General features: G+C 42.9%; 1 protein-coding gene across 1 annotated transcript; it reads left to right on the forward strand.

Moving 5' to 3' along the window:
- Positions 1 to 32,741: 32,741 nt before the first annotated feature.
- LOC147893929 (uncharacterized) lies at positions 32,742 to 57,100 on the forward strand. The gene is made up of 3 exons (XM_087386023.1): positions 32,742 to 32,923; positions 33,070 to 33,243; positions 56,382 to 57,100. The coding sequence occupies exons 1-3, from the start codon at positions 32,857 to 32,859 to the stop codon at positions 56,738 to 56,740; spliced, it is 600 nt and encodes a 199-aa protein (XP_087242149.1). The 5' UTR covers positions 32,742 to 32,856; the 3' UTR covers positions 56,741 to 57,100.
- The last annotated feature ends 14,989 nt before the right edge of the window (positions 57,101 to 72,089 follow it).

Raw genomic sequence — 72,089 nt, forward strand, 5'->3', positions numbered from 1 at the left:
TTCATAAAGATGTTCGCCCAAGAGGAAGTAGAAGGAGATAGTGCAAATGAAGAATGCCCATGATAACACCATTCAAATATCAAGAAAGAGTGATGGTGGTGGTGGTGGTCAGATGAGAGTGAATGAAAATGGCACCCAAGTGACAAGTGATGACAGAAAGGACATTCTGAACAAGCAAATTTTTGGATCGCTCATTTCTGTGATGATAGAAAAGGACATTCAAACAAACAAATGTTTGGATCGCCCATTTGTACTAAACTCACTGTAAAGGAAAAATAAATTATTGAAAAGGCCATAGCAGATCCTTTCTACAAAGACTCATCCAGAGCAATATTTCTTGTAAAACTTATGATAATGTAAAATTGCAAGCATAGCTATTGCTATTTTTTGGAGTACAAAAGAGGCTTCCATCATGTCTCATGTCTATATAAAGCTTTTAATTTCTTGAATATTCAAGAGTGTTATAGTTTTCTGCATTGAAAGTAAAAAAAGTCTTGTAGGTCTCTTGTGTATACATTTTTTAAAATTTGTGAATCCTCAATAGCATGGTTTTTCATGGATTTAAACTAATGACTTGGATTTTTTAATTTAAGAATACGATTCTTATAAACAAGAAATACAAATTTAGGATTTAATAGTAGTTTTTGCATTATTAGTGCAACATTGTAGAGAGATATTTTGAAATGTATTATGTGGAAATGACAGTGCCAGAAAGTAAACTTTTGATTCTCGAATGAAATTTTCATAAACTTTTCATTTGGGAAGGATTTTCAAGAATAGTCCAAAAGTAGACATATGAGTCCAAAATTAATGAAATAAGTATTACTTTTTGCTGGCCTTTCATAGTGATTGGTGTTACGATGGAGAGGACTTGGAGCTTCATGCTCTTCCAATTCTAGTTGCAATCTCTTTGCATTCCCTCTTATGTTGTTCTGTAAGGAGTGATCATTGCAAGGGCTCTACGTGCACAAGAAAAAGATTTCAAGACTTTGTATCTTGAGACCGCATTCTCTCTTGTCCCTTTTTCTTGAGTATATACTGTGACGCTAAAAATTGATATTTTTAACTTGGCATGGAGGGGGGAGGGAATGGGAGGGAGGGAAAAAAAAGAGAGAAGAAAAAAAACTTGACGAACAAAAATCCAAAGGGAGGAAGAGGTGGTCACCTGAACGCTCTGCAAGTCTTTCTCGATGTAACGGGATTGTTGAGGAACAATGGATAGCGGGTGGATGGCTAGGTTATCGCTACAAGATGGGCTCAAAATCATGAGGATGGGAGTAAGTTCTGCCACGCTGAGATTCGTGCCACCCTCTCTTAGTAGCCATAACAGTAGCCTCATTAGCAACTCCAGATACTCCATTGCTTTGATCACTCTCATTGTTCCTTCCTCGTTATACCATTTTGCTAGCTCGCTCTCAAATTGTTCAAAGCTCTGGCAATCGCTCAGAAGCTCATGATCACCTGCACAAACACAATAACGCCTCCTCTTCGATAATGCAGCCATTTGCGGCTTCGAGATGGTATGGGTTGGATTGGGAGAGTGTATTATGCTTGTGTTTGATACTAATGAGGGACTGGTGTCACACGGCATGCTAAGTCGGTACATCTGCTTAAAAGACTCCCTCGTATCGATGTTCGACCTCGTATCGACATTCGAACTTATATGTTTTTGGCAAAAGATGCTTGCTTTAATGGCCACTGTTAATGAAGCGCAGCAACTGTCTGGGGACTCCATGGACACAAGCAGTGGCCAGTTTGAACCAGGGTGTGTCAATGAAGCTACATCTTCAAGGTAGCTTGACTGCATTGACTTACATGAAAACGTTTTAAGCGCTCAAATAAGCCATGTGTTCGATTTTTCTGATCATTGATCTTGCGAAACTGCAGAGGCTCAAGAGCAACGAGAGTGTGCGAGGGCAAGTATTCGTCAAGGAAAAGAACCAACGATGAGTAGTGGCTCTGCTAAAACAATACTTTCCATACAAAAGAACAAAAGATCAATAGCCCGAATCCAGTAGAGGACGACATTGGCAAAGGTAGCTTTACCACATGTTCCTCTCTGCTTTTTTTAAACCCGATAATTGTCCGCTTCTTTGCAACATCAAAGATGCAACACTTTGATGCTATCTCCATTGCCCAGATGCACATGGCGAGTCTGGTAAGCATAATGTATCATCTGCTAATGAACGTACACACAATTCTGGCTCACAAAAACCACCGATTGCACTCAAGTTGAAATATTCTCAGTTAAGGAGCAAATTGTGACACTCGTAGAGTGATTTAAAGATTACTTAATCGAGAGCTTATATTTACTGGGAAAGTATAGGTTCACCGGTCCCGACTAATCATGTAGGTATCTTTGCAAAGTTTGGAAGAAACTCGAGAGAACTTGCGTGGGTATGCGAATCGAGTAGGGACCACACATTCTTCTCTTTGTTTTTGGTCGCTCCTCTCGCTTGTGATAACACTATGATTGTTCTCTGAGCTATGTCCTTTCTTCTAGACAGTGTGCCTGAGGATAACTTCGTCTCTGCATTTGTGGGCTCTCTCAGAGGTTCCCTATTTATTTGTTCGAATGAACAACGAAAGTTAAAGATTTTGCCTGAGCGCATAGAAATCAATATGTTAGTGGCCGGTTGTTAGCATACACGCACAATCTATTTGTCGACATGAATAATGTTATTCATTTTTTGGTGCTTTATGGTGCTAGTATGTCTTGGGAAACTCATTAATACATACATGATTTTGTGAGCCGTATTGTATATGTGAATTCCGAACCTGAGTGTAGTTTGATGCAAGCATGTTCACGGAAGATGTCCGTGCCTTGGCTGAGAAAGGCTTCATATCTATTTCTAGCGCTTGCAAGTTAAAAACTACGTCACCCGCTCCTCTTTCAACTGTGCATGTGCCCCTTATATTGGCGCAAGTGCATGTGCAGAGCAAGCGTATGCTGAAGGTGAATAACCGCTTTTTTGTTTTAATATTCTTACAAGTATATTTTTGTGTTGACCAATACCTCCCAAAAAAATTCCCTAGTTCGCAAACAGGTACGGAACAAGGGTTGCCTCGTGACAATGCATTGCAGGATAGACATTCACATGGAACCACCATTTGTTAAGGAAGACTCTGAATCAGAAATTACCAGCACTTAGCCTATTTTGTTGCACGCAACATATGGCACTCTTTCGAGATGTTAACTTTTTTGCAGTATCTAGTGATTACTAAATTCTGCACATTATTGGATGGAATAAGTAACTCTAGTTTTGTGCAAGAAATTGCTTCAATGCTTTGTTTGTATTTAGTGTTGATACACCAATTAATCATGCCCATGTTAAGTTAGTAATCAAGCAATTTAACAACTTCTTAGGAGAACATTATAATGCCTTAATGATTGCTGGAAAAAGAGTAATTAAAGAACACATCCTTCCAAAAGCCATGCCCAATTAATAAACATGCAAAAGAATTTTGAGCCACGATATTAGTAATTCCATATTTCAACTTGCGAGCACCTGCTAGGATCTTCGCTTACATTCCTAGTTTTTTTTTGTTTCAGCAAGCTCAACTGTTCCACCAAAGTCTGAGAAGAAACCCAACTTGCAAAGGTTGATGCAGCGAGTAACGCAAATGCCAAGCTGCACAATACTAATGTAGTGGCCTTCATAGTATCAAGCCTAGCTCATCCAAACAACCTTCCGGTCTTACCTATAAGCACATTGTCAGAGTACATTCCTTACAGGTTTTCTTTCCAAGGGAAAGCGCTTGCAAAATATGGCACCTTCAAAGCTAGAGATATAGCCTATCCTATCTTCATATGGGTTGACCTAACTGATGAAGGATGTTGTGAGACCATCACTGTCCATGTCCCTCACACCTATGTCTTACACCTTAATATGTTTTGCAAGTTAATGATTTTTTCAGAATTGAGGGGCCAACAATTGCTAAAAGAGTTGCCGGTGAGGGTGGGACTTTCTTTGTGTCACTCAAGGTAGATGCCACAACAACAATACTAAAGGGAGAGCCATTTGAGGGTGAGATATCTTTTGTCCCAGAGAAATCCATTCGTGCATTAGGGGAATTTTTGACTCAAAAAGGGCCTCTTGAATTAGTCCCTTAAGATTTGTGATTAGCAAACCAACCAATGGGAAGGCTTGGGCATTAAAAGAATGGAGGATTCCATATTGGCCTCTCATTGGTGGAGAGTCCTCCTTGGTCCCCACTAGGCTTCCACTTGCCTTTTTCTTGCCCCCACCACCCCCCTTTCACTTTTGGATGGTCCCCATACCCTCTTAGGCTCTCTTGGTAGGCCCCCGAATCCGCGACTTTTTTTTCCCTCCAAAAAATTGACATTTTCCAAAAGTGTCCCTATCACCCCAAACTCCTCCCAGGAGTCTCCCCAAACTATCCCCATTGACTCTCCACCTTTCTCTAAGCTCTTCCTCCTCTCTACCTCCTTTTAGCCTCCTCCCAACCTCTTCCTCCTCTCAACCTCCTCTCAACCTCCTTCCAACCTCTTCCTCCTCTCAACCTCTTCCTCCTCCCAACCTCTTTATCTTTGCTTACTCCCATTCTTTCTACAATGGTGAAGTGCTCCCCTTCCCCTAGGCCAAAGCTATCAATTAAATCTTGTGTGGGTCGCATTTTGAAGGACAACAGTGATATTTGGATCCCTCAAGAGTTTAGGTTAATGTCATGGGTCTTTTCTATGATATTGTATGGGATTGAGAGGATGAATGGAATGGCTCATTGTAAATACCATAGGTATGAATTATAAATACCTTGGTATGGGGTGAGAGTTATTTGTGTATGGGATATTATGAGTTTTTTAGAAAATAGAAAGAGTGAGTCATATAAAGAGGTGGGCTCATGTCCATGTGTTCCAATAATATAAGAGAGGCCACATGCCAAGCGTGTGGAAGGCATGTGGAGGAGTGTGAAGTCAAGAGGAATCCTTCTAGAACTCCTATGTGGAATAAGGACGATGTGGACATGTGGAAAAGAGAGGGTCCCTATGGGCTCCATGTGAGGAGACTCTTGACTTTCTCAATATTTTAAGAGTCTTGAGCATCTTTTGATGGGACACATGGCAAGAGTAGCCAAAAAGGACATGGATGGTGACATACGTGCTTATGTGATTGATGGGGAAAGGAATCTACAGGCAGCAATTGTAAATGGGTGAAGGAGGGTAACAAAATCTCTATAAAAGGAGCCCTCCTCTCCCTTGTTCATCAGAATATCTTCCACCATTGGGCCTTATGTTGCTGTAGTTCTAGTCTCCCCAAGCCTCTTCCATGAGCCTTCTCTTCCTCTTGTAGATATTCTCTTATGTAGACTCTTGAGTCCTTCTCTCTCTAGTTTATTCTCTCTCTATGAGTAGTCTTGGAGCTTCCTCTCCCTCTTGTATGTATGAAACCTCTTCTTCTCCCTTGTGTTTATAGTGTTGAGGTGGATTCTCACTCTATTTGTAATGAAGGTCACTTCAGGTTCTCTCTCTCTCTTGAGTGTCTCTTCCCTTTTCTTTCTTTCAAAGCCTTAAAAGTTCTTTCTATTCAGTTGCTCACTGTGCATACATGGTCCATTTGTTTCCCGAGCCACTATGCAAACTTCTTCCCCTCTTCTAGGCAAAATCTATGAGGAGTGGATCGTTGATGAAGGTGGAGTCTTGAGGGAGCATCCTGCTCAGGCGAAATTAACCTGGGTGGAGGGTAGTTTTCATGACAGTTTGACCCCCTGTTAGTGTTTTGCTCCTAACTTTCTGCTTAGTAGTCCGATTGTAATGAAATTTATATCAGCACGAAGCTCTCTTCAAGGTGCATGTTCCTATATAATCAAATCTTGAATTAAATACTGCTGCAAAAAGTTATGAGTCTCTGTGTTTGACAATCTGTTTTCATGACAGTTTTTACCCCCTTCCAGTAAACTGTCCATATCTCTTCAACCGTCTGTCTGTTTTCAATGAAACTTATATCAACGCGAAGCCCATCTCAAGGCACATCTCTTTGTGTACTTGAGTTTTTGATATCATGTCTCTACTAAAAGTTATAGGCCTCTGTGTCTAATGATAGTTTGTAGAGTGTTTTGAGCTAAGTATAAAGGTGTCTATGAAGGAGGTGCAATGTTTCCTCGGAATCTACCCATCCGACCTAATCAGCCCCTTCAAACTCCTCGATATATATCAGTTCATGTCATGTTGAGCCGCAAGATCTTCTTTTAACAACGTATCGCTCTTCTCTTTGCTGCAGACCGGCTCGCTGAGATTATGGCCTCTGTTGATCCTTTCCTTCTCCCTATGCTTGACTACAACATCACTTGGGATGTTACCATCTTCATTCTCATCTAAGGGAGGAAATTATGGTGTGGTATCTTGGCATAAAAGCTTCTTTCTAATGTCTCATTCTCAATGATAAGTATCTTTGGCAGTCAGTTCGAATGCTGCAGGAAGTGAAGAGGTGCGTGAAGTTTATTACCCCCAACTTCATGTCATATCTTTTGGTGGAGACGCCGGGTACGTTTGGTATTGGATTCATCCCACCTTACTAAACGATCTCAGGTGTACTTGATTGCATGTTATGCCTAGTATAGGCATGTGTTTTCTGATGTGATAAAGAAGATGCCTGGAAGAACTCCATTAGAAGAGATTGCAACCCGTTTAAGAGAACTTTAAGATTGTGAAGGTGATGCTCAAGCTATTCGCACAGTCACCATGATCATATCCTTTATGTTTGCACTGTTGAATATGTTGGTGAATCGACAATGCCGGCAGCAGGCACAATGATAGATTGGGGATTGTTCCATGCACTGGCAGTTGGTGTGAAGAAGAGTTGAGTCTTTGGGTGGTTTTTGACTATAACAATGGAGTGGTGATTCTCAATGCTTTCAACTTCTTTTGCTATGCAAATGATGAAGATTACAATATCTTGAAGCTTTTATGTGCACTTCCTATTGTGAGAAGGGTGATTCTAGAATGCATGTATACACAATGTTTTCATCGTGCTGGTTGGTCACTTATTTTTGAAGATTTTGTTGAGGATCACATTGTGGAGGGTTTTCAACAAGTGGTTATGCATAATCAGTTGGTCTTGGTATACTAAGGCTCTGTGGGATCTTGTTCGGATCTTGTTTGGGATATTATTTGGATCTTGGTGTTTCCTTTTTGTGTTTCATCATGGTGAAGATTCCAGTGTTTCGAGGGACCCAAGGGGAAGACCCGGAGTCTTATCTTCGGGATTTTGTTCGAGGATGCCGGCTTTCTGGATGGTCCATGAAGGATCGGGCGGAGATTTTGCCTGATTTTCTTGAAGGTGTAGCCTTGAGTTGGCATGAGACCTTGCTTGACTCTACCAAGGAGGACTGGGACCAAGTGGTGGCAGCAATGAAGCAGAGATTTGGGGTAGTGGAGTCGCCAAATGCTTGATGTTGCAGTTGGACCGGTTCTATCAAGGAGAGGGTGAGTTGGTCTCTGCGTTGGCAATCCGATATGAAACTTTATGGACAAATTATGAAAGGGCAGCTTTGCGAGCTGTGGCATCTGCATCATCGGCCCCTCAAAGTCTCTCAGGGATGGAGCACTTAAAGATGAGCAAATTTATTATGGCTTTGGAGCCTCGTCTTCGCTCAAAAGTAATGAGTAAAGATCCAACAACATACGTGGAGGCACTTCGCATTGCGACCAAGAAAGAAGCTTCTCTTAAGATCGAATCCTCTTTTGTGTCTTTAACAGCTTCAACTTCTAAGGTGGAGGTAATGGGCACTCCTCAGGTACCAAAATCCTCTGAGTTAGATCATAATATCTCCCAATTGATGGCAGAGTTTGCTGATTTGAAATTGCATATTTGGTTAATGCACGACAACCTAGAGCACCAAAGAGTGAAGATAGGCCTCAAGATAGGAGTGGGGTCACTTGCTATGAATGTAATGAAAAAGGTCACTATCGCCCCGAGTGTCCTAGATTGAGAAAGAAAGAAGAAAAACAAGTATCCTTGTTAGAAGCTTCTTCAGGGGATGAGGAAAGAGAGGTAATGATGGCTAAACGGGGGCGTGGTAGAGCAAAAGAAGAAGAAGAAAGCAAGGAAGAGGTAGATGAGGAACATCAGGAAGAGGAACACCGTAGTAAGAAAAAGAAGGCATCTAGAAGGAGAATCAGCCAGTCAGACTTTCCTTTAGGACAAGGAATTGGAAGCTATGACTTGTTGTCCGACCTTAAAGAAAAGGAAGCTCATATCACCTTTGGTCAATTACTTGCTTTGTCTCCAAAACTACGGAAGGAATGGGGAAAACTAGCAAGCACAAGGGTGTCAAAGAAGAAAAAGAAGAAAAGTGCCAATCCTGTTGTTCAAAAGGTAGATATAGATGTTGGTGATGATGTACCTGTGGTTGATGTGATCATTGATGGTCAAGTGATTTCTAATGTGTACATTGATGGAGGTGCATCGATTAATGTCATGAGTGAGAAGACTATGATTGATGCTGATTTAAAATACTCTAGTACTACCTCTCCTTATCGCATCAAATTGGCTGACAACACTAGGGTTAAGACCTTGGGAGTTATGAAGAATCTAGAAGTGGATGTATGTGGAATTTCTGTGCCGACTACTTTTCAGGTGATCCCTACCAAGCCAGATGCACGTGCCTATCCATTGATTTTGGGAAGGCCTTGGCTACGCAAGGTGAAGGCTGTTCAAAAGTGGGATACTGGAGAATTGATTTTGCAGGGAAATGATAAGAAGGTGCGCTACAACATCAGAAGCCGCAAAAAGGAAGTTGTCAAGGAGGAGTCTTCAACATCAGAGAGTTCAAGCTCTGACTTAACCGATGAAGAAGAAGAGACAGGGTGTAGCTCCGAGGAGTCCAACTCAGAGGGTGAGGTGGAAGGAGTGGCCTTTGGTCTTTGTCTCGGTGCTGATCGGGATGAGTCAGGAAGGAACAAGGTGGTGGTGCAAGAAAATCCTGTAGAGACACTTCATGTGGAGGATGTGGAGCACATTAAACGATGCCAATGCAATGAAGAGCTTCTTGGTGATTCTCTATCAAGTAGTGAGAAGCTCCAGTACTTAGATATGCTAGAGGATTCTCCATGTCTCTTTGCAACAAGCTATTCACAGGTTCGGCCAGTCTCTCTTGTGGAGCACAAGATTGAGTTGAAGCCAGAAAGCAAGCCAGTTGTGCAACGCTTAAGGCGATTGGGGGTGATCCAAGCTGAGGCACTAAAGAAAGAGGTAACACAACTACTTGAGGTGGGATTCATCTTTCCTGTTGATGATTCAGAATGGATATCTCCTATAGTTGTCACACCAAAGAAAGGAAATAAGTGGCGAGTTTGTGTGGACTTTCGTCCTTTGAATGCATGCACTAAGAGGGATCATTTTCCTTTGCCATTCCAAGATGAAATACTAGACCAAGTAGCAGGGCATGAGATGTATTCTGTATGTGATGGGTATTCTGGGTACTGTCAAATTTGTATTCGGGAGGAAGATCAAAAGAAAACATCATTTGTCACACCTTGGAGTTCAGCAATATGTGGAAGAAGGCATGTTTCCTCAAGGGTTAACTCCACAACAGAAGCAGAGATTGGTAAGGAAGGCTTGTCCCTATACTATTGTTGATGACATTCTTTATAAATTGGGAAAAGATAAGGTGCTCCGTCGGGTGGTCCATCCCATGGAGACTAGGAGAATCCTAGAAATGTGTCATGAATGCTCTGGTCATTTTGCTTCAGCAAGCACAGCTAGGAGAATTCTTAATGCAGGATACTTTTGGCCACGCCTCCATAAGGATGTATATGAATGGTGTTGAAGTTGTAAAGTATGCCAAAAGTTTGGAAGGCGACAGTTGATTCCTGGGCCCTTGAAGCCGATTCCACCATATGGACCATTTGAGAGGTGGGGGTTGGACTTTGTGGGACCACTCCCTCGCTCATCTCAGGGCAAGCATTATTTATTGGTGGCCACAGATTATGCGACTCGATGGGCAGAGGCCAAGGCCACAGTCAATAGCAAGGCAAGCACAGTTGCAAAATTTCTCTTTGATCAAATTTGTTCACGCTTTGGTTGTCCTTTGGAAATTCTCACTGATGGAGGAACCTCTTTTAGAAATGAACTAATTGAAGATGTGGTGCATAAGCTAAAGATAACTCATAGCATGTCCACGCCATACTATCCTCAATGTAATGGCTTGGTTGAGAAAACAAATGGATTGTTGTGCAATTCAATGGGAAAGCTTGTTGACACCAAGAAAAGGCATTGGGATAGGCACTTGGCAGAAGTTTTATGGGCTTACAGAACCACACACAAGCTAGCTATTGGGTTTACACCATTCCAACTAGTGTATGGAATAGAAGCCATTTTACCCATCGAATTGGAGATACATAGTCTTCGCACAGCTGTTGCAAGAATAGAAGGACAGGAGGATGCCTATGCTCAACGCTTGGTACAGCTAGAAGCCTTGGATGAATGCAGATTACAGGCCTTACAAAACTTGGAATCTTCTCAAAGAAGGCGCAAGGCCCGTTTTGACACCAAATTACGCAAGAAGAAAGATATTGTAGAAGGAGATTTGGTAATGAGATTTGATAGCCGTCTGGACAAGCGGCTAGACAAAAAGTTTATCGGCTGATGGGAGGGACAATATCGAGTCAAAAAGAAGTTCACGAATGGAACCTTTCAGCTTGAGGATGTTAATGGCATGGTGATACCCGGATGCACCAATGAGTATCGCCTTAAATTCTTCTATGCTTGACCACCTTGAGGGCCAGCAGACCCTCTCTATACTAGAGAGGATCTGCTAGGGGGGGAAAGATGTGACGCTAAAAATTGATATTTTTAACTTGGCATTGATATTGTTTTTCTCTATGCTTGATAAGGGTTTGAGTATCAAGTGATAGCCTAGCGGCTCTCACTTATTTCTATTTTCTACGATATTGTATGGGATTGAGAGGATGAATGGAATGGCTCATTGTAAATACCATAGGTATGAATTATAAATACCTTGGTATGGGGTGAGAGTTATTTGTGTATGGGATATTATGAGTTTTTTAGAAAATAGGAAGAGTGAGTCATATAAAGAGGTGGGCTCATGTCCATGTGTTCCAATAATATAAGAGAGGCCACATGCCAAGTGTGTGGAAGGCATGTGGAGGAGTGTGAAGTCAAGAGGAATCCTTCTAGAACTCCTATGTGGAATAAGGACGATGTGGACATGTGGAAAAGAGAGGGTCCCTATGGGCTCCATGTGAGGAGACTCTTGACTTTCTCAATATTTTAAGAGTCTTGAGCATCTTTTGATGGGACACATGGCAAGAGTAGCCAAAAAGGACATGGATGGTGACATACGTGCTTATGTGATTGATGGGGAAAGGAATCTACAGGCAGCAATTGTAAATGGGTGAAGGAGGGTAACAAAATCTCTATAAAAGGAGCCCTCCTCTCCCTTGTTCATCAGAATCTCTTCCACCATTGGGCCTTATGTTGCTGTAGTTCTAGTCTCCCCAAGCCTCTTCCATGAGCCTTCTCTTCCTCTTGTAGATATTCTCTTATGTAGACTCTTGAGTCCTTCTCTCTCTAGTTTATTCTCTCTCTATGAGTAGTCTTGGAGCTTCCGCTCCCTCTTGTATGTATGAAACCTTTTCTTCTGCCTTGTGTTTGTAGTGTTGAGGTGGATTCTCACTCTATTTGTAATGAAGGTCACTTCAGGTTCTCTCTCTCTCTCGAGTGTCTCTTCCCTTTTCTTTCTTTCAAAGCCTTAAAAGTTCTTTCTATTCGGTTGCTCACCGTGCACACATGGTCCATTTGTTTCCCGAGCCACTATGCAAACTTCTTCCCCTCTTCTAGGCAAAATCTATGAGGGGTGGATCGTTGATGAAGGTGGAGTCTTGAGGGAGCATCCTGCTCAGGCGAAATTAGCCTGGGTGGAGGGTAGTTTTCATGACAGTTTGACCCCTGTTAGTGTTTTGCTCATAACTTTCTGCTCGATAGTCCGATTGTAATGAAATTTATATCAGCGTGAAGCTCTCTTCAAGGCGCATGTTCCTGTTAATCAGATCTTGAATCAGATACTGCTGCAAAAAGTTATGAGTCTCTGTGTTTGACAGTCTGTTTTCATGACAGTTTTTACCCCCTTCCAGTAAACTGTCCATATCTCTTCAACCGTCTGTCTGTTTTCAATGAAACTTATATCAGCACGAATCCATCTCAAGGCGCATCTCTTTTTGTACTTGAATCTTTGATATCATGTCTCTACTGAAAGTTATAGGCCTTTGTGTCTAATGACAGTTTGTAGAGTGTTTTGAGCTAAGTATAAAGGTGTCTATGAAGGAGGTGCAATGTTTCCTCGGAATCTACCCATACCTAATCAGCCCCTTCAAACTCCTTGATATATATCAGTTCATGTCATGTTGAGCCGCAAGATCTTCTTTCAACAATGTATCGCTCTTCTCTTTGTTGCAGACCGGCTCGCTGAGATTATGGCCTCTGCTGATCCTTTCCTTCTCCCTATGCTTGACTACAACATCACTTGGGATGTTACCATCTTCATTCTCATCTAAGGGAGGAAAGTATGGTGTGGTATCTTGGCATAAAAGCTTCTTTCTAATGTCTCATTCTCAATGATAAGTATCTTTGGCAGTCAGTTCGAATGCTGCAGGAAGTGAAGAGGTGCGTGAAGTTTATTACCCCCAACTTCATGTCACAATACCATTGTAAATCTTAAGCTCATTCCCATATTGTTTTTCTAGGGTAGCAAACATTTTTCCCTTATGATATCTTTATCGGCAAATATGATGATATTTGTCAAGGAGTTGACGAATATCATCTGGTGATATTTCATAGATAAAGAAAAGCTGAGGCCTCTCCCAAGCAGTGTCATCACAAGCAATCATTCAATGAAACTCCCTTGCACTCAACACTCTTTCCAAACTCTGAAATGATATCATGTATGAAAAAAAAGCCCTTGTTCAAATTTCATGACATGTGATCGGCAATGAAATATTGAGCTCCTTTTCTTACCATGATTTTAAAATTGAATTCTTGTAGCAGTATAAGCCATCAAGTGATTCGGCCTATGGTACATTGCCAATTCACAAGATACAATAAGGCTTGATGATCTGTGTGGAAGATAAAGTCAGTAGCCAATAGATAGTGTCAAAATTTCTTCACGTTGTAGATCAGTGCCAAGGCTTCTCTTTCTATTGTGGTGTAATTCACCTCTACATCATTTAGCTGTTTGCTTGCAAAGTATACTAGGTAGTCTTTGTTGTGTTTTCCAATTGACATAACACACTCCCTACTACATAATTGGAACCGTTATTATGTACATGAAAGTCTATGTCCCAATTTGGTGCCACTAGAATAGGCGGTTGTGATCACTCTCCACTTGAGGGTTTCGAATGCTTGTTCGTGTTCATTTATGTAGATAAATTTGACTAGGAGCTTATATAGGGGCCTTGCAATCATGGCATACCTTAGTATGATTCTTCTATAGTATTCGGCATGTCCCATGAAAACTTGGATTCCCTTGGCATTTAGTGGGGGGGGAAGTTCCATGATGATCTTTATTTTGTCCATGTCAGTTGCAATCCCATGTCGAGAGACTATGTGTCCCAAGACTACTCCGTGTGACCAAGAATTGGCATTTTAGAGGATTCAAAGAGATTCCATACTCCCTACATTTTTTAAGGACCTCTTCAAGGCATTTCAAGTGATCCTTTTTTCCTGAGCACAAGTCGTCCAGGAAGACTTGTAGGAACTTGTTGAGAAATTCCTTGAAGGCGGTGTACTTTATCCTTTGAAAAGTAGATGGGGCTTTGCATAAGCCAAATGGCATGACTCTGTATGCAAAAATGCCCCATTCTATGGCAAACGTTGTCTTTGCCTGATCTTGAGGTGCAATTTGTTTGGTTGTACCCATGAACCCATCTAAGAATCTATACACTTCAAATCATGCTACCCTTTCTAAAATTGTTTTATTTAATGGTAGGGTCTAGGGTTTAGGAACAATCTTTGATTGTTGCTGCATTGATGTTCTTGAGATTCACACCTATTTTGAGCTTCTTGTTTTTCTTAGGAACAATCGCAATTGGTGACACCCAATCGGTATGCTCGATCTCATTAATGAAACCAGTATCCAGTAATTTTTATAGTTCTTCATAGACATGGGTGCCATACTTAGGATTTGTCCTATAAGGTCCATATACCTTTGGTTTGGATCCTTCCCTTATTGGTATGGTATGTACTACAACTTCTGGGGAAATCCGATTCATTTCTTTATAGGACCAAGCCATGCAATCTCTATATTCCATTGGCCATGCTTTTAATTCTTTTTCTTCTTCTAGAGTGAGCTGTTCACTGATGTATACTACTTTTCTTCTTCTCCACCCAAGGTAATATTTAGTTTCCTTTTAAACAGATAACACCTTGCATTGTTGTTTGTCCATGCTCGCTTATTTGGCCTCGCTCGCTTTTCTTCGCTCGCTTTTTGGTAATCCTCCATAGAATTCAATGCAGTAGTCACAAAATATCAGTGGACCTGTAGTGTCCTCTAGCAATGGTTCACATACTTTGCCATGGACAGGCAGATTGAGATCAGGAGAATCTCCTCAAAACAATGCAGTTAGTGGTATGCAGATATCATGAAAAGGAAAAGAGAAGGTAGATCAGCCCATGTTTGATGTGAATGCGGGTCACTCTTATGTGGATGGTGCATCTAGTGGCTCAGAACAGAGCATTGATGATGAGTTGGGTATTCCTTCTATTGTTACACCTGGAGTAAGGAAGACCAGGGATGTTTTGAGAACACCTAGAAGTGAGCCTATTTTATGCAGGTCTACTAGAGCTAGGTGTCCTGTGGATAGGCTAAAATATGATGGATTTACATCCATTCACTATGCCTATATGGTCAACGTGATACAGGAACCAAAACCCACTTCTTTTGAGCAAGCCATGGGAAATGAAAAATGGGAGAAAGCCATGGATGAAGAAATGGATGCCTTGGAAGCAAATGCTACATGGGAATTGGTGCCTTTGCCTAAGGACAAGAATGCAATTAGCTGTAAGTGGGTTTATAAGATCAAGCACAATGCAGATGGTTCTGTGAACAGATACAAGGCAAGATTAGTTGTCAAGGGGTATGCACAGACATACGGCATTGATTATGAAGAAACATTCAATCCGGTTGCAAGGATGGCAACTGTAAGAGCAGTCATTCCTATGGCTACATCAAAGGGATGGTCTTTACATCAGATGGATGTAAAGAATGCCTTCTTGCATGGTGATTTGCAAGAAGAGGTCTTTATGGAGCAGCCACCAAGTTATGTTCATGCTATTCATCCTGAGTTTGTTTGCAGGTTGAAGAAAGCCTTGTATGGTTTGAAGCAAGCACTTAGAGCATGGTCTGACAAGATAGGACAGTATCTTGTCACTATTGGCTTTCAGATTTCCAAGGTAGATTTCTCACTCTATGTGAGAAAAACAGAGAAAGGTATTATGCTGCTTGTCATTTATGTTGAAGATTTGATCATCACAGGTGATAGTGATGAAGATATCCTTCATGTGAAAATGCTATTGAAGCAGAAGTTTGAGATGAAGGATTTGGGAGAGCTATGTTATTTCTTGGGCATTGAGGTGATTAGATCACCAAGTGGGATACAACTCTTGCAGAGGCAGTATGGATTGTACATGCTATCCAAATATGGGATGACAGGCTGTAAGCCTATTTCAGTTCCTTTGGAGCAGAATGTGAAGCTGAGCACAGATGCAGGTGAGCTTTTGGAAGACCCTACTATGTACAAACGCATAGTAGGAAGTTTGATTTATATGACTATTACCAGGCTAGATTTAAGCTATGCTATTGGATTGGTAAGTCAGTTTATGCAGCTCCAAGGAAACCGCATTTGGATGCGACTAGACGCATACTCAGGTATGTGAAGTCCACATTGCAGTATGGACTATTTTATGAGGCTGGGGTTCAGATACAATTGCATGGATACACTGATGCTGATTGGACTGGTAGTACTTCTGATAGTAGACGATCTACCAGTGGATATGTGTTCTCTTTTGGGAGTGTTGCAGTCACCTGGAGCAACAAGAAACAGCCTCCTACAGTTGCCTTGTCGAGCACAGAGGCTGAGTATAGGGGTGCAGCAATGGCTACATGTGAGGTAGCTTGGTTGCATAAGCTACTTTATGATATGCATCAATCTACAGATGGGCCAGTTGTCATTTATTGTGGCAACATGAGTAGTATACACTTGGCAAATAACCCAGTCTATCATGCTAGAACAAAGCACATTGAGGTGCATTATCACTATGTGTGGGAGAAGGTTTTACTAGGTCTTATTGATCTAGTTTATGTCAGCACAGAGGATCAGGTAGCTGACATATTCTTTCAATTTCTTTCTTAAAGCTTAAAAATTTTTCTCTATCTCTTTCTTCCTCCACCCCGCATCTTTAGCCAATTTCTCCTATTTTCTTCCCTATTTCTTCCTCTTCCTTCCCCATAAATTTCCCTAATTTCACTTGATTTCCCCCCAATGATGATGGTATTCTTGAAGAGGCATGGAGTGGCAAGAAGCCCTCTTACTCTCATTTGCATATATTTGGGTGTGAGGCATATGCACATGTGCCAAAAGAGCTTCGAAAGAAGCTAGATCCTAAGTCTAGGAAATGCATCTTTCTAGGTTATGGTGAAAGTGGATAGATGGGCTATCGTCTCTGGGATCCAGAAGCAAAGAAGATCATACGCAGCCATGATGTAGTCTTCAATGAGAAGAAGATGCATAAGGCACCCATGAGGGATGTGGAAATGAGGAGAAGCAAAGAAGATCATACGCAGCCATGATGTAGTCTTCAATGAGAAGAAGATGCATAAGGCACCCATGAGGGATGTGGAAATGAGGAGAATCACTTTCCAGGATGTGAATCCACCTACATATGTTGATAGACAGCAAGCTGTCCATGCACCAAATGTGCAAGAAATGGTACCACCAAGTACTCCCACAGGTATACAATCAAGCGTAGATGATGGATCATCTATTGGTGGAAATGATGAGCCAAATGTGGCTGATATGCAGGTGGGACAGCAAGCTGAAATGCCCTTGAGAAGATCATCTAGAGTGTCTAGACCGCCTGATAGGTTTGTTTCAGGGGTAGACTATGTGATGCTTACTGATTGCAGGGAGCCTTCTTGCTACAGAGAGGCTATGATGCACGAGGATCAATGTAAGTGGGAGTATGCTATGCAATCAGAGATGAGTTCACTTATGAAGAATAAGACTTGGGACTTGGTTTCTTTGCCACATGGAAAGAAAGCATTGCCATGTAAATGGGTCTACAAAATGAAGGTCACAGGTGATGATGTGCCTAAGTACAAGGCCCGTTTGGTCGCTAAATGGTTCAAGCAAGAGAAGGGTGTGGACTTTGATGAGATATTCTCTCCGGTTGTGAAGATGACCACACTTAGATGCATGCTTAGACTAGTGGCATTAGAGGATATGGAGCTTATGCAGATGGATGTCAAGACAATTTTCTTACATGGGGATTTGCATGAGGAAATTTACATGGTGCAGCCGGAAGGCTTTGAAGAAAAGGGCAAAGAGCATTTAGTTTGCAAGTTGAAGAAGAGTCTCTATGGTCTTAAGCAAGCGCCTAGAGAATGGTATCAGAAGTTTGATGCTTTCATTCGGTCCCAGGGTTTTAGAAGGAGTGAAATTGATCACTGCCTCTACACTAAAAGGGCTAAGGATAATAGCTTGATAATCTTGGCACTATATGTGGATGATATGCTATTGGCTAGCAAGAATACTTATGAGCTAGACACATTAAAGGCCAAGTTCCATGAGGCTGTTGATATGAAGGATTTGGGACTTGCAGGTCATATTCTTGGTATGCGCATCACGCATGATCAGAGTAGGAAGCTCCTTTGGCTTTCACAAAAAGAGTATGTTACAAAAGTATTGCAGTGTTTCAATATGGAGGGGGGAAAGGTAGTGAGTACTCCATTGCCTCCATATGTGAAACTGATTCATACAGATAGTCCCAAATCAGATGAGGAAAGGGCCATGATGGCCAAGGTTCCTTATGCATCAGCAGTTGGGAGTCTTATGTATGCTATGATAGCGACTAGACCAGACATTGCATTTGCAATGGGAGTTGTTAGCTGGTATATGGCTAATCCAGGAAAGAGGCATTGGTAGGCAGTTAAGTGCATCATGAGGTACATGAAGGGTACCAAGGAGATGTGCATCTACTTTGGTAGAGGAGACATGCATGTACTTGGGTACACAGATTCAAATTATGCAGGGCATGTGGATAGTAGGAGATCCACTTCTGGTTATGTGTTCACCTTTGCAAGTGGTGCAGTGTCATGGATGTCTCATGCACAAAAGTGCGTTGCTTTGTCTATCACAGAGGTTTAGTATGTTGCAGCCACAGAGGGTTGCAAGGAGGCTATATGGCTTGATCAGCTAATGGGAGATTTGGGGATTCATACAAGTGTACCGACATTGCATAGTGATTCCATGAGTGCTATTCAGCTAGCACGGAATCCGGTCTTTCATGCAAAGACCAAACACATTGAGGTCAGGTACCATTTCATTAGAGGACAAGCGCATAGAGCTTGTCAAGGTTCATACAAATGATAACCCTACAGATATGCTGACAAAGAGTCTACCTAGTCAGCGGTTTGAGTATTCTCATGTATTGATGGGCATTGGATAGTATGCTCACTGGTTGTTCTTGCTTAAAGGCACATTGTCCTTTAAGTGGGAGGTTGTGGGGGTGAAAGGTCACTGTGCCTTTACCCCGGTTATGTACAATACTCAAACACATATATAAATTAATGAAAAAGAAGATTAGGGTGGTTCTGCACCAACCAAAACTTGTGTGGCTCTCTGTTTCTCTCTCTCCCTCTTCCGTTCTTGCTTCCATTGAGAGCACTCTCAGCAGTGAGTGCAAAGAGTCACCAAGCTAACACAAAGGAGGTGGGTGAGTACTCAGAGAGGCGGCCATGTCGTGAACTTCAGCAAAACAATGAAGAAGAGCATAAATAAAGAAAAGGGCAGTGGCATTGGGAGTTACAAGGTCGAGGGAGGTGGTATGAGAGGGTTGTTAGGTAAGCGGCTTAATTGCGCTATGCATGCATGCAATAACTTCATGAAAAAATTGAGGGTTCAGGTGTAAGATAGGCTAGGTAAATAGCCAAGGTAAGGTTGCACAAGTTAGTGGTTAGCCAGGGAAAAAGAGAAGCTAGGGGACCGTAGAAGTGGGAAATAGGGATAAGAATAGTTAGCAATTAAAAAGAAAATGAGGGAAACATAGAGTAGGATGAAATCAAGGGTTAAGGTGAGGGGGATATTATAAATAGAGTAGCCAAATAGAGTAAAGGTTAAGCCAATTCATTAAAAAAGAGGAGGAAAAAAAGGGGGGGTAAATAAACTCGGTAAATTAAAAAAGTAAGCCATCACTTACCAAACGGAGAAGACTAAAGAATACAATTAAGGAAGCTAGTCACTATATAATTTTTTACAAAAACCATGTACGCAAATCCTTTAAAATTTTATGTAATCAAGTGTACAGTATGATTAAATTAAAGTACTAAAGTTCTAAATATGTAATTAAAGAACTAAAGAGGGGGAAATTAAGGTTCTTAGAAGGAGTACCACAATTGAATTTAATTAATGATGGAGGTAGAAAAAGAAAGGGAGGGGGTGTATTAAAAGGTTAATTGTATTAAAAAGAAGCTTTCATTTGGGGGGTTCATTTTGTGTAATTCATAAGTGGGGAGTAAGGGTGGGGATATGGGGACCAATGCATGTGTTTGTAAAGTATAGAAAATGTGTGTGTGTGTGTGTGTGTGTGTGTGTGTGTGTGTACACACACACCCTAACCACACCCCTAACTAGATTACTAACTATGTAGTTACACTCTTATTGATAAGCTACTCATTCAATTCATTTACTTTGCTCTCTTTCCATGATACAATGATAGGAAATACTGCACAAAAATTTTGTATTGCTTTATTATCACCTCAATCTCTATGAATAAACTAGGGTATTATATACAAATTGTATGATGTTACATGGACATTCTTTTCTTATTGATAATATCTCATTACTCTTCCTAGAAGTACCAAACTTCAAAGGTAGCTACCCACATTTGGGCTATATGTCAGATTTCTAGATTGGTTTTTCTATCACTATGCTTGCAACCCCCCCCCTTGCTCGGATCATTTACCTATATATCCTAAACCCCTTGATCCATGAAGGAGACTAGATCTTTTATTCCTCAACCCTATCCCTTTCTTTGTTATAACTTTTTCTTAAAACTTACAACTCTTTCTTACCCTTAAAATTTCCATTGGCAATGAAAATGTGGGCTACATCCACCAATCTTAAGACCTATGCTCTTTTTGCAAGAATGTCTCAAATGGAAGTATGATGATGGAGTAAGGTTTGATAAGCTCAATTGTCCAACACTTGCAGAGGCCATTTTCCCAAAGCCTCGATATATATGTAATCCCAACCAAGCAAAACATCAAAACCCATATTGCTCATGTCAAGATTGAACGAATGTTCAAGCTTCCTTCTCACATACTGATCTAGAGAGCCCTAGTGGCTCACCATCATAGTTAGGATGCCTAGTTTAGTACATTGTGGCATAAGAGCTACAATCACCTCACATTTAAAAGCCTTGTACCCCTCAAGAAAATGAACATGGTACAGAGACTTCCATAGGTGTCTTTTCAAAAAAATATGTGTGTCTTGTTACATGGGTATGCAACATAGAAAATCCTTTTCGAGTCCTTTTCAACATCTTGGTCTCAAAGCACAAATGTCCTTTAGAACATGCATTCTGATCTATGGGGTCACTACCCATTGGTAGGACATTGTACATCATCACTTTCACATATGACTACTCTAGGAAGATCTAAATTTATCTCATCTAATAGAAGTTTGACACACTCAATGTTTTTATGGACTTTAAAGAATTGGTAGACTTGGATCTATTTCCTAAACAAAATTCTAAGATACTCAGTATTTTCAAAGATTTCAAAGCCTTGGTGGAGAAGTAGGATGGGAAGCAAATTCTATGGGCGATCCATGGGTGTCTCTAGAGTTTCTTTCCTATGGTTATTTCTAGCCATCAGTCCTTAATGAAGTGTTCTCCCATGCCACAGAGGAAAAAGGAGTTGGGGGTGTTTTTGTAGAAGATTTTCTAGATCAGTTCTACTCCATCACTCTCTAGTACTGGGATGGCATTCGGCAGGTTAGTAGCTAGGTCCATCAAGACGCAAGCTTGGGGGTTTCCTCTCAAATTGATGAACCTTTCAATTTCTAGGGCTAGGAACTGACCTAGGGGTGCGCACAACGCTTCAACTTTAGGAAAGAGGGAGAGCAAAAGGTCAAGGAATTCTACCCAAATTGGCACTTTGGATGGCAGAGGTGAGTCAAGGTTGAAGGTAGGCTCCCACATCTGGACAAATAGTGGCTAACTCCTAATGGTCCATGAGCCCTTCTACACTACCTCTGATGCCATTTTGGGCTTTTCAAAAAGAAAAACAATGTATCCGTTCCTCAGAAAGTGAACACTAGTGACATTCAATCCTTTTTTAGACAAAAAATTCCTCATCAATCCTTCGAGGAACACAGCAAGTGGTCGAGGACTGTGAATATATCCTACTATGGTGCATTAGCATAGCCATTTCGTAGTTTCATTCAACATTCTGTTGTGGACTTTCACAATAGGAAGCTTACCTTTGACAAAGCCAATATCTGGTCGAGCTTTTTTAGTATCTCCTTCTACGGAGGTGGTGGTGGAGTGGTCGCAAAAGATCTGCCTTGCTCTTGGTGAGAGTTACTCCCATGCCATTTGCTTTGGGCTCATGGGGGCTTTAAATAGACTTCTGCCACCTCCTTGGACATCTCTCCCACATAGGATCCTTTCAACACCTCCCGCATGGCTCTCCCTTTCTCGCTTTACTGCATTGTGCGCTGGGGGGGGGGCTCCATAAATAGGGCATGCTTCTGAGCTTGGGCCGCAAAGGAGATAGATTTTGCATTTTGTAGTCTGTCTGTGTCACTCTGGAAAAGCAAGAATTTGTCTGGTGTGGACCTGAAGTCTTCTAGTAGCCTCTTGATTCCTTCATCGGCTATCCCTTTCTTTAGTTCTTGCATATCTCTATCCTCTAGGTGTAGGGTGAAGCCCGGTAGATTGGTTAGATCCACCATCTTTTCTGTTGTCATTTATTGCATGTCCACATCTTGCTCTCTGGTGTTGTCTATCTCATGATTGGGTCTTGTGCCTAGATCTCTATTGGTGGAGTCACCTTTTTTGGCGGCTTCGGGAGGCTGGGCAGCTTTGGAGGTGGCGACAACCCAATCTCCTCTACCATCGCTAGAGGAGATCATCTCGTTAAGCCTTCCAAGTTCTGTTGCAACCTAGTTTTTGAGCCTTCATCTATTGTAATAGGGGGCTAATTAAAATAGAGACAATGAATGTGCATCATCATTACCTTGTTATTTGTTAGTTTCTGGTGCACATAATATACAATCTATCACCAAGGTCTGAGAGAAGTAATTGGAGTTGGTAGGGAAAGAGACCAAATTGAGACCAATTTTCTAGCAAGATGGCACAACCACTATTGTCTAGCTATGCTCAAACTTGCACAAACCACACCAATGCGGAGTTATTGCAGTGTGATGGCAAATTTTTACCATAAAATAGTAATATATTCCATTCAAACTAGCCAAAAGGCGATTATAGTAGAGGTGAAACTGTTATCTCCATCCCACACACTCCATAGATAAGGAGAAACAATCAATCCCTAGCCTACAAAGAACAACTAAACCCCTACAACCTATTATGCATGATGGTTCTTGCAAGAGCTAAGTATAATCGATACTCCCACCTAGAAACATAAAAAAAGCTTGACTAAGGAGGTGATGCTATCTAAACTATTTATTGGTAATAAAAATGATGTTAGGGGAAATTGGGGAGGTAAAAGCAAGGGGGGAGTTTAGTTGGGTAGGGGACACACGCACACATACACACACATGCACACACGCGTGCATGTGTGCGCATGCGCATGCACACACACACACATGTATGGGTGTGTGGTTCCATTTGAATAATAGATTAAGGTCTAATGATTCTCAAAATGACCAAGATAGAAGAAAATCACACTAATCTAGTTCCAAGTTTTGGCCATACCACTACCCTTTAGCGATATTATTTTAACCAAAAAAATAGATCCTCCTAGGGGTAATGGTATGCCGCAATGCAAGTTTAGGAAAAGAAAGCTGCCAAAAACAATTTAGCTTTGGTTAGATACCTAGGAGGCAATAGCAAGCTTCACTATGCAACTGCATCTATAATAATTGGTGCACAAAGGTGAGCTTTTTTTGCCCTTGTCGGTAGGCCATCCGCACAATTGGAAGGGATATTTATGTGTTAAACATGCCTTGTGCTTCTCACATAAGATGTTTTTTGCTTAGGCTTGATACATGTAAGTAGCATCCAGTGACTACATTCGCTAAATCTCCCTTGTTAAATGTTGAGAATTAGACATCAGGTTGATCAGTTTGTACATTCACATGATTGGTGGATGGGGATATTGGATGAGATTTGGATAGGGACTTGATCCAATTTAGAAGGTGGTCACCCTCCATTGTATGTGAGGATCACCTTAGCCTTCTTGTGATAGTTTCAATATGAGTGATATGTTGACTCTATCCCATGTGTGGTTCTCCATCTTCCTTTCCATCCCTTGTGAGCATCTCTCTCCATTGTGCACTCCATCATTTGTAACATGGTATCAAAGCACCAAGCTCTTATCCCACATTTCTTCTTGTTCCATTTGTAGCACCTAGTCTTCTCCATGGTTAGCTGCCTCTAGTGTCATCATTGGTTTATTGGAGGTGTATCTGTCCTTAGTATTACTCTTCAAGATTATGGCACAAGGATGTGGTTGTTCATGGTCTATTTATAGAAGGATATTATTCATCACAATTTTCAATAGCGCTGTTATATCAAAAAAAGGAGGTATCTTGTTATTATGTATGCCGTAATAACTAAAGGTTATTTGTTGCTTGTTAAAGCTATTATCACATTTTTTGTCATTGGTACTCATCAAGAGTGGCTCATTTTCTCTTAGAGGTATAATTACAGTCATTCAAATGAGTTGTTGGTTGTTATCAAGCTAATCAGTGCACCTCAACTGCCCTGTTCTGAGCGATACTCCTTCATCAATTACCACTATGATTTCCCAAGAGTTGTATCTTCTCCTACCCATCACCTTTATGTTAAGGAGTCTTATTTATATGCTACCTTACTAATGTATTACTTGATGCCAATTTTTGGTTGAAGGTGCCCCGTCCTCAAAAGGAGACGTCTTTATACATGGGCTTTTGAATAGCCTCTCTTCTTGGCTAGTTATCACTACAATCTTTCACTAGTTGCTCTCTCAAAGCGTTTAATAGTAGCTTTATTCCTACTATTCATAGTGTTTCTCAACACCAGTCATTGCCGTTTATCTTGTTTGTCAAACAATATTTCTTGTGCTAGTTTCCCTTTCTCTATACTCTAGGGATTATATTAATCAGTCTCGATTCCCAGACAATACATATACTGCAATGATTTGTGTCCTAGCATATCTAGTTATATTGGCTTGAAAGCTTCAATCTCCCTCTTGTTCCATTGAATAGCAAATTGCTAGAACATTTTTTTGTTGCAAGCGGCTATTCAACATTTGTCATTTGCTACTCCATCTCTTACCAGTAGCAAATGGTCTAATTGTTGAGATATCGAGCTCCACTCGTGATATGCCAAGGTGACCGTTGTGCATTTATGTCACCGACTTGTTAGCTGCAGATGCGGTTGATACACTGCCCATGAATAATAGCTGGATGACAGCTATCTTTATGTACTCTAGTTAGTGGCTCAGTTAGTATGCCACCTAGGTTAGCTGAGTTTGGTTTGAGACCCACATATAGGGTTCATCTATTCCTTTTGTACTTAGAGAGAGAATTCTTTTGGCTTTAACAACTAAGAAGAGGAAAACTGTTTTCAGCCTCCACCTTTGTGTGTATTCCCCCATTGTGTATGTGAGAAAGCTGCAAGTGAGACTCCTTACCTCTCTCCCACTCTATTCACATGGTATCAAAGCTCGATTCGTGCTAAGGAGCTCAAGAAAGCAAACCAAGTTCGCAGTGTCTTGGTAAGAGGATCAATGTTGCTTTCCTTTTTTGAGTTTGGGAGCAAATCTCTACAGGTAGCACAACCGAAAAAAGCAAGAGTGCACTGTCTTAGATTGGGATTCCCTTCACGATGTGGTGAGAGGGTAGTATATGTTGCGGGAACAGGGCGAAGCCCTAGCTGATTCGAGGCCGTTTCGGGGCCTGTTTTGGTGGCAGAAGTTTTTCGCAGACACTCATAAAGGTACCCTATTTTTGCTGTGGGACCACTGTTCTGCAGGTCGGTGAAAAGTTATCGCAGAAATTGCATCGTATGCCTATGTGCAGAGATATTGGGAGTGACAGAATCATTCTTATTACTTGTTGATGCAAAATCGTCACTAGGAATGATATGTGGTCAAATACCACTTTTGTCAGTGTTGCAAATTTTCCCTTGTGAGGCAAAAATCGTGTTTTTTGCAGTGACAGAATATTTTTGCAGTGTTCTATAATGGCGTCTGATGCTCTTTCACAAATAGTCACTGAAAAGCTTGACAAGAACAACTTCCCAGCATGGAAGTTTAGAATGACGAATTTCCTTAAGGGAAAAGGCTATTGGGAGTTCATTACTGGAGTTGAACAAGAACCAGTTATTCCTAATGTTCCCAATCAACAAGAGTTGCAGGCATTTAAAGGCTAGCATGAGAGAGCCAGGAAAGTTATGTACTGGCTGTCTATCAGTATTTCAGATTCTATGATTGTGCATATTTAAGATGCAAGCACGCCGAAGGAGGCGCAGGATACTTTGACAAAAATGTATAGCACAAATACACAAGCTAGGAAAATGCAGCTCAAGCAAGAGTTGCATAATGTGCAGAGAGAAAATATGAGCATCAATGACTACCACATGAAGGTGAAGAAGATTGCAGATGCACTTGCTTCCATTGGGTCACCAGTGGAAGATAATGATTTAGTTTCTGTGACCTTGAATGGTCTAGGAAAGGATTATGCATAGTTCTGGACATCCATTGCCTTCCGTGAGAATTTTCCTGATTTTGGGGAGTTGATTGCTCTTCTAATTTCTGAAGAGCAGAGAAATGGTGGTGCATCTTCTTTAGGATGAACTTCAAAAGAAGTTGTCTTCTACTCAAATGTGGAAGAGGTAGAGGCAGAGGTAGAGCAGGCCGATCTGGAGGCCATGGCAGAAATCAGAATATGCAGCAAATTCAAGAAAACCAGTCCTATGGAGGACGACGTGGTAACCTTAGAGGCAGGGGGTAAAGACTGCTACAAAAAGCAGAATGACATCATGAATGGAAAATTGCAGCAAGGCAATTATGCATCTTCTAGTAGACAGGGTGATGACATAAATGAGGATTTGTTTATGGTGCAGCACATGACCAATTCTCTGAAAAGTGCAAAAGAAAGAAATGATGTGGTATGTTGACTCAGGTGCGTCAAACCACATGACAGGTCATGTAGAATGGATGCAGGATGCAAGGAAAATGGAAAGACCACGATTTGTGGAGACTGGTGATGATACTGCACATCCTATTGTGCAGATTGGTAAAATTTCTTTGTCTATGTAGGATGGGAAAAAGAAATACCTATCTGATGTCTTTTATGTCCCGAATATCACCAAGAACCTGGTTTCTATTGGTCATTTAATCCTCATGGATGTTTTGTTGAGGATATGAAAAATAAAGGTCGCTTGATAGCAAAAGCGAAGAAGAAGTGTAAGATGTTTGCATTGGATGTAGACATGCCTGAATTGAGTGCAGTAATGTTTGCACATGGGACCGATGTAGTTGCAGTTATTGATATCTGGCATAAATGCATTGGTCATGTTAATGTACAGCGACTTAAATTAATGTAGGCCCAAAATATTATTACAGGATTGCCTAAGTCCAAGGTTGCAGAAATGCATAAGGTATGTGAAGCCTGTCAATTTGGAAAACAGGCAAGGAAACCATTTCCTAGACATGTTCAAGAGAGTAAGAGGCCATTGGAATTAATCCACTTTGATGTGTGGACTACTAAAGCTACATCTATTGGAGGCTGTCATTATTTTGTCACTTTTATTGATGACTACACCAGAAAAGTTTGGGTGTATTTTATGAAAAAGAAAAGTGAAGTGTTTGGGTATTTCAAAGCTTTTAAAGCTATGGTTGAGAAAGAAACATGCCTGCAAATAAAATGCCTAAGGTCAGATGGAGGGGGAGAGTACCTCTCAAATGAGTTTGCAAGGTTCCTGCAACAGCATGGCATAAAGCAGCAATATTCATGCAATCATACCCCACAGCAAAATGGACTTGCAGAAAGGAAAAACAGGCATATTGGAGAGGTATCTCGTGCCATGCTCAATGAAAAAGACCTGCTAGATTATTATCGGGCTGGAGCAGTTGCTATAGCAGTCTTCATAATGAATAGGACTCCCACTGCAGCAATACATGGCATGATGCCAAAGGAGAGGTATACTGGTAGGAAACCAGATATTTCTCATTTGAAATTTTTTGGTTGCATTGCCTATGTTCATGTGCCAGATGAGTTGAGATCCAAGTTGGATCCAAAAGCTGAGAAGTGCATCTTTATTAGTTATTCTCTGCAGCAAAAAGGGTATAGATGCTATAAGCCTTCTACTTGTAAGTTTACAGTGAGCAGAGATATTGTTTTTTATGAGATGAGCAGTTGGTATAAACCAGTAAATGTGATTGATGATGCAGATGCACAAAATGGTAATGCTGCACTCCACTCATGATATGCCAAGGTGACCGTTGTGCATTTATGTCACCGACTTGTTAGCTATAGATGCAATTGGTACACCCCCCATGAATAATAGCTGGATGACAGCTATCTTTATGTACTCTAGTTAGTGGCTCAGTTAGTATGCCACCTAGGTTAACTGAGTTTGGTTTGAGACCCACATATAGGGTTCATCTATTCCTTTTGTACTTATAGAGAGAGTTCTTTTGGCTTTCACAACTAAGAAGAGGAAAACTGTTTTTAGCCTTCACCTTTGTGTGTAATCCCCCATTGTGTATGTGAGAAAGCTGCAAGTGAGACTCCTTACCTCTCTCCCACTCTCTTCACACTAATTGGCAACTAGAAAAAGGAGTAATCATTAATATTTTTTGGCTATATCTTTCATCTGCACAAGAAGGTGCTTCACAAAGTTATTGACTTATAATCGACTTTTATATGCCTTCAGTTAATGGATAAAGATATTTGTATTGGAGAGTTATTTTACATATGGCATACCATTATCCATCTCTCAATAATCAAGAGCCATTTTGATATATGTTCATGGGAGAAGAATGATCCAAAAGAGTGCAGTTTTCAACTCATGTTTCACCTTGTTTCATAGACTCACCCATACTTTTGTCTTCATCTCAATAGCAAGCCATTTATGGATTTGTAGAGGTCACTTTCCTAGTGACTCATCATTTTGACTCTACTTTATATGCTTGCACCTTCATTTTTATTGCATATTTCATGCGACGTGCCTTTTATTTATTTTGTAGGAGTAGACACTGCCATGTCACAATAAATGACATCAGTAAGGCCCTCCTCCCTTTCTATATTTCCAACATCATTCGGTAGGAATTTCCTCATTTCCATTCAGAGGAGGTGCTGCTATCCTATTGGACTAGTAAAAGTCTTGTATGTAGAGAAAACTCATGCATGTCCATGGAAACCCACTTATCTCCATGTGCACATTACTGGATCTTTGTGTGAGGATGATTAAGGTGTTATCTTATATAGAGTTTTATAAAGGCATGTAAGTTTACACAGTCGTAATGTAAATCAATACACTACCTTCATTATGTAGTGTCTTGTTGGTCAACACTATGTCTTCTACTACCTCCAAAACCTATTTGTATTGCTTGATGCTTGTAAATACTTTACTCTATTTGTATTGAGGGGGATTGTAGACAATTAAATATCAGGTTGATCAGAGCCAGAGGGGTTTAAATCCACATTCACATAATTGTTGGATGGGGATCTTGGATGAGATTTGGATATGGACTTGTTCCTATTTAGTAGGTGGGCCAACGCATGATTGGTGTAGCCATTTTTTGGGATTGGTGCCTTGCATGACCCATAACTTATGCATCGCCCAAAAAATTTTGACAAACTTGGTCTCCAAGAAGGAGAACACATTCCAAACTTCAATATGAGACCAAAAAAATATCACATTTTTGAATGAGATCATTGAATCATTTCAAGTGCTATGTTGCATGTGAAGAATGCATCGTAAATAGTAAGCATGATTTATTCCCCCCCTAAAAAAAAACCATGCATGCAACCATGTAATCATTCAAAAGTGCACTACTTGAGCTTCCTCAAGGTCCACCAAAGGACAGACCTAATTGAGAACATTTGGTATAGTTTAAGGGGCCTCCAATGTTGCACTGAAATTATGCACACCTATTCGAGGGCATGCTCCATAAGTTTTTCTTGATTGGTTTAAAACTAAATTTAAGGATTGAAGGAAATGGAATCCACACTTATGGGGCTAGTGCATGGTGGTCTTAAAAGATCCAACGTTGATCATATTGGTATCTTTATTCACCTAGAATGGATGAATTAGAAAATATTCAATCCATGCATGTGCGAGATCTTTGAATAAATCCAATACTGTCTATCATTTTGCATTGCTTATTTTTTCATGCACTTCCTTGTTGCTATAAGGTCCATAAGCATGTCAAATGTCATTGCATTTCATAATCCAATGCATCAAACATGCTAGCCTGCCCTTTAGCCTACTTGTTTTTTGAACATTTTAGGCTACATTAATTGCTTTGGGGAAAACCGGTATATCCAATTTTTTGACTTGTATCACCAGAGGGGGGAAACAGGCGGTTGAAATTTTAGATCTCCCACCTGGGATTTCAAAATTTCATGACTTCTTCTCTGGAAAATCTTGAGTACTGTACATGAAAACTCACATCTTCCTGTATCATGCTATAGTGTAGTGTGCCTCATTCCATCACACACTGTCATTTATTTGGGTAAGTTAGACTAATCATCTTCCTTTTTTTACTCGCTTCACAATCTTTTGGCCTCTGTTCTACTGGTTGTTGTGGCAATATATAGGTTTTCATGACTTGCAATAGCAACAACATGGGGTTGCAAGATAGGACAGCTATACGCTTGGTCAAGGCACAAGGAGTAGGTTGAGGGGTAAGGAAAGAAAATCTAAGCAAAGAAATGGCACATTATCAAAGAGAAACGGAAGACATCTTTGTCATGTTTGTAGAGGGAGAAACAACATGAAGCAAAAAGGCTCCTAGCAAAGTAGCTATAGGTAGCAGTGGCAAATGCATGCATTCAAACATTTCCATAAAAGTGAAGAACACAAGCTATGGTCTCAAAATTGGTGGGGGTATTTGAGGCAACAACTCTGATGACTACGAGTCTTGAGGCTTCAAAAGTTTTAGCCTACACCCAAAATTTCCTAAAGTACTTTACCAACATCTCAGGAGATGCATGCCCAGGTGAGTTTAGTTTCTAACTTGAGAGATGGCCTATGAAAAGTGAAAGGGGTGCACAACTTAGATTAACTAGCGATAAAGAGGGTGACATTAATTATGTTGGTGCCCCTTAGAGCAAACGAGAGATGGCTTGGGTGCACAACATTGAAGGTATTATCAATTAGAAGGACCAATGTGGCTTCAACGATTGGCTGCAAAGTGAAAGCAATGCATTTCCCATCCCGATGCAAGCATCAACACAATGCAAGAAAAGAAAGTCATTACTAAGAGACATTGTTTTGGCATAGTAATACGAGAGTTTCTCGGACATCTACAAAAAAGGGACGAGATGCAAGTAATTTGACAAGCACATCACACACATGCTTGACATAAAGCAAGTCAATAAATGTCATTGTAATAAGCTAGTCTATCTTGGAGCCCATGTGATTGTCCTAAACCATCCTGATGGTTGAAATTGTTTTTTGTAATAGTTTAATTGTTTAATTTCTACCATATATTTTATGGTAAAAGGAATTCATATTTTAAAAAATAGAAATACGTGTGTCAAGTTCAAACATCAAGCTAGCTAGCTAGAGTCTTAAATTTGGCAAGTGACTATTCTAAATGAACCCTACCAGTAAGTTTTGATAGATTGTGTCTCATCGATATGTCAGTGTGGCAATCAATATGTCGGGGGAAAAACCCAATTGAGCACGAGCTTGCCTTAAATTTGAAATCTTACCCACTAGCGCAATGTTGCGCGGCCACAAAAATGCCCAAAAAATAGTTTCGTGATTGGCGTCACATTGACTACCATGAATGACAATTGATAAATCTCAATAAAAGAACCTAATTAGTGTGGGCGAAATTATATTCCAATGCTTAATTCTTCTTCTTCTTATTGTTTGTTTACATAACTCACCCGCACGATTTGCTTGAATCTTACCCAAGCACATTGTCAATGGTCTAGGATGGATTTAGAATGGGATTAGCCAAAATTTCTCCCAGGGCTAAGTAAGTAGGGATGAGCAAGATTGCCGATCCACGTCTAGCCCATGGCCTAGATGCCATGGGCAGCCATGTTTGCCCATCTAAACACCCTTCATTTCCCTCACCCTCCTTCCCCTCTCTTCCAGTCTACAATGAGTCTCCCTTGTGCTCTCCTTCAAACTTCCACTCTCCTTCCACATTTGTGCTCAAAGCTTCCCTCCGTAATAAGGCTAGAATGGTCATTCCACCTAGTTTAGGGATTGGGAAGGATGGAATGATGAGAGATGTTCTCATCATGAAATGATTGCCTTGTTTGACTATGATAGGATGGAAAATGCAGTTGAATAGGGATGGTTTCCTCCCATGGTATTCGCTCTTGTGTGTTAAGGCACTTTTGTAGGTATGCTAAATGAGTCTCCATCGTGATCTCCTTCAAAGCTCCACTTTCATTCCACCTTTGCCCTTAGAGCTCGCCTCCCCTAAACACCTAAAACTCCGTAGTCGGTGGAGCATTAATCTCCATCATCTCATTGGGAACCTTTCAGAAATGAAAACTGTCCAGTGATTTCAGATGGAGATTGCCAAATTTTGGACTAACCCAGCCGTCCACAATTAAGTTAACCAAGCCCAGCTATTTACACTTAAATTTTATTAGCACAAGGACCACTTCCCAATGCTTACATCGCCCCCCAAAATCAAATATTCCCAAGGTTAACCGTTTAGCGCCTCCCACCAGACCTGTACGCGGGGGAATGAACCAAGAGTTGGACTTTTCCTCTCGTCCTAAGAGAGTCCTCGTCGATCCGATTCCCCTATACGTCAAGTTTCGGGGGCAGCTAGAAGAGAACCCGAGCCAAATCTGTACAAGCGAGCAGCCCCAATCATCATTCTGAAGCGTGTCGAGTCTCCGTCGAGTTTGGAAGCAGGTAGGGAATCCCATGATTGTTGAGTTGGCAAAGTGAAAATGAGCCTTGAGTCGTTTTCAATGTGACCTCACGACATGGAAGGTTGGAGCCTTCCTCGAGACATTGAAGGTGAGGAAATAACCATACAAAGTGGAGGAAAATGCATCCATGAAGTGATTTTTTTGAGTAAAATAGGATATAGGATGGAGAGTAATAGAGTTGAAAAGGAATGGTTTGCTCCCATGGCATGTCCTCCCATGTGAGCTAGGTCCTTAATAAGGCACTTCTGTAGGCATTTATTCACAAGTTTGTGGGAAAGGATCCAACAAGCATCATGAGCCAGCCTCAGGAGCAGCCCAAGATCTTGCTGCATAAGCCCAAGAAGAGCCACCGATCTCCTGGTTAGCCTTTCTTTTCTCTCTGCCCTCCCCTTTTCCTTCGTTTGCTTCTTTCGACTCTAAAATCCTTCATCACCTCAGTTTTCTGATATGATTTTGCGGCCCATCGCTTTAGAACTGCATTTTCCTTACGTGATTCTTGTCTGTAGGCGCCAATACGTCGGCTTCGGCAGCAGCTCAACCTACCAGTGTTCCCTTGCCGAGAGGCGTTTCTACAAGCTCGGGGAACCAGCCTCCAGCTGGGGGAGGAACGCACCAGCCATTATGGTACCGTTTTCGGGCTGCGATCACGACAATTCTTGTTTTAAATGGCCTTGTTCTCGGTAAGAGTACTAGATTTATGAACACTCTATTTCTCGTCAAGTGTACCGAGCTTTCTGGACAATCAAGTATGGCTGTTCCTTGAAATGACTCCTGCATGTACTATGCATATGTCGCTTAGAAGTAGTTTTTCGCAAAAAATGTACGAACTTGATTTTAGTTTTTCGTCATTTTGCCTCCGGCCGGTTTCGTAAGGTAGCTTGTCTGCATTTGAGAGTTATAAAGACACTTGAGAAGATGAATCCATGGTGCAGCACTGTATCATTTGGACGGTTTATTGCAGCAACCCACGTCTTTATTATGTGACGCGCATTACTGTGATAACAGAGCACGCCTTGGGAATTGTTGAGCTTATGAGGAAAAGGGCACCACACACATTTGTTTTGAGCCAGTAAGCTTGTCCAGTGCAAGGTCTTGCTTAGCCTATTTTATATCCCAAATTCTGTTTCTCAAAGGTGTTGAAACTACTTAGCTGAAGGGATGTGCAATAAGAGAGCAATTAGAAACACAAGCGAAGAGCCTTACTTGGCAGCTCAAAACTGCTCTCCAAACATTGTTGGCAGTGGATGCTACCCCTATTCTTGCTTGCAGCTGTGGATGAGAGGTGGTAGCAGGATTGGTCACAATCGACAGCACAGCTCTGAATGGTATCTTTTCTTCGAGCCAGACAACAGCTATTATTCTTCCGGTCCAATTTCTACAACAGGGCCTGGTCAGTGCTGCCAGTAGCAAAACTAACAAACTTTACACACCTCTTCAATCGTATAGTGTTCAAGTCATTGGGAAATCTTGCACAAGCTATTGATAGGTTTATGAGGATCAGAAATCGTTTTAAACTCTTTGTGAAGAGGTCCACTGTCTCTTGAAATCTCCAGGTGCAACGAAATAAATAATCCATTTTGAATGACAGGGACTTTGTTTTTCTCAGTAACCAATATTTGTTTTATATTTCCCATATAAGTGATCATGTAAGGGGGCCTAGGTTACAACCAGATCAGTGTATTTCAAACAGCCCAAAAGAGGTTCTATTGCAAATCTCTTTGAAATCTTTTGGAGTGTGAAATTCTTCCAATTATGCCTCTGTTATGAATTCAGATGCATATCGCTTTGGACTAGAAAAATCATCATTGCTTTTGGCAAAAAAATACTGCTAATGACTCTTGTCTTTGGTGGTGTCCCCTGATTGGCTCTTCTGGTTGTAGAAGTCTGTGATCTGTCTCTGTCTATGCTCCTAGCAAGGTGCTGGTTGCATGAGTGCATTTGAGTTGTTTGACCTCTGATAGAAAAGAGGCAGCACATCGAAGATGGTTTGATGACTTTCTTTTGAAGCATATATTCCACTGCTTGATTTATGTTTAATTTGCTTGTGGGACCTTTGGTGCGTTGCCATTTTGATACCGAAGGCTTCAAGACTTGGAGTAGATGAGCTATAAGGGTGACGATTAATTTGTCAATGCACTATACAAATCGTATCTTGGATCCCCATTTTCTCCGCAGAATAATAGGTTTTAGTATAAAGTATTTTTAATATATCCGGGCGGTCAATGTCCCCACTCATATCTCAAAACCCTGCTCAAGAGGCAGGGGTTCTTCCCATACATAATATTGGGGGCATCTTATAAGCACATGCGTCTTTGCCTATACTGCTTGCATATCGCAAAGGGTGCAGAACCTCAACCCATGGTAGGTGGCACATGGCATCAACGTCCTGCCCAGACTCTCTGTTAGAATAGTTAGTTAGTTTGGGTTCAACATACATATGTTAGTGTGTTAGTAAGGGTCAAATGGAGTGGATCATGTTAGAAGAACCTAGTTTCTCTACACGGGAAATAGGAACGGATATGGCATATGCAATGGAAGAACCTCGAGCAAGGAAGGGAATGCTTTATCCAACTTCAAACTCTTATGTGTCTGCAAGAGAGCACTCACAAGCACCAATTCTGGAGAACAGACAACAGTAGAACAGAGCAAGTGCACGAAACTGAGCCAAACAGTGCTTATAGAAGGCTCCACATAGATCCCAAAACATGCAGCAATCCGCTTCCTTGGATGCTCTATGTGAGCATGTGAACTGCTCCTACTTCCATCCTTGTACTCCTCAGGTTGCGTGCTCCTCAGTGAGCTTCAGTCACCATCTGTATTGTGAGTTCCTTAGACAGCACCCTCCAGCACACACGTGCTCTCCTATCGACCATGGGTGTGCACCAGGTGATGCTCCAACAAAGCTGATGACGTCAGTGGGGATGTCATAGTAGCTAGTCCCTGCTATGCGTGATGGAGTTTATGGTTTTCAACCTTATGAGTGACTATCATGAGATTGAAAGTGCACTATTTTTGTATTTTTAGAGGATGAGTTTGGGCATATTCCTGGATTCATATATATATATATATATATATATATATATATGCCTCCAAACTGAACTAATGATAGCCCCCACAATTAGGCCTTTTAAGGTGAAGTACCCCTCCCGTAGTGGCAGGCTGGTCAGTCTGTCAGCCCGACCTGTTTAGGGTTAAGCTGACCTGACCTAGCACATAATGGCCCCATCTCCTCCAGATGCTGCCGAGGACTACCACCTCGCAGGCCTGCAACAGCTCACCAACCTGCCCTTACTCCAGGGCCTTTAGCAGTATCTGCACAGTCCTTCACAGCAGCCACCATGACTGCACCGCAACAGAGCTTCTGTCAATATGAATGCTCCAGGAAGACGTGCAATTGCTGCCATTCTGCTTGTAGCTGCTGGCTGGAGTTCCGTACCTGCTGTTGCACCAGGCATCCTGTTCTGGCCTCCGTATGTGCTGCTGTGCCATCCTTCTGCATGCTGCTTGCCCAATCCAAAGCTTCTGCCTACCTCTAACAGTGGAGTATGTAGCAGCCCATGTGGCACTGTCCAGTGCTTGTACACTGTGCACACGTCTTGTAGACCCAAAGACCTGAGAGGCAACACCAACCAATACCGAGACCTTGATGCTGTCCACACTGACGATGTAGGGCACTTCTGCAAGGCAAGGAAGAGGCTTGTGCTGTCCACCGGTATGCAGGGTTACTACGTGAGTGAGAGAGTGAAAGCTAGAAGTAATAGATTCTAAAAGGGAGCTGAGAGATGACTGAAACATAGAGCTGAGAAGTGAGTTTTGCAAAACTGTAAATAGAACTGTAAAGAGCTGCTAAAACAGTACCCAAACCTTACTCCGTTTGCTGGTCCAAATCCCCAACTGATGCGCTGCATAGACACATTCCAGGAAGGCTGAACTGAGGCCAAGAGCTGAGGCTGATCAGAGGCCAAACTCTGGGGGTGTTCAGGGCTGCACAAGAGGGGCTGGAGGGGAGCTGTTTGGAGTGCTGAACGCTGGGGGACTGAATGAGGAATGAGGGCATGGAGGCCCCCTATTTATAGGGGTTGGAGGGCTGAGCCAACCTACCCAAACTGGCCGACTTTTCAGTCGGGTGTTGGGTTGGGCCCTTGGCCCCATAAAAGGTGACCTAGGGAGGGGTGCCGGACTGCCTATAAAGGCAGCCCTTCCCCAGCCCATTTCCTTCACTTGTTCCAGCCCTGAGGGGGCCCAGAAGGGCTCCTATCCTCGGCTGGACCTAGTGTTGAAAATGGGGAGAGGGTGAGAGACACATGATTGGAGACAAGAGCTGAGGCACGAACTAATGTTGATAGATTGTGTTATCACAGCAAGTACATAGCCTCTTTTATAGGCTGGGCAAGCCTTATCTTCCCACACGGACACCTCATAGATGAGGTTACACACAAGAGAATCTAGATCCTATAATCTAGGGGAGGAATCACACCTACCACATGAGGTGGCACAAGTGGCCTCAAGACTCTTCACTTTCACAACTGTAGGACACTTGTAGGACTCTAGGACCACACACACTAGGACTCCGATTCCAACAAACCCCCCTTCGGAGCTAGGGTGAGAAACTATGACATCATCCAGACTGTGCATCCCAGGCAATCTCAGAGGCTAACAGCTGAGCATAATTTAGAGGTTGAACCAAGCACTCTCATGGCTTAGGTGTCAACGTGATCAGAGACTCAAATCTGAGCATGGATGCATGACCAACTCATAGGTCTAGGGAGTACACCAACATCCTGGAACTTGGCCAGGCTTGATAAAGGAAAGACATAACAACCCCCCTGTCTCCTAACTGGGTACATGGAAATAAGTGGAGCCTTTTATAGGACAAGGCACACAAAATGACAAATTATTACATCATTTTAGGGGGACTACTCAAGGCAGAGTACCTAACACACATGACTCTAGAAAGCCCACTCTTCATCTATCACTTCATGGAGGGATAGACCAGAAACAGCAGCAGTGCAGGCTTGTTCCTCAGGTCTAGAAGGTGTAGCTTCATCTTCTTCGTCCTCGCTCTGCTCCGCAACCAGGTTGGCATGTTCTTTGGCTTGTACCTTTGCCATCTTCTTGAAGCAATGATCCTCTGGATGGCCAAGCTTCTGACAATAATTACATTTAAGAGGTTTTCCTTTCTTCTTGGGCTTATTCTTGAGAAAGAATGCTTTGCCAGATTCAAAGGAAGATTCTGCTTTCTCTGTAAGCCTACGGTCCTCATCAATGAGATGAGCTACCATATCCTTAAAGCTCATATTGCGGCTGACTCTTAGGACAGCAAGGATCTCATTGTACTTGGAAATGTCTTCAATACTTGAGAGAAGTACAGCAACTTGATCATCATCTTCAACAATGGCTCGGATGGCAGATAATTGTTGGAGAATTGACCCGAGGTTGCTCAAGTGTTCATTGAGGGTTTCAGTTTCTTGCTTGAAGAGTTTTTGTTTGAGAAATACTTTGGAATTATTGATCTTATTTCCAAACAAATTCTCTAATTTTTCCCAAACGTCATTTGCAGTTTTATCAAAATCCACATGGTGGATAAGGTTGTCAGCTAAAGCTAGGCCAATGATAGCCATTGCTTTATCATTTTGGTTCTCCCACCAACTGATTCTAGCATCATCACTTTGGGGTTTGGGCTCCTTGCCATTGGTGATATTCCATATGCCTTCTCGCATAAGAAGAAGCCGGAGTTTCGTCTGCCAAGTTGGGAAATTGCTCCCTGAGAATTTCTCGATGAACGAGGAGTTTTTTATGCTATCCATTGGTGGGAAGGTCTTAGCTGTTATTACAGCCAGTGTCTAAATCCCTTACAATGTTTACTCAAATTTTGCAAAAAAAGCCCAAATTTTACATGGTAGAAGCTTCAATTATGCCAAAGGAAGACACAAGACAGAAAAGCCCTAAATTTTTGGGTTAGGGTTGCTGCAAAATTAGGGTTTGCAGAAAATTGGGGCTTTTCAAAATTTCCTAGAGCATAGTGTTCTAGCAATACTAGGGAAGCTTCAGACCATAAAAGCCCCAACAAATTCACCCAAAATGAGGCAAAATTCTTGAAAATCGCAATTTAGAGTTTTGGGCTCAGAAATGGGCTGGAACAAGCCGCTCTTCAGGTCGTCATGGAGCAGAAATGCTGGGCTTGAGTTGTGGCGGCTGAAAGACGACTGTTGCAGGAGCAGCAGCGTGGGCAGAGAGGTGCAGCGTAGAGCAGCAGTTGCGTGCGCAGGAGCTGCAGCGTGGGCAAGAGCTAGAGCAGCAGCGTGGGCAGCTTCAGGTAAGCAAGAGCTGCGTGGGCAGTTTCGTGGTAGGGCAGCAAAGGCGGGTAGAAGAGCGAACAGAAGATCCGCAGGATGGCGGGTTTGTTTGCTGCTTGTTGCGGGCTGAATGGCGACGTATGAGTCGATGGCCACGGCCCTCACAAGGTCGTCTGTCGCAGGTCATTGGGGCAGAATGCTGCTGTAGAGCAGAGATAGATGTGCTTTGCGATTGCAATCCATCTTTATTCTGCAGTCCACGCTCGTCCGATGATCAATAGCGATGACCCAACATCGAGCATGCCGTTTGAGCTTGCCATATCTAGCCTTCTGACAGCAACGTGGAGATGACGGAAGAGTGGCCCAGCGGAGGAGAGAGGTAGGATTACGAGGGATGCGTGAGCAGACTGCGAGGGAGGACGGGCAGAATGGCGCAGCATCAGGGAAGATAGAGGTTGCCGCATGTAGAGATGGCGACGTGCGGTGGAGACATACGGCAATGTTATCGTAGAGACATGGCAGGAAAATCGTGCGTGATGAGTCAAGGCTCAGTCAAGGAAGACTTGCTCTGATACCAACTGTTGAAAATGGGGAGAGGGTGAGAGACACATGATTGGAGACAAGAGCTGAGGCACGAACTGATGTTGATAGATTGTGTTATCATAGCAAGTACATAGCCTCTTTTATAGGCTGGGCAAGCCTTATCATCCCACACAAACACCTCATAGATGAGGTCACACACAAGAGAATCTAGATCCTATAATCTAGGGGAGGAATCACACCTACCACATGAGGTGGCACAAGTGGCCTCAAGACTCTTCACACACACAACTGTAGGACACTCCTAGGACTCTAGGACCACACACACTAGGACTCCGATTCCAACACCTAGACCTATCTCTAATCCTAAGATGGAAACACTACCCTACTATTCTCCAGTGGGTACCAGTGAACAAGGATTGATCTTCTGACTTGACCTAAGGTTGAGAGACTGACCTACGTAGCTTGTGCCTGACTGTCCCTGGACAAGGGGTCACATCATACGACAAAATCTCCTCTTAGGGAACTATAACGCACTTGTTGATGTAGCCATTGTGCCACATTGAACCCAAGGGCAGGGATGCATGTGACAAGAGATACGGCTCAACTTGTGAGGCACTAATGCCAGTAACCCCTTCAATCCCTCAAATGCTAGACCCTTGACAACTAGTGCCTAACTGGACGCCTAACTGGACATTAGGAAAACATATGCATTCTTTTAGCAAACATCCTAATATAAAGAACTTGAAATTTCAAAAAAGAAATATGCAATATCTGAATTTTCCAAGCAAGTGGATATGCGTTTTATGAAGAGAAGTAATAAGCTTGTATCCTAAAAGGCCCAATCATCTTCGACAAAGTTGGCCATAGATAGCCTCAACATCATTAGATTCTTGTTGGTCTTCATTGTCTGTGACAATGTTTGCAAAGAGCCTCTTCTTGCTATAGCAGTTTTCCTCGAAGTGTCCCAGCTTTCCACAGAAGTGACACTTTAGGTTACCTTTTTTCTTGAGAACTGGCTTCGATGACGATCCGTTAAATGTCCTCTTTGTGAAGTAAGCTTTATTACAGTGGTAACCTCTTGTTGTTGCTTAATCATCTTCTCTTCTTTCATAAGAGATCCGATGATGTCCACTAGTGTAACATGCAATGTTTAATGATTGTGTAATCGCAGTGAGACCTTCTTTAAGCCTTTGTGCGAGGTGTATGCGTATGCACCATAAAGAGGAAGAGAGAGATTAGGGTTAGAGAGAGAATGTAGACGACACTAGATTGGGTCCCTACACCCACTGAGGGCCCCCTTTTCCAAATAGGGAAGAATCTACTTTATACTTGGAAAACTGCAAAATATACAAATTACATTCCTTCAGAGAGCACGGGATGCAACTCTGAGGATGACCCTTCGACACTGCGAGCTGACCCACGAATGCTTGAGAAGCAACCCAATCTCAACCAAGACCAATGCTGCCCACACCGTAGATGTAGACCACTGAGCAAGGCTATTGAAGAGGCTTGTGCTGTCCCCGGGCCTGCAGCAGAGCTGCCTGAGTGAGAGAGATGAAGGGAAGATGGAAATCTGAGATATGGAGCTAAAGAGATCTATACGGAAGCTGAGAGAAAGCTGAGTGAAACAGCTGAAAAGATCTCTGTGTAAACTGTAAAAGAAAACTGCAAAGAGCTATTGAAACAAGCACCAAACATCCCTCTGTTTGCTGGTTCCAAGTCCCTGCTGAAAAGAGCTCTGTGTAAACTGTAAAAGAAAACTGCAAAGAGCTATTGAAACAAGCACCAAACATCCCTCTGTTTGCTGGTTCCAAGTCCCTGCTGAAGTGCTGCATATAACTCCCAAGGTCAGGCTGAACTGAGCTGCTAAGGTTTGCTGCTGTTCAGGGCTAGATCAGAGGCTCCTCTTAGGTAGAATGAGTGCCAGCCCATGATAGGCGCCCCAAAAGGGACCCCCAAGGGCAGCACACAGTATGGAAGGAGGGCAAGTGGGGCACCCTGCATAGGCAGCTCCCAAAGCCCTCCTGAAATGGCCTATTATAGGCATGGGCCAGCAGCCTGGTCGGCCAAAACTGACCAGCCAATCGGTTTCGCTGGCCCAAGGTTGGCTGGTTCCCAGCCTATACAAAGAGGCCTTTTGCCCCCCTTTTCCCTTACTCAGCCTTCAACCTTTCCTCATCTCACAGACCGCCCTAATCCTAAGAAGGACCTACACAAACCTACTGTTCTCCAGTGGGTACTAGAGAACAAGGACTTGACTTCTAACTTGACCTAAGGCTGAGAGACTGACCTACGTAGCTCGTGCTTGACTGTCCCTGGACAAGGGCTCACAATGGGTTCACGGCATATGACAAAATATCCTATAATAGGGAACTATTTGCACTTTGTCGATGAAGCCAGTTGTCACCTCTTAACTTGGCGGTAATTGCATGGCCTCCAAGTAGTTTGCCAATATCTGTAGGAACTCTTGGAAGAAACTTTCGCCTAGCCACACCGCTTCATGGGTTTGAAACTTAGTGTAGATTCATGGATCCGGCGTCTTGAGTCATGCTTCAATTTGTGGAGGAGAATTTGCTCTGGCTCTCAATCACCTGGGGCTGCTGCTCATAGCTGAGTGCTGGGCCAATATACAGCTTCAACCATGCCACGTGAAAGATGTTATGCATTGTCCAACTGTCTGGTAACCCTAGCTTCATAGAGACGTCGTTGATCGTAATACGAGGAATGGTCCGAAACTTCTGAAGTATGATTGAGGGCATCGCTTGCCCACTTGATTTAATCTCTGCTTTATAATCCTCAGATTAACCCAATCACCTGCTTTATAGTTGACATCTGGACGGGACTTGTTGGCTTGGCACGTGTATGTTGCTTGTGCTTTGGCGAGGCGGTCTGTACCTGACTACGTGATCTCGGCCATGGATTATGTAGTTTTATTGGCTTCGAGAGATGGGGATATCATCCTGGTGAGGAGTGAAGAGAACCTCTTGCCAAAAGCTGCTTCCTATGGGGTACGTGTTGGAATGGTCACCTCCCCATCTGTAAGCCCCCAAATGAGGAGAGCGTGGAGGAGGGAGACCTAGGACAGGATGTGCCCAAGAGAGAAGAAAGAGAGGGGGCTGCCACATGGGCAGCACCTCACATCAAAGACCATGGAAAGTACCCAGAGCTAGGGTGGATCTGCAGCAGCAAAAGGCGGAGCAGTAGCCAGCACAAGGGACCCAGAATAGGAGGCGATCACATGGCGCTGACATCTACAGGGTGTACGGCTGTGTACACTGCTGGAGAAGAGCCTGGCAGAGGCGCAATGATGGCAGGATGGATAAGCGCAGATGTGGAGCAGGTTTTGGGACTGTTTGGAGGCCCTGGTTTAGGGCTGGAGAGTGGGCACCCAGGTGCCCAGAAGCAGCAGCAAGGAGGGCTGCAAGGGACTGACCCTGGGGGGCATATTTATAGCCCACACAGTTTGACCAGGCAGGCTTACATAGGGCTGGGCCCTTGCCTAGATTGGAGGGCCAAAGGCCCTGGAAGTGTGGGGCCAAAAGCCCCAGGTTGTGAGCCCTTATAGGGCTGGACCAGGCACAGAGCGGTCGGCCAGTTTGCTGCAGGCTGGTCGGTATTTTTGCCAGCCCTTGGGGCCCTATAAAAGGAGGTCCTTGTGGCCTCATTTATCATCACTTGCAGCAGAAAACAGCCAGCAGATAGGAGCAGCAAAGAAGCTTCCCTTGGGCCTATGTTCAGGAGGTGAAGGGAGCACAAGGAGCTGCAGACTAAGAGCTGAGAGAGCTGCCCACCTAGGCTGGTGCAAAGACAGCAAGGTGGAAGCGATCTGGACGGCTAGTCTACAGAAGCTCGAGGTGGAGCATGCGGACTCGAGTCTAGAGATAAATGGCTGCTAGGAGAAGGACCTTCTGGTAAGATCAGAGGACCATACCATTGGTGGGACTCTGGATCTATATCTTTTGTATTGTGTCCATAGTTTTGGACGGAAATATATTTTTGGTGGTTTCTCTATCTGGCTGGTTCATTGTCTATTGATGAGTCTGCACATCTAATCTATGTGACGCACATTAGTCAAAGAAGTTTGTGATTCCACACCCCACACGCACACTGTGTGAGCTCTTGGGCATTACTATAAGTCTTCCGCTCTGCGTACCCTCTGTTGGGTCATTTCTAACATGGTATCAGAGCCCAAGTAGGAGGCTCACAGGTGTGGGAGCCTTTCAGCGACCTTGCTGAAGGATGACCCTGATTCAGAAGCTATTGGGAATCGACTTCCACGAGTGGAGGATCGTGCCCTTGCGAGAACGAGGGTGACTCATGTTGAGTCAGGTGCGTTTAGAGTTCTGGTCTACTGAAAATTGATTTTGGTTGACTTTGCTGTGTGGTACAAACAGCAGAGATGTCGACCTCTACAGCCTCTTCAGCCCCTGCTCTCCCTTCCTCCTCCCCTAGTTTTCTTATTCACTATCCCTAACTTTGGAGAGTCTGGGAAACTAGACGGGACCAACTACCCGATCTGGAAAGTGAAGATCCGGAGTCGTTTAGTGGCTCGGAAGCTATGGAAGCTTACCACAGGAGTGGAGGTGAAGCCGGAGGACGTAGTGGATAGGCAAGGGAAGATATTCATGGCAGTAGACATAGTGGAGCTCGAAGCTTGGGAAGACAGAGATGCCCATGCCCTGGCATTAATCATAGGGACTACGGCGGACTCTGTTCTTCCACATATCCAGATGGCCGAGATGTCAGTAGAGGCGTGAGTCATTTTGAAGGATCTGTACGAGACGGACAACACCTCTTGGATTTTTCTTCTTCAGCATCAACTCTACAATCCTTATATGGAAGGAGATACGGTACATAGCCACTTGACGAAGGTCAAGGTGGTGAGGGATCAGCTGGGAGCAGTTGGTTAGAAGACAAACTCATGCCATTTGGCCTTGATGGTACTAAGGAGACTACCTCGGAGTTTCAAGAGCTTTGTTACGACTCTGACAGTAGGGCAGAGGACCAAACCTTTGACGTTTGAGGAATTGGATCCATTACTGCTACAGGAGGAAGCTCGGGAGAAGCTCTACAACGAGAACAAAGACGACAAGGCGATGCTGGTAAAGGATTAGGTTGGCAAAGGAAAGGGCAAGCCTAACGGTGGCAAGTCCAAGCAAAACAACTCTGACGACGAGGAGACTTCGAAGAGGAAGCATAAGAAGAAGTGCTTCTACTGTGATACGCTAGGACATTTTGCAAAGGACTGTAGAAAGAAAAAAGGCGGATCAGAAAAACAAAAAGGATTCCGACTCAGATTCAGAAGGAGAGGCCAAAGCAAATGTGGTAATCAAAGAGTTGTTCTTGGTGACATCACCAAGTGTTACCGAGGTTAGATATGTTGATCCAGAAATCACAGTGAGGATGTCTGACATAGAGATGTGGGTCGACGAGGAGTCAGATGTCTTTTTGAAGGTGAAGGACAGCATGGAGCGCTTGGTACCTTCTAGGTGCGGGGGTGTTGACACTAACACGGGGGTGGATTCCATGGAGGGCCTTGGGGTCTCGTGGTCAGATGGATGCTGTACTTCAGAAGGGGACAATAAAGGATTACACAGGCTATTGGTGGGTGCCTCATTGAGGTACAGGGTATGCTTTCAAGGCAAACACACAAGCAGTATAGCGTTCTGATATGTACTTGATATTTTGCATTTGAGCCTTTATAGCATGTTGTGGAAAGACTCTGCTCTTCATTTGTCTCTGGTGATACGAGATTGGAAGGAATTGGCCTTCTTCGAAGGCAGAAGGGAAAGTATTGGTGCTTCTTCAAATCTCGGACATAGATTGCTAGAAGGTGATGGACAAAGAGTACTGAAGCCATAAGAGTACCTGCTTGAGAACTTAGCAAGAGTTCACGGTCCAAGTAAACTGGAAATATTCATTGGTTGCAAATCTTGCCAAAGGAAGGACGGGTTGAAACAGACCCTCAGAGCATGGTGCGTGGAAGACTCCAAGTTGTTCACTCATTATGAGAGGGACAACTGGAAGATCGTGATGGCTGGATTGCTCGAGTTCGAAGGCGGGAACATGACTGAAGGAGGTGTGCCAGGAGGTGCTGCCAAAGATGGACCTGTGTACCAGGATAGTGTGTGGAAGCGGAACCAGACCTGGTGGAGTAGGAGCCACTGGATGAGAAGCCAGGAAAAGATTTTGACATCGAAGTGTTCCAAAGGACTACGACTAGGGAGTTATTGGAGCATCGTCATCGACGTGTTGGCATTGGGCCTAGATGTGTCGGTGAGAGGGGGTGTTGGAATGGTCACCTCCCCATCTGTAAGCCCCCAAATGAGGAGAGCGTGGGGGAGGGAGACCTAGGGCAAGATGTGCCCAAGAGAGAAGAAAGAGAGGGGGCTGCCACATGGGCAGCACCTCACATCAAAGACCATGGAAAGTACCCAGAGCTAGGATGGATCTGCAGCATCAAAAGGCGAAGCAGTAGCCAGCACAAGGGACCCAGAATAGGAGGTGATGACATGGCGCTGACATCTGCAGGGTGTACGGCTGTGTACACTGCTGGAGAAGAGCCTGGCAGAGGCGCAATGATGGCAGGATGGATAAGCGCAGATGTGGAGCAGGTTTTGGGACTGTTTGGAGGCCCTGGTTTAGGGCGCGAGAGTGGGCACCCAGGTGTCCAGAAGCAGCAGCAAGGAGGGCTGCAAGGGACTGACCCTGGGGGGCATATTTATAGCCCACACAGTTTGGCCAGGCAGGCTTATATAGGGCTGGGCCCTTGCCTAGATTGGAGGGCCAAAGGCCCTGGAAGTGTGGGGCCAAAAGCCCCGGGTTGTGAGCCCTTATAGGGCTGGACCAGGCACAGACTGGTCGGCCAGTTTGCTGCAGGCTGGTCGGTATTTTGCCAGCCCTTGGGGCCCTATAAAAGGAGGTCCTTGTGGCCTCATTTATCATCACTTGCAGCAGAAAACAGCCAGCAGATAGGAGCAGCAAAGAAGCTTCCCTTGGGCCTATGTTCAGGAGGTGAAGGGAGCACAAGGAGCTGCAGACTAAGAGCTGAGAGAGCTGCCCACCTAGGCTGGTGCAAAGACAGCAAGGTGGAAGGGATCTAGACGGATAGTCTACAGAAGCTCGAGGTGGAGCACGCGGACTCGAGTCTAGAGATAAAATGCTGATAGGAGAAGGACCTTGTGGTAAGATCAGAGGACCATACCATTGGTGGGACTCTGGATCTATATCTTTTGTATTGTGTGCATAGTTTTGGACGGAAATATTGGTGGTTTCTCTATCTGGCTGGTTCATTGTCTATTGATGACTCTGCACATCTAATCTATGTGACGCACATTAAGTAAAGAAGTTTGTGATTACACACCCCACACGCACACTGTGTGAGCTCCTGGGCATTACTATAAGTCTTCCACTGTGTGTAGCCTCTGTTGGGTCATTTCCAACCTGGGATCAGAGCCCAAGTAGGAGGCTCACAGGTGTGGGAGCCTGAAGGCAGCGACCTTGCTGAAGGACGACCCTGAGTCAGAAGCTCTTGGGAATCGACTTCCACGAGTGGAGGATCGTGCGCTTGCGAGAAGGAGGGTGACTCAGGTTGAGTAAGGTGCGTTTAGAGTTCTGGTCTATTGAAAATTGATTTTGGTTGACTTTGCTGTGTGGTGCAAACAACAGAGATGTCGACCTCTACAGCCTCTTCAGCCCCTGCTCTCCCTTCCTCCTCCCCTAGTTTTCTCATTCACTATCCCTATCTTTGGAGAGTCTAGGAAACTAGACGGGACCAACTACCCGATATGGAAAGTGAAGATCCGGAGTCGTTTAGTGGCTCGGAAGCTATGGAAGCTTACCACGGGAGTGGAGGTGAAGCCGGAGGACGTAGTGGATAGGCAAGGGAAGATATTCATGGCAGTAGACAGAGTGGAGCCTGAAGCTTGGGAAGACAGAGATGCCCATGCCCTGGCATTAATCATAGGGACTACGGCGGACTCTGTTCTTCCACATATCCAAATGGCCGAGATGTCAATAGAGGCGTGAGTCATTTTGAAGGATCTGTACGAGACGGACAACACCTCTCGGATTTTGCTTCTTCAGCATCAACTCTACAATCCTTATATGGAAGGATATACGGTACATAGTCACTTGACGAAGTTCAAGGTGAGGGATCAGCTGGCAGCAGTTGGTCAGAAGACAAACTCATGCCATTTGGCCTTGATGGTACTAAGGAGACTACCTCGGAGTTTCAAGAGCTTTGTTACGACAGTGACAGCAGAGCAGAGGATCAAACCTTTGACGTTTGAGGAATTGGGTCCATTACTGCTACAGGAGGAAGCTCGGGAGAAGCTCTACAACGAGGACAAAGACGACAAGGCGATGCTGGTAAAGGGGAAAGGGCAAGCCTAACGGTGGCAAGTCCAAGAAAAACAACTTTGACGACGAGGAGACTTCGAAGAGGAAGCATAAGAAGAAGTGCTTCTACTGTGATACGCCATGACATTTTGCAAAGGACTGTAGAAAGAAAAAGGCGGATCAGAAAAACAAAAAGGATTCCGACTCAGATTCAGAAGGAGATGCCAAAGCAAATAATCAAAGAGTTGTTCCTGGTGACATCACCGAGTGTCACCGGGGTTAGATATGTTGATCCGAAAATCACAGTAAGGATGTCTGACATAGAGATGTGGGTCGACGAGGAGTCAGATGCCTTTGTGAAGGTGAAGGACAGCATGGAGCGCTTGGTACCTTCTAGGTGCGTGGCTGTTGACACTAACACGGGGGTGGATTCCATGGAGGGCCCTGGGGTCTCATGGTCAGATGGATGCTGTACTTCAGAAGGGGATAGTAAAGGATTACACAGGCTATTGGTGGGTGCCTCATTGAGGTACAGGGTATGCTTTCAGGGCAAACACACAAACAATACAACAGTCTGGTATGTACTTGATATTTTGCATTTGAGCCTTTATAGCATGTTGTGGAAAGACTTTGCTCTTCATTTGTCTCAGGTGATACGAGATTGGAAGGAATTGGCCTTCTTCGAAGGCAGAAGGGGACGTATTGGTGCTTCTTCAAATCTCGGACGCAGATTGCTAGAAGGTGATGGACAAAGAGTACTGAAGCCAGAAGAGTACCTACTTGAGAACTTAGCAAGAGTTCACGGTCCAAGTAAACTGGAAATATTCATTGGTTGCAAACCTTGCCAAAAGAAGGACGGGTTGAGACAGACCCTCAGAGCATGGTGCCTGGAAGACTCCAAGATGTTCTCATTATGAGAGGGACAACTGGAAGATCGTGATGGCTGGATTGCTCAAGTTCGAAGGCGGGAACGTGACTGAAGGAGGTGGTGTTAGGAGGTGCTGCCAAAGATGGACCTGTGTACCAGGATGGTGTGCGGAAGCGGAACCAGACCTGGTGGAGCAGGAGCCACTGGATGAAAAGCCAAGAAAAGATTTTGACATCGAAGTGTTCCAGAGGACTACGACCAGGGAGTTATTGGAGCATCGTCATCGACGTGTTGGCATTGGGCCCAGATGTGTCGGTGAGAGGGGGTGTTGGAATGGTCACCTCCCCATCTGTAAGCCCCCCAAATGAGGAGAGCGTGGGGGAGGGAGACCTAGGGCAAGATGTGCCCAAGAGAGAAGAAAGAGAGGGGGCTGCCACATGGGCAGCACCTCACATCAAAGACCATGGAAAGTACCCAGAGCTAGGATGGATCTGCAGCATCAAAAGGCGAAGCAGTAGCCAGCACAAGGGACCCAAAATAGGAGGCGATGACATGGCGCTGACATCTGCAGGGTGTACGGCTCTGTACACTGCTGGAGAAGAGCCTGGCAGAGGCGCAATGATGGCAGGATGGATAGGCGCAGATGTGGAGCAGGTTTTGGGACTATTTGGAGGCCCTGGTTTAGGGCTGGAGAGTGGGCACCCAGGTGTCCAGAAGCAGCAGCAAGGAGGGCTGCAAGGGACTGACCCTGGGCGGCATATTGGCCAGGCAGGCTTATATAGGGCTGGGCCCTTGCCTGGATTGGAGGGCCAAAGGCCCTGGAAGTGTGGGGCCAAAAGCCCCGGGTTGTGAGCCCTTATAGGGCTGGACCAGGCACAGACTGGTCGGCCAGTTTGCTGCAGGCTGGTCGGTATTTTTTCCAGCCCTTGGGGCCCTATAAAAGGAGGTCCTTGTGGCCTCATTTATCATCACTTGCAGCAGAAAACAGCCAGCAGATAGGAGCAGCAAAGGAGCTTCCCTTGGGCCTATGTTCAGGAGGTGAAGGGAGCACAAGGAGCTGCAGACTAAGAGCTGCCCACCTAGGCTGGTGCAAAGACAGCAAGGTGGAAGGGATCTGGTCGGATAGTCTACAGAAGCTCGAGGTGGAGCACACGGACTCGAGTCTAGAGATAACTGGCTGATAGGAGAAGGCACGCACACTGTGTGAGCTGCTGGGCATTACTATAAGTCTTCCGCTATGCGTACCCTCTGTTGGGTGATTTCTAACAGTACGCCCAATGCTTGATGAATAGGTATTGTTCAATATGGCCTGTACTAGCTCCCACTTGGACTCTGCAAGTCATGACAATAAGATTTAGTACATCAAAAGCCTATTGTTTATATACCTATGATTGCCTTTCAATTTGCGGATGAAAGCACTGGACGTGGAGCTTGGTGCCAATGTGATCAGAACCCTCCATAGACGCGAGGTGAATTTGAAATCCCTGTTTGTGGCAATCCTCCAATCAGGTACCAATACTTGGCCTTCTGCTTGCACGGAATAAGCATACAAAATTTGCTAAAACGGTCAACAATGGTTAGACATTGAGTGTTACTTGTACCTACAGATGGGAAAAGGATTCCACAAAATCCATTGTAATGTCCTGGAAAGGACCTTCTGGGATCGGTAAGGGCTTAAGCAATCTTGTCGCCTTCTAATGGTGCACTTTACATTTGGCATCTCCGCATATACTTCCTTCCTCATTTTAGGCCAGTAAAAATATCACTCTAGTTTCTCCAATGTACTATTGATGCCTCCATGGCCACTTGTGAGGGCATCGTGGGCGTCATGGAGCAGTTGTCTTTGAGCACACAAAGTCTATGCTTGTAGAATAACCATCCATCTTGGATTGAATAATAGGCGCAAAAGTCAAGCAAACTGATATTGAATATTGAACTCTACTGAGTCCGCGTACTGTGTTTTCATAGAGTCAAGGTCTTTAAAGCCCTTGAATCTCTAGTTTTTGTATTGTCTGAATGGAGGCTTTCCTGCTGAGAATGGCGGTGGGGTTATTGTTGAAAGATTTAACTCCATTGTGATTGCCGATCGCTCCACTAGGAGTTAGGCTTAGAAAAATATTTGACACCATTCAAGTGCTCTAGGATGTACTTTATGCGGGGCATTGGAAATATATTGTTGATCGTAATTTTGTTAAGTGCCCTATAGTCGACGCAAAGTCGTGCCGTCTTAACTTTTTTATGGACAAATAGAATTGGAGTTGCAAAAGGTGATGAGGATGGCTGGATAAACCCATCGCATATTAATTGAGTGAACTGTTGTACCAACTTTGATTCCATAGACTTCTAGGATAATTTGATCCGATGATCCTCGGTTGTGATCGTCTCAGAGCATAATATCTTGGAATTGCTGGGTTGGATCGGCCATGACCTGCCCCAAAGGAGGGGCTGGCTGCATTGAATTGAGCTGACAGCGGACATACACCAGGCGCATACTGTGCCTTTGCGAACAGCCTGAGCTGCTCGGACGCGGCAAATCAGAGGGATGCCAAGAATACTTATGTCCGTGCGGACGATGGTTGACTCAGGTAGTCCTTCAACAATTGCCAATTGGGCACAGGTGAGAATATTCTCGGAACCACTAGATCGCAAGTATCATGTTGCATCTTAATAATGGTGTGAGAATGAAGTCCTGTCGATAAGAGGCCTTCTGAATTGTGAGAATTTTTTTCGGCCTTGTGTTTGATTCGAGTGCTTAGCCCAAATGTGTACCCATCCACTGCAAGCTCACAAGGCACTAAAGTGCACCCCATCTTTTTGGCAAGCTGAGGGGATATAGAGTCTTTTAAACTCCCCATGTCAAATAAGATAACAAACCGTTGCCCTTTAGCCGTGCCATAGGCTCTGATGAGGGCCTCTTTTGCTTGTCGAGCATGCTCTCCTTAGGGTACACTGTTCAAAGCAAGTGGAACTGCATTTGTAGTTGAGGTAGGTGGAGTTGGGAGTGACAAAACAGTGGGCAATAGTAGAAGTTGGCGCGTTGGCAGCCTTCTTGGTCAACCATTTGGGCCAATCTTTCTTTCCATGCCTTGCAATGTGGTGGCAATGGAAACAACGGTGCTCCGTGTGGTACCGCTTTTGTTCATCGGGTTGTAAGTATCCTCTCATAATGCCTGCTTTAGCTTTTTCATCTAGAGTCATCTTGGGCTTAGACTCCTTTTTTTGACCGCTGGTTGTCTTTCTTTTGGAAGCTATTGTCCTTTTGCTAAGGGCCTTTGCTCGCTGGGGTTGTAGACTGTTGTAGGGCTTTGGCTCTTGGTTGGATGTGCTTAGGCTTTACCCTGTTCAGCATCATTTCTTGATTCTGAGCCAGGGTAAGCACACGCTCATAGGTGAGCAGGTCAAAGTTTCGAACAAGGAAGCGAATGTTAGAGTTCAACCCCTCAATGAACTGCTTTAGTTTATTGGTATCGAAAACACCTAATTGCTGGGCTAGGGTAATCTAATGCCACATTGTTAATTCCATTTGAGATCTTGACCTTAAGTTCATACTCGTATATGGTCCCGCACACATGGAGTCCACCATTTTAGGTGAGACAAGAAAGCTCGTCCTCCAGATTCAGCAAGTACTGAGGTGGTGGAAAGTGAGCTTTGAGGTCGATCACAAACATATCCCACTTGAAGGTCGTGACGTGTGGTCGGATTAGTATAATTACTAGAACAATGCTACCACCAGGTCACCGCCTCACCGGTCAGATAAGTTGCGCTAGGTGGACTTTGTCTTGTTCGCCCTGAATACGAGCTGGCGGAAAATGAGCTACAAATTGATAAATAAACTGCAAAATGGCTGAGTGGTCGCACTTACCGTCGTATGTCGTTAAGTTCAGAGTGGACCGGGTCAGTGGAGTAACCTTTGATGTTGTGACTTGTCGAACCTGGGGGGAAAGTAGTGCTCATGCTAGCCTACATAGTGGCCAACATTTGTTTGTGTTGGAGCAACATGGCTTCCCGGTCGAATTGGTGCTGCTTCTCGGCTTAGGCCATCTCGTCACGTCGAAGTGCTGCCTCTTGTTTGCACTCCTCGTGCATCAACAAGAGCAGTTTTTCGAATTCTGAGAGTCCCTTGCCTTCTTTGGGTTTTTCCTTTGTAGTTTTTTTTTTTCGAGATGTTTTTGTGTCTCCTCCAACTGCTTGTGTTTTTCACCCAGTTGCAATGAAGGCTCTTCAAGCTGGGCTAGGAGGAATCGATTTTGTTCCATGAGCTTCTCTAACATCACTTGAGTGCTGGGCAGAAGCGTACTTTCTTTGTCTTCGTGGTAGTCGACATTTTACTCTTCTTCTCTCCTTTGCTGCTTCATGATGCTAGTTTGCGTGTCCTTTTTGGATCTCAACAAGACCATGCACTCGCGGTAGTCAAGCTGGATTACAGACTGAAGCTCTAACACCAATGTAACATGAAACGGTTAATGATCGTGTAATCACAGGGAGACCTTTAAAGCTTTGTACAAGGCGTATGTGTATGCACCTTAAAGAGGAGAGAGATTAGGGTGAGAGAGAGAATGTATGCCCTTTGACACTGAGAGCTGACCCATGAGTGCCTGAGAGCCAATCCAATCTCAACCAAGGCCAATGCTAACAATGCCATAGATGTAGACCACTTAGCAAGGCTATTGAAGAGGCTTGTGTTGTCCCCGAGCATGCAGCGGAGCTACCTGAGTGAGAGAGATGAAGGGAAGATAGAAATCTGAGATATGGACCTAAAGAGATCTATATGGAAGCTGAGGGAAAGCTGAGTAAAAGAGCTCAAAAGAGAGCTGTGTGAACTGTAAAAGAAAACTGCAAAGAGCTAGTGAACAAGGTCAGGCTGAACTGAGCTGCTAAGGTTTGCTGCTGTTCAGGGCCAGATTAGGGGTTGCTCTTAGAGCTGGCTGTGAGCTGAGGAAAGGATGAAGGCTGAGTGAGGGAAAAGGGGGGCAAAAGGCCCCTTATATAGGCTGGGAACCAGCCAAAACCTTCTCCTTTAGTGCTAGCCTTCGTCATGGCTGAGTCTGCCCTTCACCTCTGGAGTGCCGACAGAAACTCAGTACGAAGACTTTGTATAAATGGATGCTCAAGTATGTGTGGGTGTGTGGATTTGTATGTGTGAGAGCATATTTTTATACTATGGTCTACACCCACTGTTGGGCGCTGATGATGTCAGTGGGGATGTCATAGTAGCTAGTCCCTGCTATGCATGATGGAGTTTATGGTTTTCAACCTTGTGTTTTTAGAGGATGAGTTTGGGAATGTTCCTGGATTCATCTAGGTATAAAAACCTTGGGCCAGCTGGATGGTCGGTTTTGGTTGACCAGGCTGACTGCCCTTGGCCATTTCAGGAGGGACTGTTGGAATGGTCACCTCCCCATCTGTGAGCTCCCAAATGAGGAGAGCATGGGGAGGTAGACCAAGGAATGATTAAGCTGCTACATGGGCAGCACAAAGAAGACCTTGTGCAGGAAAGATGGCGCGGGCATGTAGCCCTGGATCTAGCCTGGCAAGACAAAGCTTCATGGCAGGCGTACGGCCTGCAACAGATCCCTATGAAAGGCGTGATGACTCAGCAGGATGTACGGAGCCGGCGCTAAAGAAGGGGCTGGCAGAAGCGCAACATGGCGGGGGTTACCAGCAGTTTGGTCGGCCAGGGGTAGGCCTGGTAGGGCTGGTTCCAGCCAGCCTACCATGCCTAGAAAATGGCAGGGCAGAATGGGCTGGACCCCGCATATATAAGAGGGCATCAGCCCTTGAAGTGAGGGCCAAAGCCCTAGTTTTGTGGGCCAGGGGCCCTGGTTAAGTGAGCCCTTTTAGGGCGGTTTTATAGCAGCCTGGTCGGCCTGATTGGGTTGGCCAGATTCAGGCTGCTGGTCGGTTTTTTCCATGCAGGCCCTGGGCCTATAAAAGAGGACCATTCAGTCCTCATTCACACATCACTTGGAGCAGCCCTCAGGACAGCAGACAGGAGCAGCAAAGGGGGAGCCTTGGGCCTACATTCAGGAGGACAAGGTGACCTAGGAGAAGCTGCAGACTGAGCTAGAGTGGCTGCCCACCTAGGCTGGCTTCCGGACAGCAAGGTGGAAGGGATCTAGACAGAGAGTCTACATATGCTCGAGGTGGAGCACGTGGGCTCAGAGATCTAGAAGTGTCAGGCTTGTGGTAGAAGGACCTTTTGGTATTGTATCCTGTCCTAGTTTCTGGACGGACGGAAATTTAAGGTGTTGCTTCTATATTTGTCTCTGAGCATTGTCTATTTACTGGCTTGCACATCTATGCACATAAGTTAAGTTTGTGATTCCACACCCCACACGCACATTGTGTGAGCTCCTGGGCATTACTATCAGTCTTCCGCTATGCGTACCCTTTGTTGGGTCATTTCTAACAGGGACTTGGGGGCTGCCTATGCAGGGTGCCCTTCGGGGTCCCTTCTAAGACTCCTATCATGGGCTGGCACTCATTCTACCTAATCCTAAGGACTTACACTAACCTACTGCTCTCCAGTGGGTACTAGTGAACAAGGAGTTAAGTTTTGACTTGACCTAAGGCTGAGAGACTGCTGACCTACTTAGCTCGTGCTTGACTTTCCTTGGACAAGTGATCACATTGGGGCCACGGCATACGACAAAATATCCTATAATAGGGTACTACTTGCACTTTGTCGATGAAGCCAGTTGTTATCTTGCACCCAAGTGCATGGGTGCATGTGACAGCTCGCTTTGGTGAGGGAAGAATAGTTAGTGTAGTAACAAAGTTGCCTAGTCTTCATGTAGTAAACTCTTCAACGATATTGCTATGCATACATCTTCATCCATAATTACCTTGACACGTGAGCATTGAGTGGTCAAACTCTTCATCTGATTGAGATGAGGGGCAAGAGATTATCCCTTATTCAAGTTCAGCTCAAAAATTGCTCAGGAGCGTATATTCCATATACATATCAATTTGCTCAACACACAGTTGTCAGTAATAGCATTTTCCTTTATTATTTTTGCTATCTTCATCAGAAGAGTCTCTGTCCCTTGGAAGTCTCCTTGCTTTTCTTACTGGGCTTGCCTTTCCTTCACTTTTCTTCAGTGTTGACATTGAGTGCCTTATCGTTGCCACCCTCCTCACTCAGCTTTTGCCTTGCTTCCTCTTGGATCAAGAGGGGACCAAGCTTCTCAAGGGTCAATGGCTTTGATCTCTCTCCAACTGTCAAGGTTATCACTAACCCATTGAAGCGCCTTGGCAATCTATTGAGCATGAGAGAGGGCTACTGATTGCTGCCCATCCATAGCGGCCAGTTCATCTTTTAACACTCAGGCTTTGATTAGATGATCATGAGTATGCCGGTAGGTCAGAAGAAGGCATTAAAAGTGTAGGTTACTAATTGCGAGTCCAACATTTAGCACTGGAAGATGATTTCAAAATGGCTCTTTATGAAACAGCTTTACAACCTTAGGTCTCATTTTTAACAGTCGTTCAGTAGTCTGTTTATATGAGGGGATGAGAGATTTATGTGATTTAGGGGTTGACATTACACAGCTTGACTACTGTGTGAGTACCTGGGAAGTAAGAAGCTCTGTTAAAGTTTTTTTCCCTTATTTTGGCAGCTAACTGCATGTGTTCACTTTCTTTCTCCAAATTTTTTTTTTCCTTTTTTTTGCAGCTTACTGCATGTGCCCATTTTCTTTCCCTATTTTAACTATGTACAGCTAACATTGACTCTGTCGAGGTGTTTATGCTGTGTGATGTTGTCATAAAGGGTACACATTGTTCAGAAGCAAACAAGGACCCAAAACTTCTGAAGAAGTACAAGCTGTCGAAGAAACCACATCAGGGCATGAAGAAGATGGCAAGCTGAAAGAAGCAGAGGAGAAGGAAAGTATCCCTGCCCCTGCCCAAATTACCTCTCATGAACCCCCTTTGCCGATTCCAGCAGTCAGTTTAGAAAAGCCAAAACACCCAGAGTTATCAAGAGAACAGCAGAGGGAACTTTATGAGTGGATGCTTGCAGAGAAAAGAAAATTGAAACCAGCCAATGCTATTGAGAAGGCTAAAATAGATCAAGACAAGTTATTGTTGAAGCAGTACATCAGGGGGAACAAGAATCTTGCCAGTTGAGGTGGTAAGTTGTGGTTTGAGCATTGCAGGCCCCCTTGGCTGAAAGGTTTGTTGTCTGCATCTACGGAGCAACGCCTAGGTACTGTTTGGGGTTTCCTTGTTGATTCATGACACCTGTTGCTTTGATAAGTCTCTTTTAACAATCCGTTTCTGGAATGGTTTTTGATGTTGTGAGCTTTCTGGTGTACCTGTCTGTTACATGGTTAGACTAGTTGGAAGATTTTCCGACACAAGCTTGTGAGTCTTAAATTTACATAGGACTATCGGTTTGAACCTAATGCAAAATGGAGCTTATTGTTTTCATATTGCAAGATATCCGATAATGATTTTTCTCTTGTTTTTGCTTTGGGGCGGGGGGGGGGGGGGACCTACATACGAGTTACCAAGTTGGCTATTTACATGAATCCTGGCATTGTATGAAATGGGAAGACAACCAGATTAACCTTGCCTTCCCCTCTCTCATACTATGCCTGAATTTGCAAAGTTAGGACCAACGACGGTTTGAATTCCACATAAAGCCTGGACAATGGCTAGGTGTGTCAAACATTGAAAATTAACCTTAGTGGTTGCAATGTTATTATATACCTAGATGAATCCACGAACATTCCCAAACTCATCCTCTAAAAACACAACATAGTGCAGTTTCAATCTCACGATAGTCACTCATAAAATTTAAAACCATAAACTTCATCACGCATAGCAGGGACTAGCTACTATGACATCCCCACTGATGTCATCAGGGTCCAACAGTGGGTGTAGAGTCATAGTATAAAAATATGTTCTCACACATACAAAGCCACACTCCCACACATACTTGGGCATCCATTTATACGAAGTCTTCGTACTGAATTTTTGTTGGCACTCCAGAGGTGAAGGGCAGAGTCAGCCATGACGAAGGCTGCTTAGCACAGTAAGGTGGGACAGGGATGGAAATAATTACAATGATAGTGCAATTGCAAAAAACATGCAATGAGCACATGTTACTCCCTCGGTTCCCCCCTCTCTCTCTCTCTCTCTCTCTCTCTCTCTCTCAAATAAATAGAGATGCTCTTGTACTCTATGGGAGTTGTCATGTGCCCTCCCTATTTTTATGTATTAGTTGGTTTTGTGTTGTCCCATAGACCTGTTGGTCTTTCGTGGACGTTAATAGACTCTCTCTCTCTCTCTCTATATATATATATATATATATATATATATATATATATATTTTTAGCACATGCATTAGAAAAATATGTTCCTACTATTTTGGATGTCTTTCTTGGTTAGCAAACGGAAAATTTGGAGTGCATTTTATTTAGATTATGTGATTATTGCTATGTCAATGCTACAAGTAGTAATGCCACAGGGTGATTCAATCAACGTAGTATGTTATTTAGGTTGTGTGTCTTTAAGCTTAATGGTGATTAGATTATTGTGTCCTTGTTGATTGTGCTTGTGTATGTGTCAGGTCCTCGGTGGTGCATGTGTGGTCTTGGATCTTTGCCTAAGGCACTTTTTTACGCTTGTTAATTTCTTCGAAGATTGGGAGGAGGCTATAGATTCTTTCCCATTTTACATCATGGCACGTTTGAAATCCTTTGTCCTTGCTCTCAAAGGGGGGAGAAATGAATTTAGAACATTTTCATTGCTTTCTTTTCATGTGATGGTGATATATTATTTATGAAATTTGAGTAACTATTGGACCATTGAGTCAACAAAAAAGGCCATGCAGAAGTAAGCAAAACAAAAAAGGAACTCTTGAATCTTTGTTGTGATCTTGGATCCCTAATCTTGGATCTGGATATGTGTCGTGGTCAGACTCAAATCTCTACCCTAAATCAGATTGGACTTAGATCCTAGCTCAGACACAAATTTGTGATTGTCCTTGTGCCTTGTGCTCTCATATGCCTTGCGTAACTTTGAATCTTTGTCCTAGTCGAATTTGGATCTTCGTCTCGATCCTGAATCTAGTATTTTAATGTTTCTTCAATTGAAAGGTACACAAGGATACCATGGGTGAGAGGGCCTAGGACTAAAAATTAGTTGAATCAGAGAGCAATGCAAGTTAAAGTAGATGTTATATTTAAAAATGTCTTTGGGTTGTACATTGATATAATCAATTCTTGATTGTGGAATTTTGATATACTGGCAAGCTATTATGATTGCTTGAAGTAGAAGGGGCATGTAGGATGATCCATCAATCAAATCCAAAATTATATATATATATATGGGCTTTATCTAATGCCTTAATTGATTCTTTAAAGCTCAAGTGCACATATGCTCTTGAATCTCGGTCTCAAATGTTTGTATTAGATTGTTTGGTGCAGCTATAGCACCTCTCGCTGTTTGCTAAAGAAATCCATATCTACAGATAGGTCTTCTAAGAAATTTGCATGATCTAGCATATAAATGGCATAGTAGCTAGACTCGTGGTGAGGAATGTAGCAACTTGCAACATAGAGTGCCTATTGTTCGCATGTATCATTTGTGCATATCAGTATCAATTAGGGAAACCTCAAAGAGCCACCTCTCCATGTAACCCTTTGCATGGCTTTGCTAAAAGAATAAAATTTGCACCTTGTACCACATTTCCTAAGCCATTGCCTTGTGCCATCAATCTCCTTGCTCATTACGAAAAACTATATGTAGTCTTGATTGTTGGTATGTCCATAGGCTATGTGCCACTTAGTGGTGGTAACATCCTCTTGCCTTGTGTTTGTATTGTGTTTGTGTGTCTCATATGCATGACTATGTTCCTCTTGTGGCATTGGCATAAAACCGTCTGTCACAAAGAACTAGGTTCCCTTGAGATATACTCTATTTCTTTTGAGGATGATTGCCCTTTATTACCCATTGAACATGGAATAAACAATGGCATGATTGTGGTCGGTGTCATTTTCCCTAATCTCCTTCCCCCATACAATGTGATTCCCTGTATGAGAAATGTGTGCAAAAGAATTCATTGATCCATATACACTATGATTCCCTACATAGAGGAAAGAATTTGTTCACCTTTGTCACCAAGGATGCAGCTCTCTCTTTTTTCTCAAGCATGCCATAGGTAATAGTGTTCTTTGCTATTTTCTCTCTCTCATGGCATTCTTTGGTATCTCTCCAAGGTATGTGTGGGCTATAACCCACCTATGTGGCTTGCATCAAGTTTGCATATGTCTATCCTTTGCAAAAGACCTCTGTATTTCCCTTATGGTATTTTGTTCATATGTAGATGCCTTTGTAATTGCATTCACTTCATTCTAAATGCTTTTACTTACGTTTTCTTTAGTCAATGCACTTGTATGATTGTCCCATTTCTCTTGCTATTTTTTAAGCTCACGAGTGGCACTCTGCGTTAATCCTTAGCACCCAGGCACTCATGCGATTCCAAGCATGTGAAATTGTCAAGGAAAAAAAGATAGAGAGAGTTTCTATCACTTTGATAAATCGAGCACTTGATCAATCGATCATAAAGTCTAGCTCGAAGTACTTCAATGTCTAGTCGAAAAAGCACGTATGGTGGTTGGTCTCTTTGAGGTATGTAAACTATCATCTTCCAAATTAGTCATTGCTTGAAATGTTATAAATTTTATGTCATATATCTTGTAAACTTGTGGTTTTAAATTACAGGTGAAGATTGAGGACCATGCAGTACTTTATTGAGTATTTCATCAAACAGATATACCATCAATTATAAAGAGTCAAGTCCAAGGACACCATCTTCATGTTCCAGGGAAGGGTGATTTTCAAATTGAATGGCATATGGTAGGTGACCTGAAGACACTGAAGTGTATGTTCAGTATAAGCAAAGGAGTATAAGCAAAGGGAGTAACTCAAAGTCTCCTTGCTTATACTACAACGAACCACCGCATTTGTTAGATTCTAAATGGTGGAAAAGAGCACCCAACAAAGATAAAGTAGATAAAAATTTCAAAGCAGTTCTTGAGATCCCATTATGCAATGTTCACATTTGTACATTGCATACATTATGTAGGATCATTGAGAAACTAGTTTTCCTATATATTGGATTTGCATGGAAACTTCGCCCTGAGAGCAGAAGAAAAGAGGCACTACAATCATTAGAAGCAGTGCTATCGGAAATTGGTCTCCATGGAGGAGATGTACATATTACAAAGGATCTTAAAAATTCTACAAATAAAAAGATGTTCCTATCAAGCCATCTATTGGTGGAGTAAAGGCTAGAAGATTTTTGTCTCATCCAGAGAAAAGAAAAATAAATGGCAGTAAAAAAACATACGTATCAAGGATAAAGTATAACTTGTGGAGACAAAGATCATCACGCAGACGGATTGGTAAGAGATGTCAAGGCAAAAGTGTGGAAATGCTTAGATAAGCTTTTTGTTTTTTGTGACCAAGCTACCTTTAGCAAAAATTATCAACAAGCATTTGAAGAAGTGGTAAAGAGTCTTGGAAAGGAAATGAAAGAGGTTTGGATAACATGTAAGATCACTCATTACATGCTAAGAACAATATCCTGTTTTTGTGCATGTTTTTTTTAAAAGCAAACAATATTAGTTTTAACATTCTAATGCCCACTTGCCTATGTATCAAAACATCATATAATCTACAATCACCTTCCTTCCTTTGTTAAAAAATATGGATGCCCTGCAATTTGGTCCACACAAGGAATGGAGAAATCACCCTACATGGCATGGAATGCATTCTTTAGACATACACAACATTTTGGAGGAAAACAGAAAGCCAATAGTTTAAAAGAAGTCTTCCAGTGGTTCTATCGAGGAATACTACAAAGGCTTCAAGCCAAGAAGAAAATACATCACAAGTTAAGCTAGCTTTCAAATTGGCTCAAAAGGAAACAAGGAGGTAGATTTTGGAGAACTCAAATGCAGCACAAAGACATGCTCAGTGAAGACACTCAAAGATATTTGTAAACCACGAATGGGTAGATAGAAGCTAAGTGCTAAACCTCGTTCATCAATAGGTGTCATTAAATGTAACAAATTTTTTTTTGCAATGAACAGGACTTGGATCTTTCATTCATAAGAAGTCATTGTATGCAACCATTGAAATACTTGAAATGTACTATATATATTTCTATTTCAAAATGTACATTGTTTTTTTCACAAATACACATAAACATAACTAAGACATTCTAAAATGATAGTGTTCTCACAATTCAACTCTACTTCCATCTTGTAAAATTTACAATGCCATATAGGCTAGCCTTCCAATGATTTGCCAACTTTGCTTGGAATCCTTCTTGCGACTTTGATTGGAGACCTTTTTTTCTTGGGCTGAGGAGCAACTGAACTCTTCTCATCTTGTGCAAGAGTTGTTGTTGTTGTTGTTTGCTCTTCATCTATTTTGTCGGGAAGGGCCACCAAAGAAGGCTCTCGAATCCTTATGAGCTTATGCTTTCCATAAGCTTCCAAGGAGAGGGGATCCTTTACACCACAAGCTAGTGCCAAGGTAGTATATGTCAAAAAGTAACCAGCTCTTGAGCCTTGCTTTCCAGCATAACACCCAAAAATAATTGAAGCAGACCGCTTCTCTATCATAATGATCTTATCTGTTTGCCATGATATAGGATGACCACCCAACACTTTTGACAAACACTTGAAAAAATAAGTAATAGCAACTCCATCGTTGCTAAGCAATTTGCTAAAAATCAATATCTTTGCAGCAGATAGGTCTTTAATATAATGAGAAAGGATTGAAAGTTTACCAAGCCCAGGAATTTTACTCCTAGCTACCCTCAGGAGTAATGTGTCATCTTCAACAAACAATTGCCATGCGTAAAACATACTTAGATTTAAAACAGACCATCAAATTGCATATCTAAACTCCAAATTCAAGAAAGGTAGGTGCCTTACCTCAATATTCTCATCTTTCTCAAGTGTATCATAATTAAACAAGGAGATACCCATCTCCTCCTTCCCCTTAGAGCTCTAATTGATATCCAAGGTTGCTGTGAGGTTCATTCGTGCTTGGGTTTCTTGGAAGATTGTCTCATCCACTCTTCATACGTTTTGGCTTGCTCAAATTAGATGGACAATTATTCCAAAGGATTGAATTTGTTCTCCAGCTCTAATAAAGGATCGTCATCAATCCTTACTTCCTTTTGTCAACCCCTGCAAGATTGTGCAATAAGGGCAATTGCATAATCCTCTTTCAAATTAAAAAGGCACTGTATGTCATACAACAAGACATACTCTTTTCCCTCAATATTGAACGAGGGAAGAATAGGCACAATGAGGTTAGAGCTTTTAGCCTCAACATCATCCACTAGGACAACATCTCTTAGGGTCTCATTTTTAAAGGCCACTAGATCCAATGTTGCAACTGCAAGTTCCTCCTCTTTCACGTCGATCTTCTCTTCTGCTTCTGGTAGGTCTGACTTATCTTATGTTTCCTCTTCCTCATCACTATCCTTTGTGTCCTCAACTGATCCATTAGCATAGTGTACATACATGGAAAATGCAAGTGACTCTTCAAATATCCTACAATTGCCCTTGTGTACAGTGTAGATTCCCTTGTGGCAGTCTTTAAAACTATCAAAGAGCTTGTGCATTTGATACCTTATCCTATCATTTGCAGAAATGTCCTTGATATGTACAAAAGTCTTACTGTTGACAACTTTTGATCCTTCAACTGTTAGCTTGTTGAAGGATTCATCAACCTCTCCAAGAAAATCCTTGTGATGTGTCAGAAGAGACTGCAAATCCATCTCCTTATTGACCATCTCATGGTATTTGTGATACTGCATTTGGCATTCTGGCTTTTGTAGAAATTCAAAGAGCTGCAATTGGGGTGCTTTTCCTCCTCCTTTCCCTTAGCAACTGATTGTCCACCTTTGTCCGAACCCTTCTCATTGGGCTTTCTTCTCTTGACTGCATCATACAAAATTAAATTTGAGTCCTGCACATATAGCTAAAAAGAAACAAAAGCACTCATAAAGAAATTCTTACCAGGAGATTCCTCCTCCCTTACAGCATAAGCTGAGAGGTTAGTGGTCTTCCTGATAGGTCTTGCTACATCACCTGAATGGTTAGCTACTCCTCTTTGAAAGTTTACAGAGAAATGCGATATGAGTGTTTTTTTAGTTAAATGCACTGAAATTGCATTTTCTAGCAAAACATTCTATTGATGAAAATAAACTTCTAGCAATAGAAACAGGATTTGCTCATAAACATGATATGGGGTAATCCTAAGCTATATAAGGCTCAAATCGTGTTTTCAAGAAAACTCCTTGGCCACACAGTATTAATCTCCAGGTTCCATATAAAACATTAGGTCAATTTATGTAAATCTTAAAGAAAATTGTCTTGATCATTCAAAAGATGAAGCAAATGCCAAATATCTGATGAGTGGAATAGGATAGATCAAGAAAACACTTGGAAAGGTAGATCAAGACTATGTTGTATTTAAGTACATGTATCCTTTCTCTCCATGGCTTTTGCACAAGTGTAGGTAGGTGAGGATGATGGTGGGAGACAAGCCAAGGTCTAAAGTGTTGTCTAGATGAAGATGAGGAACAAGATGAAGATCAAAACTGTTGAATGGATGGAGAAAAGTGAAGATACGAGGAGATGGCACATATTTTTTATGCAAGTCACACTTGTCGGCCACACATGCCAATAACGGTCTTCAAGGTACTAGTGAGTTAAGTATCTAGTGATTGCATGCACCTATTTTTAGACCAAGCTGCCAGACTTAATCATCCCCCTTATCATCTCCATCTCGAGTTTTATCTTCCTCCCTATAGGCTTGTGCTATCCAACCTCACTAGCTCTATCACACTGACCTAATACAACTCTAGCTCCATCACCCAAACCCACTATAGCTCTAGCTCAACCCATCAAGTTGACACCCCATCAGACTGTCACCCAAAACCTCAACAACGCTATGCCACTGACCCACTACAGCTCAAGCTCTATCACCCAGACCCACTATAGCTTTAGCTCAACCCATCAAGCTGACACCCATCAAACTATCACCCACAACCTCACCACCTCTATCACACCGACCCACTACATCTCAAGATCCATGACCTAGACCTACTACAGCTCAACCCATCAAGCTGACAACCATCAAGCTGTCACCCATGAAGCTATTGTTATCTACATACTAATAAGGTTAGTACTTTTTGTAAACTAGTCTTTTTCTATGCATTCTACAGACTCTTGCATAACCATTTGTTCAAAAATGCGATATTCTAGTTTGTTCAAGAAAATTGCTCCAAATTGCATTTTTTACCAAATACTAGCACACATAGCATGTTTTGTCCATAAATGCAATATGGGGTGTTTTTATGCAAAGAGGGACTCAAATTGCATTTTCTAGGAAATATTCATGTCCTCTATGGAGCAAGGACTGGGATCTAAGGAAAAGTGATGTCTAGACAATCACAGATCAATAAAACACTACTACCCACAAATATAGTAGATTCCAAAGTGGGATATATGAATACCAGGATTTTTTCTATCCATGGCTAGCCTTGGTGACTTGTCTATGGCTCTTGCACAGGTGCATTAAGGGGGGGGGATGATGGGAGTAAAGGGGGGGATAATGGTAGTGATGCAGATAAGGATGTGGTGTAGGGATGGGGAAAAGTGTAGATAAGAGGAAAGGGTGCAATTTTCAATGCATGTCACATCAGTCATGTCAGCCACACGTGCAAAAAATGATCTTCTAGGTACGCGTGCATTTATTTGGCTAATCATTGATTGCACAAATTTTGAGACCAAACTGCCACTAAGTAGAGTTACCCTTCTCTTTTTTCATCTCTATCTCTAGTTTTAATTGCCTCCAACCTCACCAGCTCACCACCTCCATCACAAAGTCCCACTGCACCTCCAACTCCATCCTCACTAGCTCACCACCTCCATCACAGAGTCCCACTACAACTCCAGCTCCAACCTCACTAGCTCCACCACCCACTGCAGCTCCAGCCCCAACCTCCCCAGCTCCACCTCCAACCTCCCCAGCTCCAGCTCTAGCTTTATTATGAACCATCACCTAGACCTATTTGTCATCAGGACACACAAGCCTAGGTAAGCAATCTGTCACTAGTCATTGGTTTTTTCCTGTTGTTAAGGTGAAATGGCCATTCTATAGCTTTCTCTCAAAGACAATTTATGAGTTGTTTTTGTTGAGCACATCTCATCTGCACTGTAGAGTTTAGGAGGATGGTAGAGTCCAACTGATTGATGAGATTATGCTATAAAGGAATTTGTGAAAAAACACGATTTTAGCATTTTCTTTATATTTTTCCTCCATATCACGTTTTCTAGCAAATGTTTGCATGGAGTGTGTTGCTGAAGTATGCAAAAGATAATTTGCTGAAAAATGCGATTTCAACAGTTTGCCTATATCTTTGCACCAAATTGCATTTTCAAGCAAACTCTTGGGTTGCTTATTTCCTTGTTATGTTTGGATTTCTGTTTAGGAGAAGACAACAATAGACTATGGCAAGAACCAAAGCAACAGCCAGAAAGAAAGGCAAGGGACCTGACATTGCAAGGGCTGCCACAGCTCCATCCAGATCACAATCCTCAAAGAAGGGAAAGCCTATGCACATGCTAGCAAGGAACAGGAAGAAGAGAGTGAGCCAAAGTAAATATGTCTTGATGGAGATCAGGAAGGCTCAGAAAGCCATAGGGTATGCAGTACCCATGGCACCATTCCAGAGGCTTGTGAGGGCATCAACTAGCACACAGACTTTAGGTGGCAAAGGACTGCATTGCTTTCTCTCCAAGAAGCTACTGAAGAGTGGCTTATAGAGTTTTCCCAAGACACCATGATGGTAGCATCACATGCACACAGGGTCACTTTCATGAAAAAAGACATCCAAACACTTGTAAGGGTCAGGTATAGATATGACAAGACCCTTAATGCAGAAGATTGGGATGATCTAAAAATGAGAGATATCTTGTTGATACCTCTAGCTAGGAAACCTAAAGCAGATACAATAAAGATCATAGAGGTCACTCACCAACATGAGACTAGAGGCAAGGTTGCCTATGAAGAATCCCTCAGGGAGAGAGTTAAAGATATAGTGTCTGTCATGGAATCCCAGACATTAGTGAGGATGGTGCAAATTCAACAGAAGTTCCTACAACTTGGACCAAGGATCAGAATATCTGTAAAGACTGTGAATGATGACCTGACCTGGGATTTGACAAAAGATTGCATCATGGCTTTAGCACAGAAAGAAAAACATGTCACTTGCACAATCATGCTTGCAGCTCTATAGTAAGTATATCTTTCTAGGTCAATTGTGTTTATGTCTTTGCAGCATTCACGGTTTCATAGGCTAAGTGAATTGTTTTTTTGTAGTTTTTGGAAGAGTTAGATCCACCAGAGCCCTCAACACTCTGTATATATAGTTGATCCAGCTATATCTTTCAAGTTGAAGGATAACAAGACATCAACCAAAGCATTCCCAAGTGGTTTCAGTTTTTGCAATTTGGATGTGGTTGATATGATTCTCCTCCCATATTGTTCAGAGTATGTTCCCTGACCTTTTCTACTACTACCCTCTATTGACAAAATCCTGATATGTTCACATTGTATTTACACCCTCTTGGTCTAATGTTATTTATTTCTCTTGTAGCAATCACTGGAGTTTGGTGCATATAGACGTACAACAAAAGTTATGCTATACCTTCAACTCCTTAAAGGGCACCCACTAGGATTTAGATTTATTAAGTCAATCATTCCCCATACTTTTGTTGTAAAACGTGATTTCTAGGTTTTCTCTTGAGAGTCAACCATATCACTTTTACATGCAGAAGTATGAATTTTATATTTTGTTGCTCTTTATTCCCATTGTAGTTGTTTCAAAAGACTAATGGATGCACTAGACCTTCGTGATCCAAATTTAAAGATGTTAGATTCAACTCAACCTATGCAATTGTAGGTACAATAAAATCATTGTCACTTATCTTTATCTCCCTCTTATTTTTGCACTCTTCATAGTCCAATATAGATCTTAGCTTTCTATTTTGATAAAACAGACACCATAACTAAAGGATCCTTTCTCTTGTGGATGGAGAACTCTAATAAGTGCAAAATATATGGACACATTATTTTCAGAGATACAGCCTAAATTTGTAAGCTCTTTTATTGCATATTATTTAAGAAGTTCTAAATTCAATGCATTGATGCAAAAAGGATTCAAAACATTCTTTGTTTTTATTACAGATGAAAGAGGATAGTTTTGGCTCGAATATGTAAATAGCTTTAAAGCAAAGATAATTTTGAAGCTGCTAGAGGTCTCTTCCCCTTGTCCAGCACCTGACTGAACAATCCATATAGGAGAGGGCTCAAAAGGCCTTGAAAATATCTGGGTTGAACAAGAGGCTCAAAATGTCCCTATCACTAGTAATCTAGAAGATATTCTAGAAGGTGTTGGTGTTGATGAGCTACTCAAACAATTCTCAAAGGATGTGAAAGGAGAAGCCACAGTTGATCCTTTCCAGGCAGAGCTACCACAAAAGCTCGAGCCTATGCATGAGGAGGCAGGGACATCAAAGTAGCCCAGAGCTCGAGCCCATGCATGAGGAGGTAGGGACACCATAGGAGCACGAGGAGTCGATGCATAAGGAGGTAGTCCCCATAGAGGATGTACAACAACAGTAACCTGAGCAGCATGTGGAAGATTCTCAGAAGGAGTCTCCATTGCAAAAAAGTCAAGAGATATTCTAAGCAACAATAGAAAAGCACATGATACTTGTAATCATTTTGTATTAATACATCAAATGTCAACTTTTTTTTTTTTGATTGCAAGTAATACCTAGGCTCAATAGCTTTGAATTATCTAAATTGTTATATTTAAAATGTCCTTGCATTGAATTTTGCTTTCGCTCCTTTTAAGTATCTGTAAAAATAAATTTTTAGCAATATATAAATGTATTATGCAAATTTAATGAGAATCGATTTAGGAGAAACACAGGGTGGAATTCAACTTACTTTCCTGTTGTCCAAAATGAATGAAAATTCTTTACGGACATTGTTCTTAGTCTCCATAATAATGTCATTGTGTAACTAAGAGAGAGTACTGTAGCATTGTCCCATTGAGATGGATGTTAGAAGGATGTCATTCTCAATAACATTTATTTCAATTATTAGACCTAAAGACCTTTCATCTTGGTCCATTTCCACAAGTTTTGTGCCTATCATCTTGTTGTGTTTATAGTAAAAAGAGAAAATAAAGTTTTGCGAGGCAATCACGTACTTAATGTTGACGGAGTTATGAGCAACCTCACAATACACATTGTTGGCCAGCATTCTATCCCAACCATTATCCAAAAAATTTGGAATTGGAATTTCATCATATCCTTTTTCTCTAAAAGTCAACAACTTTAACTGGATAATCCTGAAAAAGTTCTACAAAAACTCTAAGTGGCATGAAAACATTGATTTTAACTATCCTAGTAGCAATATTTGGTTTCAACGAATGTTGTACTTCTGAAAATAGTTTGGCTTTATATGATTCTATGATGCTACCATCAAGGATTGGCCAATTAACTGTATTCCATGTCGGGAAATCTTGATTTTTTAAATTACCGTGTGAGTGAGCACATTGTCCATCAATTGATAAAGGTGATCATAAAAAAATATACCCGATTCAGCCAGCATTGTTGATTTTCTACCTTTGTACTGTAGCTCCCCTATAGCACCATGTAAAGCATCAAAGAATCCCAGTATGCACTCCGGAATGCACTCCGGAATAGGAAGCCAAAGTGAGTCTAAAATGAGTGTTCTAGGTGGTCTAGGTGTGTTTTATAGTTTAGTGAGTCCTATGTTAGATATCAATGCTCCACTCTCGTGTAACTATGCGGGAACTAGCTAGCTCTACTTGTAAGCCCCCCATATGAGGAGAAGGCATTTGAGTAGCTCGGTTATCCGGCAGGTCTTGGTTTGGACACCAGATGGGGGCCATGTGTGGCTTGATGGCTAGACGGCTTCAGATAGAGTTGGCACACCGCCAACTAGGCTATATGCAAGTGCGAGAAGACATCCCTTAACTGACCGCACGGAGGGTAGATAGAGCATTTCCCGAGGCAGCCCACTCTTGGGTTGCACGGCCTGTTTAGAGCCTTAGATGATCCCGGATGGCTTTGGGCTGAATGATGACCATAGGTCAGTTGCTCTATTTTGTGCACCAGTTCTATCGTGTGGTCGGTGGCCCCCCAGTCAACCATTTTGGGCGGACTGGGTCGGTCACCATATGGGGCCTAACTGACTACGACTGGTGGCTACATAAGAGCAAGCCCATGAAGCCCATTTCATCACTGGCTACAACAACCCTGATTCCTTAGCATCCAGCCTCCGTCTTCTACTATTTCTAGCATGCCATCGAAGCTTCTTTCACAGGAGCGCACGGTTGGGAGGCAGCACCATCTATTGTATTAGTTCTACAGTAATCAAATTTTTGATTCTTCATACTATCTGGGTTTCTCTCTTGCGTACGAGATCCTGTTACCTGTTGAGCACAGACGTATTATTTTCTTACATGGTGTCAGAGCCTGGACTCTAGCAAGAAGATTTGGTAGTGTGTTTCTGTTTGCGAGCAGATTGTGAGAGATGGCCCAGCCTGCAAGACTGCAAATCCCACCATTCGGCGAAAGCGAAAAGTTGGACGGCTCTAACTATCCACTCTGGAAGTTCAAGATGAAGACCATCCTAAGTGCATACGAGCTTTGGGACACTGCTGCTGGGGTGGACATGAGGCCGGTTGTGAGATCGGATCCAGCCAATGCAAGACAATAGATAATACCAATTGCAGATGAGATTCTCGTGTGGACAAGAAGAAATGCAGATGCACTATGTTCTATTGTATGCAGTGTAAGTGATTCCATCATGGCGTTAATTCAACATGTCACCATAGTGAGGAGGCATGGATGGTCTTGAAAAATCAGTACGAGACCACGAATCAGACGTGGATTTAGAATCTGGAGACTCAACTCGTGAATGAGAAATTGTCTGTCTGAAGCGGTAGAGAAGTTCATCACTAATGTGAAGAATCTATGCAACCAGATGACTGCGATTGGCATCACCATCACCAGCAAGAACCTAGCACGAAGGTGCATACGGATTCTCCCACCAAAGTACGACGATCTTGTTACGGCGCTGAATACGCAGAACAGAAATCTGTCCCTCAACTTTGAGGATTTCAGCGTGATGCTTCTAGAGGAGGAGACGCGTCAAAAGACAAGGACTAGAAAAGATTCGGCTTTCGGGACCGGATCAAAGAAAGGTAAGGGTAAGGACTCTGGTAACCCATCTTCTTCTGATGATAAAAAGAGAAAGAAGAAGATCAAGTGCTTCTATTGCAACAAGGTAGGGCAAAGCAGAATGAGTGCCGAAAGAAGGTTGCAGATGAGAAGAACGGAGTAAAGAAAGAGTCCAGCAAGAGCGCGCAAGCAGTACCAATAGAGCTATTCATCACAATGGAGGAGATTTGCACGGAGGCAATTCATGTACCTGCAGATCAACCGTGGATCATTGATAGCGGTGCATCATGCCACATGACCAGTCGGAAGGATTTGTATACCTCTCTATAGCTGGTAGGGAATGACATCCTGGTAGCAGTCGGCAATGATGCAAAATGTCCAGCAAAAGGAAAAGGTATGATTGCTCTCAAACCAGATGGAGTTGTAAAACAGTTGTCCGATGTTCTTTATGTGCCAGATACCAAGAGGAACTTGTTGTTCATTTTTGCGATCACGGATCGGGACCTCAAAGTTCACTTCGATAAGAATGGTGCACAAATTGTGGATCTTCAAGGGAAGGTCATTGGTAAAGGTACACGGTGCAACAACATCTACGAACTCTTAGCTTTCAGTGCTCAAGCGGATGTGAAGAACACTAAGCTGTGGGATGAGAGGTTTGGTCATCTAAACCTTAGTTCTTTGAAGGAAATGCATAAAACTAGAATGATTGCAGACCTACTCGATGTATGTGAAGCTTGCATGATGGGCAAGCAGCATCGGCATCCCTTTCCTAAAGAGGCCAGCAGAGCAAAGGCTCCTTTAGAGCTCGTTCACACGGACCTCTGCGGAAAGATGGAGATGGAAGCTTTGGGTGGTTCCTACTACTTCATGACACTGATCGATGACTACGATAGAAGGATATGGATATACTTCCTGAAGACTAAAGACAAGGCTTTTAGTAGGTTCAAGGAATGGCATGTAATGGTCGAGAAAGAATCGGGGAGGAAGGTGAAGAAGTTGAGATCAGATAGAGGTGGAGAGTTCACATCAACTGAATTTGAAAGTTACTGCAAAAGTCACGGGATCAAGAGGCAAAACCCCCGCCACATACATCACAGCAAAATGGAGTAGCAGAACACAAGATGCGCATCATCTGCGCAATGGGCTGGAGTATG

Source organism: Dipteris shenzhenensis, chromosome 15, assembly GCF_047967505.1.
Source record: "Dipteris shenzhenensis isolate YYH24624 ecotype China chromosome 15, Dip_SZ_1.0, whole genome shotgun sequence".
Taxonomy (NCBI): Eukaryota; Viridiplantae; Streptophyta; class Polypodiopsida; order Gleicheniales; family Dipteridaceae; genus Dipteris; species Dipteris shenzhenensis.

Excerpts from the sequence above, each read along its gene's own strand:
- LOC147893929 (XM_087386023.1), top strand. The coding sequence starts at position 32,857 with ATGAGCCAGCCTCAGGAGCAGCCCAAGATCTTGCTGCATAAGCCCAAG. Across the intron at positions 32,924-33,069 it reads GAAGAGCCACCGATCTCCTG|GCGCCAATACGTCGGCTTCG; the intron begins GTTAGCCTTTCT and ends TCTTGTCTGTAG. Across the intron at positions 33,244-56,381 it reads TTTAAATGGCCTTGTTCTCG|GGTACACATTGTTCAGAAGC; the intron begins GTAAGAGTACTA and ends GTTGTCATAAAG.